This window comes from Melospiza georgiana, chromosome Z, assembly GCF_028018845.1.
Source record: "Melospiza georgiana isolate bMelGeo1 chromosome Z, bMelGeo1.pri, whole genome shotgun sequence".
NCBI classification, from domain to species: domain Eukaryota; kingdom Metazoa; phylum Chordata; class Aves; order Passeriformes; family Passerellidae; genus Melospiza; species Melospiza georgiana.
In genome coordinates, this window is record NC_080465.1 from 5,682,910 (window position 1) to 5,754,848 (window position 71,939).

The following is a 71,939-nucleotide window of genomic DNA, read 5'->3' on the forward strand; positions in this document are numbered from 1 at the left end:
GCAACCAACGCATTGGTTGTCAGGTCAAGCGCATGGGCAAGCAGACTGTGGTCGGACGCACACACAAGGATGTTGTCTATATAATGGTGGATAATGACGGCATCCCCGAGGGCTGTACGTAAGGGTGTCAGCAGCGAAGCGACATACCATTGGCAGATCACAGGGCTGTTCTTCATGCCCTGTGGTAGAACCCGCCAATGGTAGCGCTTGGCCGGGGACTCACGGTTGATGGATGGAACCGTGAAAGCAAAGCGCGGGGCATCATCCGGGTGAAGGGGAATTTGGAAAAAACAATCCTTGATATCAATTATCGCCAGATCCCAATTTTGGGGGAGCATTGCTGGGGAGGGCATCCCTGGTTGGAGAGATCCCATATTGACAATCAACTCGTTAACTTGGCGGAGGTCGGTCAGGAGCCGCCACTTATCTTTATTGGGCTTTTTGATGACAGAAACCGGGGAGTTGCATGGTGACATGGACTCCTCGATATTGCCCTTAAGTAACTGCTCCTGCACGAGCTCGTTGAGTGCCTTCAATTTCTGTTTGTTAAGCGGCCACTGTTGGACCTGTACTGGTTTATCAGAAAGCCAGTCCAGCTTCCAGGTCTGGCACTCATCAGTGGCCACTGCCCGAAAAACCTGAGGGGCCTTTGGCAGGTCAATTCTGGCCCCCCACTGGGCTAGTAGATCTCTCCCCCAGAGAGGCTCGGTGTAGTCTAATACAAACGGGCGTACAGACGCCAATTGCCTGTCGGGTCCCTTAATTTGAACAACGCTCTTTGATTGTTTTGCCAATTGCAAGCCCCCGACACCTGAAATCGTGCCCGCTGCACTTTGCAAATCCCAATGTGACGGCCACTCCCGAGAGGGAATGATTGTCACATCTGCACCCGTGTCCAAGAGACCCCTGATGACCTTTTGATCCCCGCCCAACGAGAGTTGACATGTCAGGCGGGGTTTCTCCCTCCCTACGAGTTGTGCCCAGGCCACTGACGGAGGCGATGTCCTCTCCGCGGCGTCGCTCCAATGGTCTTTATCTGGGACTGGAATGGCCTGGGCAATGACCTGTGCTTTGGGAAGGAGAAGTGGGGGTCGGACACAGTACAGCCCTACCGCGAAACAATCTCGGTCGGTAGTGACCAGACCGGGGACGATGTGCACGTCTCGCGGCGTGTGCTTAGTGTCATCAACGACGGTCCACCTGCAACGTCCCAGTTTCCTTCCAGCGACCCGGATGTTGAAGGTCGACAGACACCAGCTGGATGTTACTGCTAGGGATATAAAAATCCCTAGTTAGCTGCAGCCTGTATGGGGAAGCAGAGGACAAGGTGTTAAGCGCAGGAACTGCACCACAGGTAGTAGTCAAATCCGATAAGTAGGTCAAGTCCGGCATAGCGAAGGTCGGCGGCGCTCCCTCTTCTCTTTCCTCCCCGCATGGTGGTATTCCGCCCGCCGCATTTATGTCTGCGTGCAGGGAGCGGCTGCGCTCTGGGCCTAGTTTTTTGTGCCCTTTTCTTCTTTTTCCCGCTGCCTCCTATAATTTAAATAGTCTAATCTCATAGGGCACTGGGGCATCCAGTGCCCTATCTTGCCACATAAGTGGCAGGGGTGGGTGTCCGTTGTTCTTCTGCCGGGCCCTGGTGTTGGTGGTCCGGCAGCGGAGACCTCCTCGAGGTTGAATGGCTCAGGCTTGGGGAGGCCGACGAAGGCCACGGAGGCTTTGCGTGGGCGTGTGGAGAGAGGGACGCGAGCCACCACGGCCTCTATCATTGCCTCCACCGAGGGCCGAGGAGTCCGAGGGAGGGTCTTAATGGCCTTGCGGCACTCAGCATTTGCATTGTAATATGCCATTTTTTTAGCATCTCCTCCTTCTCTTTCTCCCCGGACACCTGAGCTACACAAAGCGGTAGAGGCGTTCGACAAAGGCCATGTATGGCTCTTACGCACCCTGCCGCACCTCGTCCTCTTCCCATTGGGAGGTGACGACTGCGAGTTTTAGAAAAGCCCGCTCCGCGGCCTGGGCCGTCTCCAGTAACTGCTGTGGAAAAAGAGCCCGAGCCTGGGCTGCCCCAGTCGCCCACTGCCCCTCGCCCAACAGATGTTCTTCTGAGACTATCAGGCCCTCTGCATCGTGAGAAGTTGAAGGATTCCCCCAAAGATTTGGGAGAACCTCCAAAATCTCTCTCCTCCACTCCGCCACCCAGACCTGGAACTCCATGGGCCCTGTCAAACTGGAGAAGAGAGCCCTCAGGTCAGCTGGCACCAGATCTCCCTGCACAAGGGCATTACGGAGCAACCCCCGGAAGTACTCAGACTCCCGGGAGTAGTCCTTCTGCGCCTTGCACAGCTCCTTGATCCGGGCCGGTGCTAAAGGCACCCACTGTGCCTGAGGACTTCCCTCCCCGCTTAGGGTGTACGAGACCGGGGCGGCTTCCAACCAGGGCGCCTGCCCCGGCCTCCGGTCATCCACCCCCGACCCCCCGGAACACAAAACATGGGAACCGGAAGGGAAGGCGTGGGAACTGGAACTGGAGGAGGTTGAGGCGGGGCCTGGTAGTGAGGCGGGATGAGGGAGTGGGCGCGGCACAACACCCCTCTCCGCCCCCTGGGTGGAGCACGGGCGCGGAGCCGAATACGTGGGAGGAGCAGGGGAGGGATCAGCGGGGGACTGAACTGGGGGAGGAGAAACGGGAGGAGCCAAAGGAGGAGCAGTGGGAGGGACCGTGGAAGGGTACGACGGGGGGGAAACCGAGAAGGGGGTTGGGTCAGGAGGGAGGAAGGGGTTGGGATTCGGGAGAAAAGGGTGCTGGAGAAGAGGAGGGGCCCTGGCAGGAACGGCCATGCGGTCGCCCCCATTTTGGGCACCCTGGGAGCCATCTTGATAACCTTCAAAAAATCGAACTTTGGCCTGACAACCGGGGACTTGGGGACAGGGACAGAGGGGTCGGGAAAGAGAGAAGCCTGGCCAGGGCTCCTCGAAGGGGGAGGCCGAGCAGGTCGAGGGGGAGCAGGGGCAGGATGGACCCCCTGCTTCTTTTCAGCCTTAAGAATCCCCCTTGAGGGCTCCTGCCTGTGGAATGGGGGAGTGGAATGAGGGACAAGGGCAAGCGAACGGGGGGAACGAGGGGATAACGTAGAACTTGCGGGTCCTTTCTTAGGTTCCCCTACTGGGCGGAGAATGGCAAGCACCCTACCAGCCCAATACGCCACGTTAACTAATTTTGTCTCCCCAGACTTCACGGTCTCTTCTAATTTAGCAACAACAGCTGCCCAAAAATGTGGCTGCTTTACAACCTCTGGGGAGACATTGGGGAACTTCGAAAAGACCCACCTCACTAACAACTTTAACTTGTGCTTGGGGGCCTTATGCCCACCCCCAAGCAGTAAACCTTTAACAATATAATAAACCTCTTTTTGCGCCTTTCCCAAGCTCGCACCCATGGCACCTTTCTAGCGGCAAAAGTTTTACCACTAGAAAAGGGGGAAAGGTCGCTGATGTTACACCCCCCTCGCCCGGAGAGAAAACGTAAACGAAAACAGCAAGCTGCACACGACCGGCCTCCGCCCTCCCACCACCCCAAAGTCTTGAGGAAAGTGCGAGGAAAAAGGGAATAGGGTGGTGGGTCCGGCCCCTGCGTCCGGGGAGAGTCCGGCTCCCACGGGAAAACGAAAATAACAAAGGTTCGGGGTTCAGGGAAGAGGGTGGGGGGCAGGTCCCCAGGGCAGGGCCCGTACCCCTAGGGGACAGTCTTAAAAAGGCGGAGGAGAAGCCAGGAGAGTCCCCAAGGAAAAGGGGCCCGGACTTACCAATCCGGTCGCTGTGGCAACGCAAAAGGCCAGGCAGGGGGTCTTCATCCTGGAGTCGTCCCGAAGAGCGCTTGGGAGTCCCGACTCCGGTCCCCAGGGAGCGCCGCCCCTAAAACGGGGCCTGCTACCATCTTGGGGTAGGTTGACGGCCAGGAGATTTATAAAAATCCACACCACAGGGTCTGGTCAGTGGTCCAATAGGTCCAGGGTCCACTTCGCAGGCCCCACGTTGGGCGCCAACCTGCGCGAGGGCGTACTTGGCCCTAATGTCCAGCTAGCAACGCGGGAGGGAGGTGGCCGACACCCCCGGCGCATGTATTGCCAGCCCCCCTCGGCGTCTTGGCCTTGGGCTGGGCTGGATGCACGGTGTGGTTGGAGAGTGCGGAAGGACGAAGAAAAGAGGCGTCCACTAGCTGGGGGCTAACTCCGATTTATTGAAGGGTCGGATGACACAGACCGGGAGGGAGAGTGCCAACCAGCAAATGGCCTCAAACAAGGGGGAAAGCCAGTTTTTAAAGAGAAGGGGTGGAGAGAGGAGGGAAGCCCAACTAGCCAACCAGGGAGAGGTACAAGCATAACTGACATAAGGAACTAGCCCATGAATATAACATAAAGGAGGGGCCCCGGGGCCACAGCCAACCACAACCTCCAGAGAGGTGAAGCTTCCAGAAAACTGGGAGGAGTGGGGGGTGATTGACTGGGCCCAGGGAAGAGGAAAAACTTACATATAAGGTGTGCAGGGGAGGGGAAATTATATAACAAAGGGAGATTGGCAGTTGAGGGGGAAGGGGGTAACCAGGGAAACCAATGGTCAGGAGAGGCAGTGGCGGGAAAATCAGGGATGGGAGGAACCATTTGTACTTAAGCAGGGAGGGGGAAATACATAACATGGGGAGAATACCTGGGGAAATTAAATAACACAACACAACATAGGACTTAAAATTTCTATAGCCAAAATTCAAGAAGTTCCACCTTGGAAGGATCTGGGATGGAAGATGACTGAAAAAACAATAACACCACAGAAGATACAGCTCTGGACCAGTGTCACCAACCTGCAAGGTTTACAACAGCTTCTAGGAGAAATCTATTGGGTCACACCTGGTTTGGGAATTACCAACAATGAACTGGGTCCACTTTTCATTTTACTGAGAGGAAGCTGCGACATCAATTCTCCCAGAACTCTAACACCTGAAGCTTGTGCAGCCTGTGACAAGGTCATGGAGACTCTCCACAGATGACAAACTCATCACTGTATTCCAGAAAAGTGTTTCTTTTTTGCAATTTTAGGAGAAAAAAATGAAGCTTTGTGGTCTCATTTTTCAAAGGGACCCTTCTGAGAGACATCCTCTGTTGATAATAGAATGGGTTTTCCTTCCCTACAGATTTCCAAAGATTATTTTCACAGTTTTAAAGATGATAGCAGAAATTGTGATTAAGGCCAGAACAAAATTGTTAAGTTTAGCAGGTCAAGAATTTGGAGCTCTCTATTTACCACTGAAAAAAGATGATCTTGACAGGGCAATGAAAATGCATTGCAAATGCAAAATTCTGCAAAATTCTGATGATTTGCAATGAGCATTGGTAAATTTTCCGGATATTTCTTCTGTTCATTACCCAGCTCACAAATTATTGCAGGTAAAATTGAGTTTTAGAGGGAAACCTATGTTAAATAAAGAACCTTTAAAAGCAATAACTCTCTTCACTGGTGGATCTGGCAGAAGTCACAAATCGGTCGTAACTTGGTTGAACCAAACAACTAGAACTTGGGAATCAGATATTCAAATAGTGGAAGGATCTCCTCAGATTGCGGAACTTGCTGCTGTAGTTCAGGCTTTTCAGCTCTTCCCACAACTTTTTAATTAATTCACATATTCTGCTTATGTTGCTAATGTGGTTAAAAGAATAGAATGATCAGTTCTAAAGAATGCTAGTAATGACACTTAGATATCATTGGCTTTCATGGCTTTATACAACTTTGCAATAACGAACTAATCCATATTTTGTTTCTCACATCAGGGTTCATTTTTCGCTCCTTGGATTTTTAGTGGAAGGAAATGCCAGAGCAGACAAAGTGACAATGCTTATTTCAAACACTTTGCCAAACATTTTGGAACAAGCAAAACTGAGTCATGCCTTTTTTCAGCAAAATGCACAAGCACTTGTGGGAATGTTCAAATTTCCAAAAGTCAAGCTAAAACTACCATAAGTGCTTGCCCTGAATGTCAGCTTGTGCACCCTCCTGTTTCTACAAAGAGTGACCAACCCACGGGGTTTACAAAACCTGCAGTTATGGCAAACGGATATCACTAAATAGCCTTCCTTTGGTAAATTTACCAATACTCATGTTTCAGTGGACACATTCTCTGGTGCAGTTTTTGCTTCTCTTCACACAGGCGAAACAGGTAATCATGCCTGTCAACATTTTTTGCAAGATTTTGCTTCATGGGGTGTGCCTCAAGAAGTAAAAACTGACAATTATGCTGCATAAACAGCTCAAAAATTGGCCACATTTTTAAAGATTGTGGTGTTCATCACATCCTTGGTGTTCCTCACTCTCCCACAAGTCAAGCAATTGTTGAGAGGACACATCAGACATTAAAACACATTCTAGATCAACAGGAGAGTAGTGGTCACACCACAGATGCGGTGGAACAAAGCTTTATGTGTTTCTAATTTCTTAAACAGCTTTGTGTCAGAACACAATCCACCAATTTTTAGGCATTTTTCCAATAACACACAGGCAAAACTGAAAGAAAATCCCTGTTTTAATTAGAAACCCTAGGAAAGGACCCACTGAAGGTCCTTTCTGATCAATCCCTTGGGGCAAAGGGTATGCTTCTGTCTCTACAGGTGCAGGAATTAAGTGGGTCCCAGCCAATAACGTCAAACCATATCACAACCAAGAATGTGTTGACGAGTTCAAGACTGTATGTTGCCGGGCTTGCAAGGGTTCCTCAGGGGTGAAGAGATAGGCGAGAATCTTGACTCCATGATCAGGAGGCTGGATTTATTATGTTATAATATATAATACATTAAGACTATACTAAAAGGAATAGAGACAGACGTTCAGAAGCTGCTATGCTAAGAATAGAAAAAGAATGAATAAACAAAGGAGCTCTCCTTGATTCTGCCCCAGAGAGAGCTCAGCCTTTGATTGGCCCTTAATTGTAAACATGCAACATGGGCCAATCACAGGTGCACCTGTTGCATTCCACAGCAGCAGATAACCATCGTTTACATTCTCTTCCTGGGGCCTCAGCTTTCCAGAAGAGGGAAAAATCCTAAAGAAACAATTTTTCACAAAAGATGTCTGTGACAACTTTAGAAGCAAGTAGGCAGACGTGAGTGAAACAGAGGGATCATGGGTCATGCCTGATGTTCCCTTTTCATCAGTGGGATCTGCAAACTCTTATTTGATACTATTTATAAATGTTTTAATTGTTGGTTTCATTGCTGTAAATCTGGTGAAATTAACAATGGGAGCAATCCTGTATTCCATAGGAACATTTGGGCCAAAGAACTTCCCAAAGCAGTATCTGAGCCACAAGAATTAGAAATCCTTGGCCCTTTTGTTAGCATTCAAAAACACATAATCATGGGGACTATATGCGGTGCTTTTTATTAAGACCTCTGGATGTCAGGGGTATATTCAACCCAAATCTGACTCCGACCATACATCCGAAATGATCATGTTTTATACTCTATCATTACATAAATTTCATGTTAATTATTAAACTTATATTGTTCTATTGTATACATAAATTCATCCCCTCTCTTCTTACGGTTATATAATAATTACATTTAATTACTAAACAATCATCACATCTAACAATTATATAATTTATCATACTGCTTACGCAGGTGCAGTTGATCTGGGAAACCACAAAGCCTAACATTTTAGATTCTATCTTTAACTTTTCCAGGGCTCCACTATCATTCTCCCCCCTTTGAAAGCATTTTCACTTCACTATAGGTGTAAATGTTTTCACTCGATAGAGTCCTTTATTCCTCAGTTCATACTTGATTCTTCAAATCCAGGGTTGATGTAAACATTGTCGTGGATGCTGTTACGAACTGGAGAACCAGAAGATGGTGGGCGTGGATTTCGTGTTAGCGCCTTTATTATCCTCTGGTTCCAGGATGTTTTCTTCTGTATCTCTCCCTTTAAGATGCTGTAAACTAGCCAAATTGCTAAGAATACAATCAGTAAGATTATCACACTATCAATGATAGATTTAGTCCATGAACTCACATTCCACCCTAATCCTTTAAAGATTTTTCCTAACCAGCTTGTAGCCAAATCCTTTTGCTCTTCTTGTGCTTCATGCTCTATTTCTTTCAACTGATTGATGTCATATTCTACATCTGCAGTTATATTTGGGATAGGAACGCAGCAATGATCAACTTGTCCCTTTAAAAATCCACATACTCCATGCTCTTTCAGGAGTAACATATCTAGGGCCAATCGATTTTGTAAAGTCATTTTTGTGGTGGCATGTAACTGTATATTTAATTCTTTAAATCCTTCCCGGGTGACTCTTGCCAGTCTACCTACCTGACCTGTAAGTTTGTATAGCATCTCTCTACTCTGATAGTTTGCTATAGGACCAAGCAATGACTCTAGGGCCCATCCAGATTTCACTCCACTAGAGGGTTCTTGCCAAGTGTCATCTGGATTTTCATTATCTAGAACTTCTCGTCTTGCTCTTATCTGCAGAAGTTCATGTTTTCCATTAAATGGGGACTTTTTCCAAATTGGACATAAGGTTGGGAGGCCTAAAGTAATCTCCTTTACTTTCCCGTCTACAGGCAGATGTGTTGTCCAGGTACCATCACTTGCTGCCCATACAAATTGTCCTGGACCTCGAATTGTAACCTTGGTACACCCTATAATTACTCTATAATTCACTCTGCCTTGTTTATATTTGATCCCTCTGCAAGCACATCCAATTTGTAGGGCTATTGCCAGGGGTGGCATCTGTTTTATCTCTTCATCATTTGAAGTGCAGCCGAAGTTTTATTACATACCCACCTACTTACTTTGTCTGCCCTCGCTCTGCTACTAGTGTCAGTGTTCGTTATTGCTGGATCTGTTTCATTCTCGGGGCCTTCCCCCTTAATACACCAAGGGGTGTTTGTCATATATTGGAATCTTTGAAGAATACTCACAGACCACGCACTGTCCCAAGGTTCTATCTGATCTTTCCTATCCTTGGCCTCACATTCCCATACCAGAGTGGTTTCTGTAACTTGCCTAGATTTGGGTACCTGTTTACATGTAATTGTTTTGTTTCTTTGTATTTCAGGTAGTTTTGATGTTATGATTCCCCAATTTACTGGGTCTCCTGCTGCCTTTGGTATTGGCAGACAGGCAGTTATTCGACTTGTGTTTTGCATTTTGGCAAAATCTTTGACTAATCCGATCATTACATTCTCAGCCCGAACAGCATCAGAAACCTTTATTACCTGTGTTTCCATTTGTACCTCTCTCTTCATTCTAGAACGAAGAGTGGTTAGTTGATCATTTTGCCTTCCACATCCCAACGATATTAATAACCATAACGTTAGCACAATACTGATAGCATTCTGAAAGCAATTAAACACATCTTATCTGCAGCCTTTGTTCATTCCAGAGTTTATACAGTCTGTGATCCAGGATGGACTTTCTTCACTCGGGAATAGTGAATCCAGGGGTCCACGCCGGCTACTTTGACTGCTGTAAAGGTGGTCAGTAGTACCTGATGGGGTTCACTCCACTTTTCTTTCAGCGGTTCCTCGTTACAGTTCTTGATGTACACCTTGTCTCCTGGATGTACGTTTTGAACTGGGTTCTTGAGAGTCAGTGGTCTATTCCACACAAGGATACTCCGGAGCCGAGCTAAAGTTTTCCCAAGAGACAGAACATAATTATACACTTCCTGCTTTCCTGTCACGTGTACATTAGGGTTAGGCTCAGGAGATTCACATGGTTTCCCATACAATATCTCATAAGGACTGACTGACATCCCACTCCTAGGCTTTATCCGAATCCTCAACACTGCTATTGGCAAAGGCTGGGGCCACTGCAATTTGGCTTCTTGGCATATTTTACTGATTTGCCCTTTTAGTGTCTGATTCATCCTCTCTACCTGTCCACTTGACTGGGGTCTCCATGTTGTGTGGAGGTCCCAATTTATCCCCAGCAATCTACTTACCTCTATTACTACTGTAGCTATGAAATGGGGTCCCCTATCTGATGATACCCCTAGGGGTACCCCAAATCTGGGAAAAATCTCCTGTAGTAACCACTTAACTGTTTCCTTTGCTTGGTTTGTGCGACAGGGAAGGGCTTCTGGCCACCCAGAGAATGTGTCAACCCCCACTAACAGGTATTTGTATCCTTGAGTCCTTGGTAGTTCTACAAAATCTACCTGCCAATAGTCTACTGGCTCTATTCCTATCCGAATTCTCTCATTATCAAGGGGGGTACCACTATTTGTCCTTGTGCAGTTACATACCATCCCTCTGAATTCCTTTGTGCATTTAGCAAATGTGCCACTCTCTCATCTTCTACTGAATATTTTGGTTTTGGAGGCAAATTGAATTGGGATACATTAAGCTTCAAAGGTATCAATGCCATTGTTGTTTGTACCTCTCGAGCAACCTGTCGGGCTTCCCAGTCTGCCTTTCGATTTCCCTCACAGATTTTGGAGTTTCCTGATTGGTGTGCTTTGCAGTGTATGATTGCCACTTGTTCAGGTTTTTGTACTGCCTTTATCAATTGCAGGACTGCATCCTGATGTTTAATGTGCGTACCCCAAGAAGATAACAGTCCTCTTTCTTTCCACAGTGCTCCGTGTACATGCACCACTCCAAAAGCATATTTTGAGTCAGTCCAGATATTTACCTTTTTCCCTTCACTTAATTCTAGTGCCCCAGTTAAAGCAACCAGTTCTGCCTTCTGGGCAGATGTATTTGGTGGTAATGCCTTTGCCTCCACTACTGTATTGACTGTTGTTACCGCATATCCAGCGTATCTGGTTCCGTTTCCCACGAAGCTGCTCCCATCTGTAAACAGCTCCCACTCCGGCTGCTCTAGTGGGACGTCTTTCAGGTCTTCTCTTGCTGAATAGGTGTACTCTATAACTTCTATACAGTCGTGTTCTAATGGGCCTTCTTCAGTTGTGGTACCTAGTTACAAAGCTGGATTCAAGAGGTTAGTTGTTTTGAATGTGACATCATCCTGCTCAGTCAGGACAACCTGGAATTTCATCATCCTGCTGGGAGATAGCCAATTGCCCCTCTTTTGCTCTAAGACAGTGGTTACCATGTGTGGTACATAGACATCTATGTGCCTTCCCATAGTAAGTTTCCTGGCATCTTGTATCAGGATCACAGTAGCTGCGACTGACCGCAGACATGGGGGCCACCCGGCACTTATGTTGTCGAGTTGTTTGGAAAAGTAGCCCACCGGCCTATTCCAGCTTCCCAGACGTTGGGTCAGGACTCCTATGCTAGGCGCAGCCTTTCATGTACAAACAGCTGAAAATCTTTAGACAGATCAGGTAACCCTAGTGCTGGAGCAGTTGTCAGTGCTTCCTTTAATTTTAGGGAGGCTTCTTTCTGTGGTTTGCCCCAGTTGAATGGCTGTGTCTTCTGAGCTTCATACAGGGGTTTTGCAATCAGTCCATAGTCCTTGATCCACAAGCGACACCATCCTGCCATCCCGAGGAAGACTCACAGCTCATGTAAATTCTGGGGCTCTGGAATAACACAAATAGCTTGGATACGATTAGTACCTAGTTTTCATTGCCCGTGTGAAATTGCGCATCCCAGGTAAATCACAGTCTCTTGTGCGATTTGTGCCTTTCCTCTGGATACGTTATAGCCTCCCATTCCCAGCGAATTTAAAATCTCAATGGTTACCTTTATACAGGTTGCTCTTTCTTCTGTAGCTATTAGTATATCATCAACATACTGCAACAATATGTGTTGGTTTCTTGGTACTTGCCCATTTTCGGTCCAAATCTCCAGTTCCTTTGCCAGTTGGTTTCCGAATGGGGTCTGCGAGTTCTTTTCGTGTCCAGGTGAGCTGGGTCTTTCTTCCATTCCTTGGGTTTTGCTACACATAGACAAACAATTTCCTACTTTCTTTGTCAAAGGGTAGGCAGAGAAAGGCATCTCTAAATCAATTACAGTAAACCACTTATATATCCCCTTTACGGATGTTAGCAATGTGTGAGAATTTGTTACCACTGGATAAATGTCCTTTTTGTTTATTGCTCTCAAAATCCTATGCTAATCTACATTCACCTATTTGGTCTCTTCACTGGAAATATTGGTGGGTTAAATTGTATTGTATATTTGTGGCGAGTTCTTGAATCTGTTCCACAGGTTCAGTTAGTTACATTCTCCTAACACCATGGCTTTGGCAGCATTTCCCTGCTGGAACTGATTGTCCTGGTGAAATAATTGTGGACAATCTCACTTCCAGTGTCCCACCCCCTTGCAATATACACATTGATTCGGGCTTAACCTTGGGTAATTGGTCCCCTACCCCGACCATTCCTGTTACACCCCCTGAAATTTGGGTTCCCTTTCTCCTGTATTACTGCCAAAAGATTCTGCTGCTGCCTTTTACTAGCTTATTTTTCCCAATTGTTATATACCTTCCAGGCAACCTCGAGTAACTTATCCAAATTCCTTAATTCTTCCCCTTCTAATTTTTGCAATTTTCTACGAATGTCATCTTGTGATTGGCCCAAGAATATGAGAGCAAGCTGAACCTTTACTTGCTCTGTATCCATTTGGAGGTCTGTATATTTCCTTGCTACCTCCTTAAGCCTCTCCAAAAATCAGTGGGAGATTGGGAGATTCCTTCTTTTCCTGTTGAACCTCATATAGTTTGGACCAATTTATAGTTTTGGGCACAGCATTCTGAACTCCTATTTGGATCCACTCTTGATATTTCCGTAATTTCCTCATATCGTGCAATAAATTAGGGTCCCAATTTGGATCCTCAATTGGGAAATTCACATCTAAATTCCCTGTTACCAGCTCATTTCTAATATCTTCTCTTGCCCTCTCTTTGGCTGACTTAAGTACCATTTCTTTTTCAGTAGAATCCATCAGACTATCTAATATTACTTGTATGTCATCCCAGTCAGGATTTTGAGTTTTCATAACCATTTTTACTACGCGTGCCACTTTATCAGGATTTTCTCTATAAGTTCTGGCTGACTGTTTCCAAATAACTAAGTCTGCTGTGGGAAAAAGGCACTTTTACAAATACTGGCCCTTCCACTCCGACACCTTGTTGCAAGGGGGCAATCACAGTCCATTTTTGTGTGCTTATGCCTTTTCTATGCACAACTGGGGCAAGCTTTGCCCAACCCTGGGTTCTGTGGGCTATTGGGGTCACTGATTCATTACCATTGCTATTTTTTCACTTGCATACCTCTTTCTCCTTTCTATCACAGTTAGGTTTTGCTCATCTTCCGAGGAAGAGGGATCGGGTGATGATGGGAGAGGAGGATAAAGAGGGAAAGGTGTACTAGACAAGACGGGCTCAGGACTAGGTGGGTGAGGAGCAGGTAGTGGGATAGGGACAGATGAAACAGGTGGGATAGGGTTAGATTCTCTAGTTCCTATTGCAGCTACTTGTAAATCAATATCTGTATAATTTTCCCTACTTAAGCTTTCTCTTAACGCCAAGTGTTCTAAACAACGTTCCTCACAAACCCCACACTTTGCAGATGTTTTAACCATTAATAATCCACATTCATCCTGCCATTCTGGCTTTCCCCGTAAGTAGTAAAACAGATCAACATATGTGACTTCATCCCCTTTTCCTTCTTGTTTACAAAACGACATTAACTGCGAAATAGCGTTATATTGCAGAGTGCCATATTTTGGCCATTTTTCACCTTTCTCCAAGGCATATTCTGGCCACCATGAATTACAATAATCAATCAACTTAGTTTTACATAATTCTTCCCCGAAGTTGCCTTGTTTCCAATGTGCTAATAAGCACCCCAAATGAGAATTTTGCGGGATAGGGATGTTACTGTCCAAAATCCCTTTAAATTTCTCACCACAAATGCCTAACCCACAATGCTTTCACGATTGTCTTACGGAATGGCACCTAGGCTTACACCAACAGGAATTCCTTTAGCCCAACCAAGCATAGCTTTCGCTGCATCTTATTGGCAGGCATCCAAAACCAAAGTAACAAGCACCCTACCTTTCTCCTGGGGACGTTTGTGAGCAGCGGAAGCGGTCGCGGCTGATGGGCTCCCCGAGAATCCCTCGGTGCCGGCTACAGTGTGATCGAGTCGCAAACTCGCTCAGCAGCACTCACAAGGGAACCATCTGCGGGTCACCAAATTGCTAGCGTTCAAAAACACATAATCACGGGGACTATATGCGGTGCTTTTTATTAAGAGCTTTGGGTGTCAGGGGTATATTCAACCCAAATCTGATTCCGACCATACATCCGAAATGATCATGTTTTATACTCTATCATTACATAAATTTCATGTTAATTATTAAACTTATATTGTTCTATTGTATACATAAATTTAGCCCTTCTCTTTTTCTGGTTATATAATAATTACATTTAATTACTAAACAATCATCACATCTAACAATTATATAATTTATCATACTGCTTACGCAGGTGCAGTTGATCTGGGAAAGCACAAAGCCTAACATTTTTAGATTCTATCTTTAACTTTCTCCAGGGTTCCACTATCACTTTAACAATGGATTTCTGCCTTATGTTTACAGCTAATGATCGGTGAGGTGATCCTCCTAAGTACATTATTTTGCATACAAAATTTTGTTAGTCATTTAACAGATGACTTTTAACTTTAAAAAAGTGTCTTGGTTTGAAAAGACAGGTGTCTGCTAAGGAAGACAGGAGACTCCCCTGAAATGGAAAATGTAAATCCCCTCCCTTTGAATTGTTATCATTTTGAAATTAAGGGGCCTCTCAGGCAAAAATACGGAATAACAGTTCTTTATTAGGGAAGAAAATAAAAGTAAAATAAACAATGCAGTAATAGGAAACAACACTGACAGAGTCAGGATACAACCTGACACCTGTCAGGGATGGAGAGAGATGGGGAAGACTGCCTCGGTGATCACAATCCAACTTTATTGTGGATACAAGTGCTTATATACTATTTCAGGGAGACTAGTAATGTGTACTACAATGATTGGGTTAAAATCACAAAGTTATGCATGTATCAACATCTCTTGCTTGCAGAGTTTAATGGGATTTTCTTTTTCCAGTAAACCTGTTTGACTTCATCTTCTTGCAATCTAGGTCTAATTTTCAAAGTTCTGTTTGCTTTTGTCAAGGCATCCCGTTATCAAATCTCTGATGTTAACCAGGTCCAAAGTCCTTCAATCCGTCTGATGTCCTCCAACATTCCAACAGACACCCTGTTGATCAGGGGACTGGTAGCAATCCAATTGAAATGGTGGCTGCCATCCTCCTGGAGAGGCAGATGTGGTTCTGTTGAAGCAGTGATCCTGTAGAAGGGTGTGGTCTTCCTCTGAAGATCCAGTGGTGGTGTAGATGGGCCTGGTCTTCCTCTGGGAATCCAGTGGAAAAGGCAGCTGCTTCTCTGGGAATCCAGTGGAAAAGGCTGTCCTGGTGTCCCAAAATCTCAGCTTCTATCCAGTTAGGAATGTTTGGCTCCTCCCTCTGGGCAGAGCTTCTCACAATGTGGGATGATGTAATTTTATCAGTCATGCTGTGGCACTCAATGGCACATTAAGAGCAGATGTCTCCCTGGAGGGAGGACTGGTTTGTGGAAGAGATGAAGAAAACTGCTCAATTAACAGAAGATAACAGAGACACACCTCTAACAGATGCAAACAGAATATACACATTACCTTGCAACCTAGGACAAAATGATGACAAGTGGCAGAACTTCAGTTAAAGAACTTTGCAACTAAAATTTGGCTATGATAAACAGATTTTTTTTTTTTTTGGTATCTTAGTGGATATCCCTTGGATCTTAACAATCCTTCTTGAAACAAGGCAATAATAATGAGTAGGAGTATTAAGAAAACACTTCTTAATACACACACAAGTAGACTTCCTTGATGCACAGCAGTAGTTGCCTGAGACAGAAATATGCATTTTCCGAATCATAGGCATATTGATTTTGGTCCTAAAATTCGCAAACACCCATAATGTGTATTTTACTACAAACTCCTAGGCATATTTTACAAACAATTGCACTTTTTCCTAACTTTTGTAGGATAATCCTTTGGTGTGTTTATATTGGAGCTTTTGGAACATGATAGCCTTGATTTTTCAGGAGCTAAGGTGGTTGCGAGGTTTTAAAAACGTTAATAGGGAAATGTTGGCTTTCTCTTGCACTTGGTGAGAGAGTGGCTCTCTCTTAGCTGCTGTGAAATGGCTGTGGCATGTGCCCAGCACCATCTTCTCAGGATGGCTTGGTTGCTATTGCTGGCATGGCCCCACACTCTCGCATGCTCCTTTACACTGATTTTTGCTGGTTGGGCCCTCCACAGGGGCTTTTCCCACACTCTGCTTCTGGGTTTGGTGTCTGCAGCTCTTCTCAGATCCGTCCTTGGAGGAAGGCTCCGGGGCAGGGCCACTCCCGGTGCACACACGGCGAGGCTCCATAGAGGTGTGATTTTGGAGCCAGCCCACTCGCTTTCCATGGTGATGGGAAGTGCGGGGGACCCGGTGCCAATGGCAGGGTCGATCTCAGTGGCCACGTGGCACGGTGCAATGGCTGCGGAATTGCCCTTCAACCCGGAGGACTCGGAGCAGCTGCATGGTGTGGTGTACCCAGAGGGGCAGAAGTACCCACCACGTGCTCTGCTCCCCCAGAGCAGGGCGGCATGGTGTGCCCACCTGAGTCAGCTGCCAGAGCTGTGGGGGCCCTCATCTCTCCACGTGTCTGGATTGTGCAATCGGCACCACCTGAGGGGTGTGGGACTCCAGGCGGCTCTCCAAAATGCAGTTTATTCCATCCAAGAGATTACAGCAGTCCAGGGTCATGGGTGACAGAGCCCATGCCTACAGCTGTTAGCTCCAGCTGCAGGCAGGCCTGGAGACCCTTTGGTTTTGGTTACTTTGCATTATATACTTTTCTTTGCTTAGCATGTTAATACAGTACAACCAATCTATACCTTAACTATTATCTATAGCCTATCATAACTACTATAATTACCATATTCATGTTACTATTCTCCAATCTCCAAAAGTTAGCACATTACAGTTTAAGCTGGGAGTTGTTTTTCAGTTTTCTTGCAGTGGGAAATTCTGAGACCTTTTTTCTACTTGCAGTTTTGCTGACTTGTTTGCCTGTGCTTTCTGCTTGGTAAAAACATCTTGTTTGAGGTGGGTTTCTCAGACTTTGCTCTAAGTCATAAAAACCCCTTCTAACTAACATACCCTTTGCCTCCTTGGTTATCCATTAAGACTGGCTCAGCTCTTCTATATCAAAACTTGCTTCCATCACTATTCCTTCATCTTCATTCCTTCCACATTTAAAAATCTTTCTGCTAAGCATGCATATCTGTGTGACTTTCATGTCAAATTTTCATCCTTCCCAACAGCCGCCGGCTCTCTGGACATCGTTGGTGTCCTCGGCTTGGACAGCCCCTGGATGCTCTCTGTTTTCCAAGATTCCCCCACTCCCTGGGGCTGTGCTGCTTTCCATGACCACTCCGCATCGGTCAGCCACAGTTCCATTGTAGTAGGACACGTTTTCACAGCTGCTGGGGCCCACTGGCTCCTGTGGCAATGCTGCTCATGCCCAGGGTGGAACAAAGAGGTGGCTGCGCTGCTGTCCTTCCCCCTTTGCCCTTCATAATCCAATTTCATAAGTCCAGAACAAGCATCTATGGTTTTATAATACCGATGGCTGCATCATCACCAAATGACACTGCCTCAAATATATTCTGTCCAACCCTCTCCCAAAAGGGCAAATCTAAAATGTCCCCTTCTGATATGTGCAGCTCATGGTTTTCACACCAGGTGAATAAAGCTTATAGAGCTGGTTCATCGTGGTTTATCCCTCTTCTTTGAAAGAAGAAAATCAGTAACCTTCGTTACGGAGTTTTCTGGTCCTGACATCCAAGCTCCCACGGTCTCCTAAGTGGTTCCAGTCCACAAAAACAAGGCTAGCAACCTCACAGCGCTTCACATTACTTAGCAAAGTCCTGGGTTTTCACCATATTGGCTCTGTCCCTGTTTCCAGCTCCCAGGCTGTATTTCTCCAGTTCTAAACACCAATCCAGGGTTAGATGCCCTTGTAATGTGGTTCCCACACCGCTTCCCAGCTCTCAAGCTGCTTGTAATCCAGTTCTACACCATTTTCAAGCTCTAATGTCGTGTGTCTCCTTTACTCTGTGCTTCTGAGTTCTTATCATTTCAGAGCTTACCACGTATTAGGTCAAAGGAGGGCGTTGTGGGTGCAGGAGACAGAGATTGCTTAGCCCCGATGTTCGTGTGGCACAGAGAGCGTTTATTTCCCAGGCTACCCCTAATACAGAGCATTTGAAAGACCCGGTCTGCATATGCTCATTGGTCTGAACTCCACACCCCCTGGGGATCTGGCCAGTGAAATGCTTGCAGCTTCCTAAGAGACCTGACTCAGAGAAGCCCCTGGCAGTCAGTCCTGAGGCTTGGTAGCAAACTCATCCATGACATTTGGTAACACCAGCAAACGGGTACCTTTTCTTTTTGCTCAGTTGTGTTAGGTTTCACTTTGGTTTCAGTTATGTCAGGTTGAGATTAAAGGCATAAAAAGGATGCAATTTTTACAATAAACAGATCTCCTTTGGATGCATGAGGGGGTCCCTGTTGCTTTGTTCTCCACTGCCACATGCAAATCTGCCTTTTGGGAGTGCTAATTCAATAAATAGTCGCTATACATAAACAAAGCTAGGGCTATAATTCTCAAAAAAACTTAGAACTGTCTCAAGGTGTTTTGTTTTGTTCGACAGAATACCTTAGGTGTGGAGTTGTGGTGGTGTTCACAGGGGTCCCATGACAAGGGAAGAGACGAGAATCTTGACTCCATGCTTCAGAAGGCTGATTTATTATTTTATTATATATATATTATTAAAATGATATATTAGAACTATACTAAAAGAATAGAAGGAAGGATTTCATCAGAAGGCTTGAAAGGAAAGGAAGGGAATGAATAACAAAAGCTCGTAACTCTCAGAGAGTCCAAGCCAGCTGACTGTGATTGGCCATTAATTAGAAACAACCACATGAGAGCAATCAAAGATCCACCTGTTGCGTTCCATAGCAGGAGATAATTATTGTTTACATTTTGTTCCTGAGGCCTCTCAGCTTCTCAGGAGGAAAAATCCTGGCCAAGGATTTTTTCAGAAAATATCATGGCTACATGGGGTAGAGAGTTATATCTTACACGCTGCCTTAAAAGAAGAGATACTGCAATCCCACGAAATCACATCAACCAAAGCACTCCCAGTCTATTAGTAAGAATTAACAAAGTCTGAACTTCGAGATATTTTCTATCTCAAAGCTTTGTACGTACATCCATCCATACAATACCACTGTGATTAACTACACTGACACACAGGTTTGCAAAAGTACTATTTCCTCAAATAGTATGGTAGAGCAAAAGAAAACATCAATTGCAGCATCTAAAGCATGTGGTTAAATATTCCCTTTGTGTTCACAGCTTTAAATTAAAATTTACCCTTATAAATAAAGGTATTAGAGGTTCCCCATGAACTCCACAGATTTTAAAAAGGTGTTTGGAGGCTGAATCTGAAGAAAGAGAGGTATTTCATTAGAAGGTTTCAGTTGCAGAGTTTTCTGACTATTTGCCACCCGTCACTTCTGTTTACAGTGTCTATAAAATCATTTTCATGCTGAAACTCACTAACAACTACCTTCCATATTTATTTATGGTTAGGCACTCATGCCAACTCCTGCTGAAGTCAAGAGCAGGTTTCTAAATATAGCAGGAATAAGATTAAACCTGAAAGGTCTGCCAATGCTATCACTGAAATATTAATTTGTGTGTTTTCTTATTTTTTGAACCAAAATATGACCATGGCAGCTGGTATGCAGATGCAATAAGCACCGAACTGAAGTCATTTGAGATTACAGAAAGGTTAAAAATTATGCACGGGAAGGCAATAACAGGAATTTCTAGCTAACAAAAAATGGTTTCTCCTGCAGCCTTGAGGTCATGTCCTTATACCCTTCTCAAAAGCAAACTTATTCATTGAACTCTCATCATCATCCCACACATATTTAAAGTAATTTGAACTGTTGATTAGCCCATGTCAATTAGCATCTTGATTTTTCTTTCTGCTGACTAACTCTGATTCACTTTCAAATCATAAATCTTTCAAGGAAAAATATACCATACAGAGGAAAACCCAAGGCATAGGCTTCCGTACATGCTATTGCCAATCCCTGTGTGACAGCCTCCTGCTAGCTTCCTACATCAGACACAGGGCAACTTCGCTGCAGCACTGACTTTCTTAATATTGGTGACATTTTAAAAATCAAAAGACACTGCTTGTTTTAAAAGTCCTAAAAAGAGCATTCTGAGTTCCTGATAGCAAACATAGAGGGACTAATTTGGTTTAGGAGAGAAGGTGTTTGTGCAGTTGGATAACAGCTTGTATGTTGACGTGTCTGGGGGGATTTATACGTTTGCGCTCCCCTTGTTTGAGGCAATGAGCGCAATGTCACCTGTGCATAGCCGACACCACAGTTTAAGACTATATGCCTTGAAGGTGCAATGCTTTATTTGTAATCAAAGGGGAAATGTATCTAAACTTATTAGGATAAGCAGTTCCTTTGCAAATAGACTGATCTAGAAACTTTGCCATTTTTAAGGAGTAAACTCCCAAGGTTATAAGGAAAATGCACATATGCTTTTCATCACCTTATAGAATTTTCTTGGACACGATTTCATTTTTTTGAAACTGGACTTGTACACCTGCAAATACATATGAAGGGTCTTGTTAAATTTATTTCAAAGGTATTTCAGACAGCAGGAGTAGCAGTAACATCTTTCATTTCAACAATGCTTGTTGGTTTCTTTTGTACTTAACTCCTAGGCTATTCATTTCCTTAAAATAGGATTTAATTTATACAGAGATGTGTTATTGTTTTAGTCTACAACTGTTACTCAGAATTAGTTTTGCAAAATGAATGCTCACAGAAGTGCTGATTTGACAATCTTAAGTACTGCAGCATTTTAAAGAGATAGGTTATTGGGATCTGTATTCCACATCTACTGCAATAGATGTGGAATAGAAACCACATTACCTGTGACTTCCTTTCTCAGTTAAAAAGAAAAAGAAGAGAGAAATAGCTGGGCTTTAGCTGTGTGTCTGGATATGAAGCCATGTGAGATTTTTGAATGGCTCCACACAAGTTTTTCAAGTTTTCTCTGTGTCTCCGAGTGCCCCAGCCCTTGGACCACCACTGTCTGGTTTTGTTGGTTTTGCATGGCTTAATTTTTGGAGAGGAGGAAAGAGGGCAGCCACCAAAGTGGGATTTCTCTGAGGAGCTGGTAAAAGCTTTCTCCACGCAGGCAAAACCAATCACTGACTGGCTCTGAAAATAGGCCCACTGCTGAACCAATTAGAAAAGCTGGTGATGCCTCTGGGACAACATATTTAAAAGAGGAAAAAAGGTGCAGGAAGCTCTTTCTGCCTTCCGAGGGGGGCTGCGGGGACAGCTGAGCCCCTTCCCAGTGGGGTTGGTGGCTCTTTCCCATCAGGGCCGCCGGGCCCTGCTGCCGGGGCCCATCCCAGCGCCGCCAGCAGCTGCAGCCAAAGCTGGGAGCGGCCCTGGGGACAGGAGCAGGAATGGCCCCGCTGCTTGTGCCGGGAGCAGCCCCGGGACCCATGCCAGGGGAGGCCCCACAGCCGAAACTGAGCTGCCAGGGCCACAGGAGCCCACGCTGCCACCGCCACCTGGGCGCAGCCCGCGACACACTTTGCCTGCCAGGCCACCAAGAGCCTGCTGCAGCGCAAACCAAAGGACAGAAACCTTCTTAGCAGGACCACTCTCTTTGTTCTCAAGGCTAAGACAGCCATTTGCACGCATTAGTCACTGCACTGGGGGAATAGAGGGCTCAACATTGTCTGGTACAGCTAAAGGAATTCAGCATTTGTTACAATTCGACTTTTTCTCAACACCTTCCTGCTCTAGGAATTGCTCACAAGCATTTCATCAATGCACCTCGCAAATGCTTTTGCTGAGTGAAGCTGCATTGCCTTTTTCCTTCAGAAATTAATGAAGAAAACACAAATTGCCTTCTGAAACCCTTCTGCTCCTTTCCAAATCAGTTCACTACCCAAGCACAAGCCACAGACTCATCCCTGATTCCCTCTGGGAGATAGGAGGTAATATTTTGCTGCAGCCAAAAGGTTATTAGAAAATAAAAAGAAAGCTGTTGGCGCTAGGTGGAGTTAATTATGCTTTGCATTTGTTCCAGTTAATTTGGTGGGTGTTGCTGTGAGCTGGAAAAGGGGAGGGTGTGAACACTAGACCAAAAGGGAAGCAGAAGTGGAGAGGGGACAGAAAAGTAGGCTGTCAGGAGAGAACAGAAGCTCCCTAGTACCCAGCCAAAGGGAAGGGGGACAGGGATCGTGCAGGGCTGGGAAAAGCAATAAAAAGCATTATCTTGGTGTGTGTATGTTCGGCTCTCAAGAGAGAGAGATACACAGCTGGCTCAGATGAATCCTTACCAAGAAGGTTCTCTTTTGCTTTAATAACTTTGTCTCCATTAAATTGTATCCAAGAGTTTGTTTATTTCTAACACCTCTCTCCCAGCAGCTCAGAGCTGCACTGCACAGCGCTTGCTGTGTGCCAGAGAGCACAAAGCAGGCTGGCCTGGTGGGCCTGAATATGCCTGCAAAACACTCTGCATCTCACACCTTTACTCTGGCTCAGTGCAGAACTGCAGGATTGCAGGCGCTTCCTCCCAGAGCTGCGTGAGGCGCTGGCTCCTGCAGATGTGCCCTGCCAAGCTGTCCCTGCCTCACGCTGGCCTCGCTTCCCCTGGCACAAGAGCCGGGCCTGAAGGAGGCTGCCCTGTGCTCCAGCCTGCCGAGCAGCCCGGCTCCCTGCCCCGGTGCCCAGAGTGCTGCACACACTGCTGACCTTTGCCAGGAGTTGCAGGGCAGCTGGCAGAAGAGGAGGAATCCTCAGGCAGCCCAGCGGCCCTCGGCTGCCCTGGGCCTTTCTCTGCTCCTGGGCACACTCCAGACGGCCAATGCCTTCAGGCTGGGCTGTGCCCAGCACGGCTGTGCTTCCCCTCGGCAGCAGCCAGCTGCCACCTGGGCTCTGAGAGCGGAGGATTCGCCCGCTGCCAGGAACAGGCACCCAGGGCCCGGCTGCTGCCTCTTGCAGCTCCAAGGGCCTCCTTCCAGCCTGCCTCTGCCGGGGCTCAGCCTGCTCCGGCCTCTGCCGGGGCTCTGCTGGGGCTCCACCCCGGCCAAGGCCGGGCCCACTCTCACCTCATGTTGTCCTCTTATTTCAAAAGTTTCATACCTTCTCAGTGATTTCTCATGGTTAACTCCTCACACCACTGATTCCTTCTTTTTCACAGCACAACCAACAAACTCAATCTCTCTCCTCACCCAACTAACCCACTCTTTTGTAGCACTCGTCTTCTCATTGGACACAGCTGTGGCCTATTAGGGGCAGGCCTGTTCCTAATCTTTGGCGATTAGTATAGCTGCAACTCCTCAGGGGTGAGATTGCCTTCTGCACTATTCTCCTATATTCTATCCCTTCACAGCCTCATAGGTGCTGACATCTCTGCACCACAGAAGACCTTCCCGAGCACCCTCTCTGATCTTTCTGCTTTCTAACTTGAGCAAGGCTCTCCATCCGCCAAAGACATTGCACTTAGGGATACAAATCCAAGCGGCAGGAACTCAAATGCTCTTGAGTCACAGGTCAATGCCTTCATCTGCACAGGGGATTTGGCCTGCCCCATTCTTCCTTTGGTTTTTCCTGCAAATGCCATTGGTTTTTCTGCCTCAACTAGAAATACCACCGCTAGGCAAAAACCAGCCAGTGGGCTGTATTCCAAAGTTAATATGCTCTGGGTAGGATGAATGAAGAAGATCCTACCCCCTTTTTCAAAGCACACCAAAGAAGCCATAAGTGTGACTTAGCACCAGTAAAAAACAACTGGTAATTCAGAAGGAAATATTGAGTTTTCTGAAGGGGTCAGAAGGAGGGGAATCTTCCAAATGAGCTGATGTTTCAGAAACTTTATTTAATTAATCCTAATCTATAATCCTATTCTACAAAACTCTTCAACAATCCTACTCTAGAATCCTACTCTACAATCCTACTCAAAATTGGCTATGGAGATAACGTGTTGACACAATTGTTATGTTCTCGTCTCCTACTTCTCTTGATTGAGCTGATGAGTGGTGCCAAAATGGACGCTGGCTTGGCTGAAGTTACAAATGGATGCTGTCCACAGGAAAAAAATACAAAAACAAAACAATATACAACAATGAACCAATACTTTCCAAGCTCAGTGCTTCACAGCCTCAATCAGGATTCCTCTGGGTCCTAAAAAGACCCAGAAAGTAGAACAATGGGACCATTTGCTCCCCAGTTGTCATTGGCAGGACCTTGCCATCACAGGCAAAGGAGGCCCAGAATCCCACTCATCTGTTTATTGTGATGTCTTCATCTCCCTGGGATTTTTGCCCTGCCAGTACTCTAGAAATGGTGCTTTCTCTCCCTGGGGTTTCTTCCTTTCAGGAAACTCCAAGGACTCACAAAGGTCCCTGCATTTGCAAAACAGGCACTGTGCTGATTCCCACAGGGACAGAAAGCAGTGTATACCTTTCCATGCCCAGCCCCTTGTGTGCTGGATGGCACCTTCGTTCCCAGCAGGGCCAGCCCAGTGGCACTGGGCCCTGCAGTTCCCTCTCTGCCACACAACCTGGCAGTAACCCTGGCACAGTTCCCGTCTGCTTGAGCGTGCCAGGCAGCAGATGGGGCTGGGACAAGTCCCTCCCAGCTGTCCCTGTTTGCGTGGCATAAACCTCTAAGGGTGGGCTAGGGGGCACAAACCAGGGCCCCTCAGAGGCTCACAGTGAGCCCCCCAGAGCCCCTGCTGCCCACAGCCAAATCTCTGACTGCTCAGCTGGGACCGGCTTCCTTGGGTTCCTGCACCACCATTTCATGTCTCTGTACCCTGCATTGCTCTACTTCAGTTCTTTTGCGGTTAGATAAAAATGAACACGCCACAAAATTACAAAAGAGGGCGACAGAAACAGTCAGGAAACAGAGCACCTCTCCTCTCAGGAAATGCAGAGAGAGGTGAAGTTACTCAGTTTTGTGAAGAACAGGCCCCAGGGAGACTTTATTGCCACTTTCCAAGACTTCAGAGTGGCTTTGAAGAAAGTGGTGGATAGCTTTTTTACAAGGCCACTTAGAAGAGGATGTGGGCGAATTTTTTATAAAACAAAGGACATCTAATCAGAGTAGGTCTAAACAAGAATTTGCTCACTCAGAGCATGGTGCCACCCTGGCACAGGTTGTCCCAAGAGCTTGTTGGTGCCCCGTCCTTGGAACCATTCCAGGTCAGGTGGCAAAGGACTCTGAGCAACCTGATCTCTTTAAAGATGTCCCTGCTCATTGTAGGACACTTGGACCAGAGGAACTTTACAGGGCCCTGCCAGCCCAGCCCAGTCTAGGATTCCTCACCATTTTCAGTTGAAGAGCAGCAAGAGTGAAGGTGAGGAGGAAGGGGGCTCAGGTGATGCTTTGGACTTGAGTGGAGGAGGAACCCAACCCTCGGACCCCTGTTTCACCTGCAGCCCCTTCACATTTTACCTTCAGGAGCTCCTTGGCAGACCAGCGCTGCTGCTCATCTGTCTGCAGGCAGCAGCTTAGGAAGTCACACAGGCAAGACGAGAATCTGTTGGGCTGCTGCAGCTGTGGGGTCCCTATTATGAATTTAACCTGGGAAAAAAGGAAACACAAGGCTTCACCTGCTGCTTTCACATCTCTAGGTGCTCTCCCAGATCCCTTTGTTTAACCTTTGTTCTTCAGTGGCAGTTACTGCCCTGGCAGAGACCCAGAGGTGACTTTCCTTTACCAACCAAAAACCCAAACCCCAATGCAACCACTGGTTTTCCACCATCCCGTAGATCTTGCCTTGGCAGCTGATTTCATTGACTGACCTAGTTAGTTGGAACTACATCAACAAAAGCATGTTTGCTTCTCCAAGGATTCATACCAGCTTGAGAGGCTTTTTGGAAGAGGGACTTTGCTATACTAACTAATTTCAAAGATTAGTACATGAAAGGCATCTCTGCAGTGCTTGTTGGTCCCTTAAGCACAGCTGCCGTAGAAAAAAACTCATCAAGCTTTTTGTGCTGTTCTTGAAAACAATGGTAATTGGAAGAAAAGAAAGAATCCATCAGTTAATCCCCAGGTTAGGAAACAAACATTTACAATCTCATCTTCCAACACAGACATTAAGATGCATGCACAAATGTATTGGGATCAAAATGCCTGCTTGGGCACACAGGAGTCACCTGCAGTTCTGTCTCTCAGCAGTCTAAAAAATTTCAGCTTCCCATTTTTCAGCAAAAGAAAAATTGTGGTCAGAAGAAGGAGAGGTTCCATCCCTATGGTCAGCCTCTGCTCATTTGGCTACTCAAGTGAATGCATTTATGGTAGTCCCATCCCAGAAAGTGCCAGGAAACACTGGGAGGTTTTGGCAGGCTCTCTGCATCACCAGGCTCTGGCTTGGTGACGTGGAGAACGTGCCTTGGGCTACGAGAGAAACACGGTCACTGAGTGTTTCAGCAACACTGCACAAGAAGCAGAAGAGACTGTGTTGCCTTCACACCCTCATGCCCAGGTTTCAGGCATGTTTCCTAGTGAGAACATACTGCACAGTGGGCAAGGTTCCTCCCTAAAAACTTTAGAAACTTTGTTGGGTTTGGGTTTCCTTCCTTCATGTCTGGAAAGATAACAGCAGTTCTAAGGTGCTTGTTTCCTGTTACTTGGGGCCATCTTCACAGACAAAAGAACTGAAACCAAAGGGAAGTGTTGCCTGAGAATAGAGTTTGTTTGGAGTTTGTTTCATGTGGTAAGGCTTGTGTTCTCCCACTGATGCAACCAAAACTACAGCAGATGCTGATGTGTTGCAGGGACATTTTTAGGAGGCGACCTTGGTGGAAGTAGTTCCAGCAGATGGCAATGGGATTTTGTCCAATGGCACACAGGACATGGGGCAGGTGAGAAAGACAGTAGGATCAGTGAGTATTTGCTCCTTACTGAGGCAGGACTTCGATTCCAGTAAGGAGGTTCTTGATCTACCATTTCGATGCCCATGATTCCAAAAGACCATATATCCACTTTGGGGCCATATGGTTGATGCGTCACCATTTCAGGCACCAGCCACCGAGTTTTCCCGGCTACCGAGCACCGTCTGCTCTGCTCAGGTGTGAGCTGAGTAGAGAGGCCAAAATCAGCTGAGGAGAAAACAAAATATGGGTCTTATCTGAATTCTGTGCAATGAGGAAAGCAAGCAAAAGAATTCCCCAGAAGTTTGAAAGTGTGCTGTTGAATCTCCTAGCATTCGTGACTTAAAAAATCCCCCCATCTTTTACACTGCCTCCAGCAGTGGCTTTTGTTCTTTGGAAGCTTTACACTTGTAGCTCCCTCCCTCTGGCAGGGACACACACAGAGCAAGGACACTCCTGACTGCTTGTTCCTTCTCATACCTCTGTGCACATTGCAACCATGTCACCAGCTCTTGGTTGACATGGTGTCCCTGCGCTGCCACCAGCACCATTTCTGGGGAGCTGGCTGTCACTCAAAGCAGCCCTACACCCCACATCCCTGAAATGATGAACCTGACCAAGAATATACTTACCCAGCTTGACAGAACCGTCGCTTCTGAGAAGGATGTTGCTGCTCTTCACATCTCCGTGGATCACATGGTTTGAATGAAGAAAATACAGTCCTTGCAGGCACTGAAAGAGAAAACAGAAAGAGGAAGGAAAAATTAAGTGATGAGATTTCATCACACAAGAAAGAAATCAAAGAATCTAAAAGATTCCCTTTCCACGGAGGAATGGGGAGTAATGGCAGAACACAGTGCCACTGAGAGGAAGAGCTTGCTGTTCCGACACTTGCAGAGCAGGATCTTTCTGAGGAAAGGCACGTCAGCTTTTGAAAGAGCAACAGCACCTGCTCTTGTAGACTGTCCCCTGAAAACCAGCCAGGATGACTGCTGCTGCAGTGCATGTGCTCAGAAGCAAAGAGCATTTGGGCTGCACTCCTGTCCTTTTTAGCTGAGGACTGAGAGAAGCGAGTCTCTCTCTTTTTTCCTTTGCTGTTTGTTTCAAATCGTGCCACCATCACCTTTGCTTTCACAGGCAAGAAATTTAGTGAAGACAGGCAAAAGTTTAGCGAGGTAAGATGGATAACAGCAAATACATAAGGCAGAGTGAGAGTACAACAGCAGGAGATAATAGTACTGGCACTGAGTACAGTGAATGCAGGGGCACTGGCAGGCATTTCACTTGAAGTGCTTTTACTTGCCCATAGCATACCAGCAACACAGAAACAAAGCTTGGCACGTGAAACTATAGGTGGCCTTTGAGTCACAATAAAAGATATTTATTGTATGTAAATATGTCTATGAAACCTGTTCTTCTAAGTAAAAGGGGAAATATAGTAGTATAGTAGGAATCTCTGTAAAATCTATGTACTGTGTAAGTGGCCTTGCCCCAGTTCTAGTTATTCTAAATGAGCCACAGCTGTGAAGTCCATAGCTGGGCAGTAGCTGTGGCTCATGAAGGTTACTAGGATAAAAGGGGATGGGTTGAGAGCCCTGGAGCAGCCCTGATGAAGTCACAAGGAACTGTACTGCTAAGAAGAGCTGCATGTGAGAAAACTACTCAGAAGGTAAGGACTTTAGAAATAATATAACAACAATAGAAATATTGTTGGGACTCTAGAAATATGAACACAACGTGAAACCTCTCCTGATCTGAGCCCCCATTTCCCAGACAACCCTGCCCAAGCCCTTGGAAACACAGATTGGATTGCTGACCTCCCGACAGATGGCTGCCATCTGGTCTTCAGACAGGCAAGTCTTGCTAATGACATCGCTCAGAGTGCCTCCGTCCATGTACTCCATAACTAGCCAGAGTTCCTCACCCAGAAGGTAGCTGAAAGAAGGAAACAAGGGTGTGGAGATAAATATGCATGGTTGATTTTTTACTTCTGGGTTTTTTCTTTCCAGGTTCCTTTGTGACTAGGACAGAATCAAAGGAATAGACGTTCCCTGTCAGCTGTGCATTGTTTGCAGTCTGTGCAGTCTGGAGGAGAAAGACACAGCTGTGAAAAAGGAGATGTCTTAGATGAGCAGCAAGTGAAAAGTTGAGTTTAGTAATAGCCCAGATAAAAATATGTCAGGCATAGTGTTTCTGGAAATAAGCACCTAGTCTTCCTGGCATGCAAAGCAATGGCAACGAGCCCTAATGATCTAAGGGAAATCCACTTCAGGATGGTTCATCAGCATTTAAGAAACTTTAAAAAATCTATCCCAAAAAAATGTGGAGGCCATGTACTTCGAGGCTATTGACTTAGGAAGATGATCCAGGTTTTGAATAATTTTGGAATAATTTTCAAACTAGGAGTGCCAGGGAAGACTCAGGCTGACAAGATGCACTCTCTTCTCATCCATTGGAGATGAATAGACAAATACGAATGAATCAAAATTAACAGCTCTACTTTCTGCCACTGACCAAAGTGGGGTTTTAACCTCTCATGTTTGCTGTATGTAAATGCCTATTGATGGGATAAGACCAAGACCTCTCACCTGTCTAAATAATTCACAACACTGGGACTCCTGTATCTCTTCATAATCATGATTTCATTAACAGTTAGTTGCTTGCTCCTCAGTCCTTTTAGATTTATTTTCTTTATGGCCACCTAAAATGACATTGAAAATCAGCAACTTGAGAAGTTGGTGGCACGAGACCACAATGCAATGGAGCAAGTGATTTTGCAATCACAGCTGAGCTGTGCCAAACTGCCTTGTGATTAGGCACTGCAGTAATTAGGAACTGACATTCCAACAGCCCATTTCTCTGCTCCCTTGGGGGACAGTTACAGGACACCTGCAGCCACCGACGTTTTGCCTTGACCACTTGGTAACAGTGATGTCTCAGCTATCACCCCCAAACCTCTGACCACACTCTCTGCTGCTTTGTTTGGGATTCAGAAGAAGTAATCCATGCCTTAATACTCTGTGGATACATCTTGGGCTATGGGCAGGGCTTAGGGCTTTTGGGGAAACCTTGCAGATCTCTCCCTACATGCAGTTCCTAAGTGCAGCACTGCAGGTGGCAAAGGAACTACCAGTAACTTTCAGATGGATTTGCTGGCAGCCAGTAATGAGAATTCAGTACTCTAAAGCTGTAGCCCCAAAGAGCAGGGAGGTGCTCTAAGGCACCACCTTTGTTTTAGCAATGGAGAGAAAGTGAGTGCGTCCTTCTCTAAAAGGAAGCGCTGCCCTCCGTGCCTTCCTTCTGGCAGTTGAGGGGGACAAAGACTGTGCCAGATGTATTTTGCAGGCTGGCACCAGTCTGTGCTTCTTGTGCCTTTTCAACACGGCTCTACTCAAAGCTTCAGCCACAGCTCACACCAGAAGGGAAAGCCCCGCAAGAGGTCTGAGGGCCTGTTGACGTTTACCTCTCCTCCTGTGCCATTGTGGAGTGCTCTGACCACTTGTCCAAAAGTTCTAGAAAGAAAACAGAAGGAGAGAAAGGAGAAGCTGTTTAGGCCCTAGAGTGAAAGTCAGCCCACACAGGAGATCTGTGCTGGCAGTGTCAAAAACCTGCAGGATGCAGGAGAGCTCTGCCAGAAGGCAGATGATGCATTCTCCTCTCAAGTGCAGGCACTGGGCCTGTTCCTGAAGCGCTGGGGTTCAACTTCGAAAGGGATTTTATTCTTTCCACTTGGGTTTCACTTTCTAAACTGTGTGGTTCCTATCCTGACCACAGAGTATTTCCTTCTGCAAACAAGGGGAAAGAAATGCTCCTGGCAACTCTTATCTCAAACAGCTTTGATAGGGGATAGGTTGCTCTTTGAGGCAAGCAAGTTTCTTCTTTTTCCATTAGTGTGCCAGTATGATTTTGAGACACAGAAAAATGCTAAAGAAATTAACACAGAGGGTTCCCACACTTGAGAGACAAGGAGATCTCCTAGATCCTGTTCTTTGATGCAGGCAAGACTTTGTCAGCATAGAGATGTCTCTGACAGTGCCTTCTGAGCACACTCACAAATTCTGAGCAGCACTGAGATGGGATCATCTATCCCCAATGTGTGAACATGGTTGCAGCTGGCCTGACTTCATGCTGCATAGACATTTCACCAAAAAAACACCTGGCCCATGACTGTGCAGGGGTATCTGCGGTTGGACTCACCCGCTGCCAATACGTTCCTTTTCAGTGTATATCATCTCAGGATTTTCCTGGTTCACCATTCTCTCTGAGAGAAACAAAATGCAAGATGCTGACTTTAAAGCAGAGATCCCAGCTTCCAGAAGATGCAAAGGCAGCCCCACTCTCTGGGGCTCTCCACCATTTGTGCTCAACTGGGTAACAACCACCACAACAGCAACAGGATGGGCAGCCCTGCAGTGCAGATTGCTGGCACAGAGACTGATTTTGTACAGTCCTTTGAGAAGTTCTCTTAACAGGAAACAAAAGCACAGGGAGATGCATTTCCAGGAGAGAGGACATCTTCTCTACCTTTCAGCTGTTTGCCAAAAGAATGCCTTTCCGTTTGTAAAGCAAAGCAGCTCATGCTAGAACCAATCCCAATGGGGTTTCAGCATCAGGACCCTGACCTGTTCATGAGCAGGCTGAGCTCAAAGATGCCCCTCTCCCAGCTAAGGAAAGCTCCAGCCTCTGCAGTCAAAGTGACCCTCAGGGACAGGGCAGCTAGCACAACAAGGCTGACAAAGCCCAAGCATGAGCACTGACAGGCAGTGGGAAGAAGCCACAGCCAGTCTGAGCCCCGTACAAGCTGTTGTCCCCATTCAGGACACAAAGGATGGGCTTTGAGATCAGCCCCACCGAGGTGTGGATCAGTGCCCTTTTTGTCCCAACAGGTGATGGTAGACACAGAATCCACTGGGCTCTGCTCTCAGCCCCACCAGGTCTTATCTGAGAGCACAGCACTGGCAGCTGGTATGGGCAATAGGCAGATTCATTGGATTGTGCTGCAGAATCACAAAGGACTTGATGTGTTTTCCTAGAAACTGACCTGAGCAGGGCTTGGCCCAACAGGTAGGATCCTAACAGTCAGGGGAAAGAGTGGGAATTTGGTATGGAAAAGTGCCATGGATCTGAGGAATATACCATGGCTGGGCTGGAGGCTCTCTCCTGAGAAATGCCTGCAGTACAGTTTTATCTGATCACGCCACTTGGACACATCTTGATAAGCATAAAACTAGAAGATTAAATAAAGCTTTTAACAAAAGTATCTGGTTTCTTTGGGGGGGGGGGGGGGGGGAGGCACATGGAAAACACCTCTTGCTTTCTATTTGTCCTGTAACCTGATGTTCTTTCAAAGTAGGTCGTATTGACAAAAATATAGCATTCTCTTATTGACAAAAAATATAGCATTCTCATGAAAATAAACTGTGGGTGTAGTAGATGTAACAGTAACAGTCATAAAAATGCCAGCAGTTAGACATGACACAGAAGAGCTCTTTCAGGATGGAGACAAACAAACTCCACCAAAAAAACCCCACAAACCATCAACAAAAAAAACCCCAAAAAACAACAAAAAACCACACAAAAACCAAAACCAAAAATCCCCACAAAAAATAAACAGTACAAAAACATCCCCCCTCAAAAAAAAAAAAAATAATCCCCAATCAAAAAGACAAAACTCCAAAACCAGTCCATTTCTGTGAAAGTTTTCTACTCTGAGGACTGGTTGGAAGTCAGGACTCTAAGGAGAACTTAGGAAGCTGAAAATTCTGTTCAGTTTGGCCACTAGCACACAGGATTTTCCTAGATCATTTGCTAGGTCGCAGCCTTCTGCTGATGCAAGAACAATCCCTGCTTCAGCCTTTAGCAGAGAGGGAAGCTCAGGCAAACCCAAGCCAGTCCTAGGTGCCCTGAGAGGCAGCAGGAACACCCAGAGCGCTCTCTCGCTGCCTCGGAGCACAGCACTGCTCAGGGGAGTCCTAAATGGCGCTGTGGCACCAAACTCAGGAGGAGCATTTGGTACAGCTCTGCTGACACCTGCACACAACACACTGTTCCTCAGACAAGAAACAGCCCAGACGTACCCAGCATCTCCAGGTACTTCTTCTCAGTCTCCTGTTTCGGAGAGATGAAGGAACTGCCCAAGGTTGAGGTCCCAGGTTTGATACAAACGCTTCTTCTATGCAATGCTGCTGCGGCAGCAGGTTCAGAGCCCATGATGTGCTGGACCTCAAGCACTTCTGGTGGGCACTGTTCCTGTGCCTCACTCCAAACCTGGGGCCCTTCATTGCCAGACATTTGCTGGAAGTCTTCGCAGGCTGCCCAGTCAGATGCCAACACTTGCACCTCAAATGAAACAGAACAAAGGAGTCAGACACTACAGGTTGTCCCTGTCAGCCAGGAGTCATCGACTGTGAGGAAAGAGAAAGAACAGATTGACAAGGGATGCAGACAGCTTGTTTCAATCCTCCATCTGGGTCACCATGTTCCACTGTAAAAACACCTCAAGAAACAAGTGGAGCAGGAACAGGCCAGCAGGAATCAATTTGGATGACTGATTGCCAAAAGGCCAAAGGACAAGTCCCTCTATCCAGGGCAGCAGAAGAGATTGAGCACACCAGGAAATGCCCTTCGCAGTGACTGTGATACACACTACAGCAGGATTGCATCACCCCACTCCCTGCTGCTCTGCATTGGAAAGACAAGAAGGGCAGAAACCACCAGTTTGGTGACTGCAGTGACTGCATCCCTCTTTCACTCACTTGCTTTTGTAGAGAATGAGGGAAGCAATTAAGTTTATCCCTGATGATTTTCATTTCTTCCTCCAGCCTCTTCTGCCTTGTCTTGATCCTAGTGTCAGCTATGTGAAGCTCTGTGTTCAGCTGTGCCTTCATCTTCTCTAAAAAACAAGCGAGAGGATGTTTCATGAGTGGAGTGCCTGCCACTCTTTCACTCACCTGGTTTTGTTGATCGCCCCTCTGCTGACTGAGATTCTCCTCTTGAATTCTTCCCACGTCTTCCTTTTTCTTTCTCTTCACATCCATGATGGCACTCTGAGCTTCGGGCAGCTCTGCTTGTGGCTCTTCCTTGATCTTCTGTACACACAAATGCAGGACAAGTGACTCTTGCTCAGGCTCAGTTTTTTTCCTCTTGCAGCCTCAAAATCACATTTATTCAGCCACTTCTTTCTGCCTCCCTGCCCACCTCTGCTTCCATTGCAAACCTCCTGTCCCAGGGCTGATCTCTGCAGATTCCAAGGCTCTGTGATTCCAGTGCCTGTGGGATTCCTGGCCTCCTCAGTCCCAAGAGCTCTGGTTTATGCCCCTCTTCCTGCCCTTCCCTCTGTGCCCTGGCCAGTCAGGCTTACCTGGCCATTCTCCTGTGGCTCTTCCACCTGCTCCCTGAGCTGCTCTTCCTGCTCTTGGGCTGGGAACAGCTCTCCCTGAGTCTGCCATGGCATCTCTGATGAAGCAATCTGCTCCTGCTCTTTCTCTAGAAGCACCTGCACAGAAAGCAATAGAAGATGGGTTTCGACTTCCCATACAACCTTTGTGGCCAAGACTCAAAGACTGCTGTGCTCACACGTTCCCAAAGCACTGTGCTGCTGCTCTGCTGGGTCATTCTCTGTTTGAGGGGAGGCACAGATTCCAAAGTGACCCTGGCCTGAGAATCAGGGGCCATCTGGGACTGAAGCTCCAACAGCTTCTCAGGCAGCTGAGAGGGAAGGTGTGGCATTTCTCAAGGGTCTGGTGAGGGCCTCCCTCTGCTTCTGCCATGTCCTGTTTGTCTTTCAGTAGTGACTGACACCCTGCCCTGTCCCACAGCTCCATCCTGGCTCTGCAGGTGGCTTCAGCCCTTGTGAGACACTTCTGGAGTTCACTTTCTCTTCAGGCCTGCACAAGCATTCCTGCCTTTCTGACATCCACACTCTTGTTAGAAAACCTGGTCATTCAGAAGATGAGAATGCATGCAAAGTTCTCTGATGGATGTCACTGAGCCCCTATGGCCACCTCAGTATATGGAAGAGGACCAAGGTGTTTCTTCTCCCTCTTTTGTCAACTGAGAATTCTGACCAGCAGTAACAGAGACTCCCCTAAGGCCCCATTACTGAATGCACTTACACAGCCCTGGGGATGCCAGTGAAGGAAACCATGCGTCATGTAATGCATGGCACGTATGAGCAGAGTCACCAAACACCACCTAAACATGGAATTGTTCCACCTCTCTAGGACAGGCAGAAATTTAAAGAATTAACTGGGGACTTCAGGGCAGAAGAGGCCAGAGGACTAAAACAACTCTGAGGGGAAAAACGATCATATCTGGAAGGGAAAACATCTCTGCCTGCTCAGAATTGGTCAAGAGAACATGTCTCTAATCCCCTCCTGAGAGGGATGCTTTAGGTGACCTTTGCATCTCCAAATGCCTTGGACCAGAGCCAGGAAGATTCAATTATGTAAATGTTGCATAGATATATAGATGGACAGATAGATAGATAGATTAGATAGATAGATAGATAGATAGATAGATAGATAGATAGATCTAATTACTGAAATCTCTCTTTACTGTCCTCTCTGTTGCTACACACATCAAAACTTGATAACCAGTGCCCTGTTCAGCAGCAATTCTGAGATTGCTTTCCTGTTGCTTCAATAAAGCACACTCTTGGGGAATCTGGAGCATGTAGGTCCTTATGGACAGGGATCAGACCCAGAGCATTGCACTGGGAACTGCACTCTGTGCATCTGTGCTCGAGCAAGTTCTTGTCTTGGACTCAACCAAACTGACGGTGCTGAAGTGGCTGGAATCAGAAATGCAGCCCAGCCCCTTCCAGCTCCTGTGATCTCTGAGGAGCAGCTGGAATGCAAGGGCATTGATCTCCTTCTCAATTCCTAAACACAACACACACTGATTCCCTGGGCTGCAAAAAGGCATGGGTACTTCTAAGCTCAAAGTGACCTATAAGGCCCTACTGGCTGGACTGGAACCACAACAGCTCCTTCTGTGCCAAGGTCCCTGCACCAAATGATGTGTCCTCATGCAAAAACACTGCATTCTCCAGAAGTGCTACTGTGGAATATAAAATTTCAGCATAGCCAGGCCCAGAGATTTAAAAGGGCAGGAAATAATTACGAAAAGCACCATGCTTGGGAGAAAAAGAAAATGAATAAGCCTCCTCCTCCAAGCAAAACAAAATATAACAATTAAAACAAAGGGGAAAAATTCACTTCCAAACATGGCTAAAACATTTGGATACAGTGAGGAGATGCTGAAGGCCCCTCATGAGCCTCTTGTTATCCAGACAAAAGCTCCCTCTGCACCTCCTCCCTGGGCTTGTGCTGCACACCCTCCCCCAGCTCCCCTGTCCTTCTCTGCACACACTGCAACCCCTCCCAGTGACTTTCTGCTTCCCAGGGCCCACAAGTGCACACAGCACTCCAGCTGTGGCTGCAGCACAGGGCCACGCTCACTGCCCTGTTCTTACTGCCTCACAGTTGCTGACACAGCCCACCATGCCCTTGGCCTTCTTGGCCACCTGGTCCCAGCCTGGCTCTTCTTCAGCTGATCTTCTACCACACCCCTGGGGCCTTTTAACCCATGCCTTCCCCAGCCACAGCATGGCCTGTTTGAGTTCAAATACAGCATCCACCATTTCTACATGTTGTTCTTCTGAGCAACACAAGGCAGCAGTCAAGGACTTGCAGCTTCACCCCCACTCCAGGCTCCAAGGCTCTTGCCTAAGCTGCAGACTTCATCACTAAATGCATCAACAGAATCTTGCCCCTTCTGCTTTTTTGCCTCACAAGAAGGCTTCCTGAGTCTTTGCTTCCTTTCTTTGGCCACACAGGACAAGAATGGCTCCCCACAGCTTCATGCACAACCATCTCCTTGCAGCTTATGAAAAGACAAAAGACACCTGGCCCAAAAGAATTTGTTGAACTGCAGAATAACTCAAGAAAACTGCAGACCAATTTCACAAGCCAAACACACCTTTCCAACAAGGGAAAACAAAGAAAAAAAGGCCCGTCACATCCAGCACTACCATAATGTCCTGGGTTGACTATATGATGCTTTTATCCCCATTCGTCTCTTTCTATTTATGTTGAATAATAAGTTTTGTACCTTTAAGAGTGTTCCAGAGAGTGAAGGAGGGGAGAGAAGAAGCATGCCATTCATTTTCAGACACTGCAGTCCTCCTCCACATTCTTGCTCCTGGACTGTGTTGTCTGTTTGTCTGTAGATGAACAGACAGCGGGACAGAGCTCTTCTTTTGCTTTTTAGTTAGTTTTAGCTAGCTGAGGAAAAGAAGTTCCCTGGATTGTTTTTTTTTTCCTTTTTCTTTGGACCTCTTGAAACTGCTCTGGACTGAGCACCCAGGAGAGCACCGGCAGCTGCCGCTGTGGCCCACTGGGCCAGGCCTGGCCTGCGACAATTGCAGCTGCGGAGCGACTGATCAGAGACTGAGCGAGCTGAGCTTCAACCCAGGGTTTTCTCAGTTTGTCATCTCTTTTAGAGTGTCAAGGGGTCTTATTGTTTGATATTGTTTTGTTTTATTGTTTAATAAACAGTTTTTTTCCACCTTTCTTCAAGGAGGTATTTTTTCCTGCTGGACCAGTTGGGGGGAGGGGCTGATTGGATCTGCTTTTCCCACCGGAGCTCCTGTGGGGGATTCTTCCCCAAATTTGCTCTAAACCTGGAAAAATACATGATTGAGGGAATGCTTGAGGGAAATGGCTTCTCAGATGATGGAAACACTGTAAATCCAGACTTGGTACCATGCACATCTGTGATGTGGAGAAAACTTGTACGACTTGGGCCACAAGAATACGCTTCTGCTTTAGCAATAATGAAGCAGGATGATGGTCAGGAGACTGTGCTGGATATGGCAAAGAAGCTCCGAGCATATGCAGACACTGTGAATGGCCCAACACAAGCCAGAATCGCAGCGGTGGAAACATGTCTGCACAAATTAGAAGACAAGATGGAGGAGGGTCACAAGAAACTGAGGGAGGAGATTAAAGCGAGCTTTCTCCAAATCTTGGCAGTACAGATCAGAGGTTGTGGTACCCAACACAGACGTTCCCCAGATGGTGAGAGAAGGTACATCCCACGAGCTGAGCGGTGGTTCTACCTGCGTGATTGTGGGGAAAACATGAGAAGGTGGGATAAAAAACCTACTGCTGCACTGGCACAACGGGTGCGTGAACTGAAGACTCAGAGAGGAAGTTCCAAAAGGGAAGCAGCTCCAGTGGCCGGCCAGTAACCAAACTGTCACATATGATGATAATGACAATATTTTTGATCTCCTTGAAGAAACCTCCAAGACATATGCCCAGGCAAAGAAGGATAACCAGGCTTAGAGGGGCCCTGCCTCTAGCCAGATAGAGGCTGGGGAAAACCGTGTTTTTTGGACTGTGTGGATTCGTTGGCCTGGCACATCTGAACCACAAGAATACAAAGCTTTGGTTGACACTGGTGCACAATGTACATTAATCCCATCGAGACATGTGGGGACAGAGTCTGTTTCTATTGCTGGTGTGACAGGGGGATCACAGGATTTTACTTTGATGGAAGCTGAGGTAAGCCTGACTGGAAATGAGTGGAAGAAACACTCTATTGTGACTGGCCCAGAGGCCCCATGTGTTTTGGGCATAGACTACCTTCCAAGTGGGTATTTCAAAGACCCAAAGGGACTCAGATGGGCATTTGGAATAGCTGCTGTAGAGACAGAGGGTGTCAAGCAGTTGAGCAGCTTGCCTGGACTGTCACAAAGCCCATCTGCAGTAGGTCTCCTGAAGGTGGAAGAGCAACGAGTACCAATTGCCACCTCAACAGTGCACCGCCAACAATACTGAATGAATTGAGATGCTGTGATCCCCATGCACAAAATGATCCGTGAGCTGGAGAGCCAGGGGGTGGTCAGCAAGACCCACTCACACTTCAACAGTCCTATTTGGCCTGTGCGTAAATCTGAAGGAGAACAGAGATTGACAGTGGACTATTGTGCATTGAATGAAGTGACCCCACCCTTGAGCGCTGCTGTGCCGGACATGCTGGAACTCCAGTACAAGCTGGAGTCCAAGGCAGCAAGGTGGTACGCCACTATAGACATTGTCAATGCATTTTTCTCCTGGTTAGCTCAGTCGGTAGAGCATGAGACTCTGAATCTCAGGAGTGTGGGTTTGCCAAATCACGTATTTGGACAAGTCTACAGCAAATCTGGGGAAGAACCCCTGAAAGGTGCTCCAGTGGGAAAAGCAGATCCAATCGCCCCCTCCCGCCAACTGGTCCTGGAGGAAAAAAAAATACCTCCTTGGAGAAAGGTGGATAAAAAATGTTTATTAAACAATAAAACAAAACAATATCAAACAATAAGACCCCTTGACACTCTAAAAGAGATGACAAACTGAGAAAACCCTGGGTTGAAGCTCAGCTCACTCAGTCTCTGATCAGTCCCTCCGCAGCTGCAATTGTCGCAGGCCAATTCCCCTGGCCCAGTGGGCCACAGCGGCAGCTGCTCAGTCCAGAGCAGTTTCAAGAGGTCCAAAGAAAAAGGAAAAAAAAAACAATCTGGGGAATTTCTTTGCTTCAGCTAGCTAAAACTAACTAAAAAGCAAAAGAAGAGCTCTGTCCCGCTGTCTGTTCATCTACAGACAACACAGTACAGGAGCAAGAATGTGGAGGAGGAGTGCAGTGTCTGAAAACGAACAGCACGCTTCTTCTCTCCCCTCCTTCACTCTCTGGAACACTCTTAAATTACCAAACTTATTATTCAACATAAATAGAGAGACGAATGGGGATAAAAGCATCATATAGCCAGCCCAAGACACATCTGTTCCCTTGGCCACAGCACTGCAGAAGTCAAGAGACAGAGCTTCCCTGAGTCAAGCAGCCACATGCTCTCCCACAGGCACCAGCCCTTTGGACTCCCAACATCACAGGTCAAAGGCCATGTTCTGCTGCCGCTGCCTGCAGGAAATCCCGAGCTCCTGGCAGCACTCCAGCACTCAGCATCCTCAGCCAGCAACAGGAAGCGCTGGCTGCTCTGAAACTTGCACCTCTGCCTTGCTCTAAAGACAGCACCACACACAACTTACAGGCACTTACAGGCTCAGAATATTCAGGCTCTGCTGTGACTAGTGATGGAGCCTGGTGCTCCTCCACCTCAATTTCCTCCTCTTTGGCTTCTTCTCCAGGAGCAGCAGGAGCCAGGTGAGAGATAGCTCTTGGTTCTGTCAGCTATGGCAAGAGAGAAGCAAGAGGGACAGGTCATCACTTATCATTCAGAACCTCATTTCTTTCCAGATCTACCATCACATCTTCTAAGGAGAAATTAGAACATTTTGTAGCAACATATGGATTCTAAGTCCCACCCACCAAATTAATATGAGCCAATTGAACAGAAGTCTCGATGGATATGAGGTTGATATTTCTCCATAGCTGCTAGCAGCTCTCGATGGATATGAGGTTGATATTTCTCCATAGCTGCTAGCAGCAAGCAGCTTTTTCTCTGAAAAATGCAGCTTTAGTTCCTGAAGGATCTGAATTGGAAGAGTAGGAAAGAGACAACAATCCGTTGCTACTGCTGCTACAGATGTGGAAAACTCAAAGTGGAGCACAATCTCATTCAAGGCGTCTAAATGGGAGGAAACGTTGTGCAGAAGCGTCTTGGCTTGCTGAAAAAGGTGAAAACAAATGGGGCTTCCTCTTCTAGCAAACCACCTGTTGCAGAATGAGCCATTTGTCGGGGATGAGTCATTTGTCGGGTGCAGGGAAAACTTGGGACACTCAATATGAGAATCAACAAGCTTCCTTTATTGAAGAGAGCATCAGATATTTATACAGGAAGTAAAAAGCTCATGATTATTCTGTAATTTACACCGTCCATTGGCCACACCACTCCATCAGTTCTTCTCCATTCTTTAGATGTTACATCTCTCTCTTTTCTCGTGTCTCTTTAACTATTTGTTATCATACTACAGCTAGGCCCAAGGACACACTATCTTGCATGTGCAGGACTTGGAATTAGCCACGGCCTTGTACTTTTCCAATTCTTAGCTATTCTCCCAACAACCAACTAGCCAGAAAACACAAGATGGAAGTATCACCCATTCCTGTGTCTAAAGGACTTGGATTAAGTGAGGGCATGTTTGGTAGGGAAACAGCAACTGGGCTGAGCACTGTCGTGTAGGGATTGATGGAAGTCTGCCTGAAGGTCCCTTCTATGCCTCCCATTGTCTAGACTAAACTTCCCCAGCATCTCCCACTGGCCTTGTGCTGCACTCCCTTGCGCAGCTCCCCTGTCCTCCTCTGCACACACTGCAGCCCCTCCATGACTTTCTAGCACCACACACAATTGGCACTCACAGCCTCAAGATATCCAGGCTCTGGTGTGAGCACTGATGGAGTCTGGCGCTCCTCCACCTCAATTTGCTCCTCTTGGGCTTCTTCTCCAGGAGCAGCAGGAGCCAGGGGAGAGATGGCTCTTGGTTCCATCAGCTGTGGCAAGAGAGAAGCATGAGGGACAGGTCACCACCTATCACTCAAAACCTCATTTCTTTCCAGATCTACCACCACATCTTCTAAGGAGAATTCAGAACATATGATGGCGATATATGGATTCTAAGTCCCACCCACCAAATTAATATGAGCCAATTGAATAGAACTCTAGATGGATATGAGGTTGATATTTCTCCATAGCTGCTATCAGTAAGCAACATTTTCTCTGTAAAATGCAGCTTTAGTTCCTGAAGGCTCTGAATTGGAAGAGTAGGAAAGAGACAGCAATCCGTTGCTACTGCTGCTACAGACGTGGGAAAATCAAAGTGGATCACAATCTCATCCAGTGCTGCAACAGAGCAGGAAACGTTGTGCATAAGTATCTTTGCTTGCTGGAAAAAGCGAAAACAAACAGGGCTTCCTCTTCCAGCAAACCAACTAGCCAGCAAAACACAAGAGAGAAGTGTCCCCCACTCCAGTGTCTAAAGCACTTGGATTCAGTGAGGGTATGTCTGGTAGGGAAACAGCCCTTGTGCTGAGCACCGTTGTGTAGGGATTGATGGAAGTCTGCCTGAAGGTCCCTCCTGTGCCTCTCGTTGTCCAGACTTAAGCTCCCTCAGCACCTTCTCACTGGCCTTGTGCTGCACTCCCTTGCCCAGCTCCCCTGTCCTCCTCTACACACACTGCAGCCCCTCCATGACTTTCTGCTTCCCAGGGCCCACAAGTGCACACAGCACTCCAGCTGTGGCCACAGCGCTGCCCAGCACAGGGCCACGCTCACTGCCCTGCTCCTGTTGCCCCACTGCTGCTGACACAGCCCACCATGCCCTTGGCCTTCTTGCCCATCTGGCCACACGCTGCCTCATCTTCAGCTGCTCAAGACTGGCAGAACCCTGGGTCCTTTTCGCCCACGCAGTTCCCCAATTACAAAGTTGCCTATTTGACTTCAGGTACATCATTGACCCTTTCAAGATGGCCTTCCCCTCTGGAGCAGAACAAGACAGCAGTCAAGGACTTGCAGCTTCAGCCCCACTCCAGGCTCACATGCACTTTCCAAAGCGGCAGACTACATCACAGAATGCATCCAAAGAAACTTGCCGCTTCTCCTTTTTGCCTCACAAGAAGGCTTCATAATATGCACTTTGTTTCTTTGGCCACACGGGAGAAGAATGAGCCTGCCCAGCTTCATGGACATCATAACCATCTCCTTGCAGCTTATCAAAGCAAAAAGGCAGCTAGGCAATAAGACATGATAGAACTGAAGAATTACAGAAGAAAACTGCAGACCAGTTTCAAAAGCCAAACACACCTTTCCATCAAGGGAAAACAAAGAAACAAATGCCTGTGACATCCAGCACTACCATGTGTGCCCTCGGCCACAGCGCTGCAGAAGACCAGACACAGATCTTCCCTGAGCCAAGCAGCCACATGCTCTCCCACAGGCACCAGCCCTTTGGACCCTCAACATCACAGGTCAAAGGCCATGTTCTGCTGTCACTGCCTGCAGGATATCCCGAGCTCGTGGCAGCACTCCAGAACTCAGCACCCTCAGCCAGCAACAGGAAGCGCTGGCTGCTCCGAAACTTGCACCTCTGCCTTGCTCTGAAGACAGCACCACATACAACTGGCACTTACAGACTCAGAATATTCAGGCTCTGCTGTGACTAGTGATGGAGCCTGGTGCTCCTCCAGCTCAATTTCCTCCTTTTTGGCTTCTTCTCCAGGAACAGCAGGAGCCAGGTGAGAGATAGCTCTTGGTTCTATCAGCTGTGGCAAGAGAGAATTAAGAGGGACAGGTCATCATTTATCATTCAGAACCTCATTTCTTTCCAGATCTACCACCACATCTTCTAAGGAGAAATCAGAACATTTTGTACCAACACAGGGATTCTAAGTCCCACCCACCAAATTAATATGAGCCAATTGAATAGAACTCTAGATGGATATGAGGTTGATATTTCTCCATAGCTGCTAGTAGCAAGCAAAGTTTTCTCTGTAAAATGCAGCTTTAATTCCTGAAGACTCTGAATTGGAAGAGTAGGAAAGAGACAACAATCCGTTGCTACAGCTGCTACAGATGTGGAAAACTCAAAGTGGATCAAAATCTCTTTCAAGGCGTCTAAATGGGAGGAAACGTTGTGCGGAAGCATCTTGGCTTGCTGAAAAAGGTGAAAACACAGGGCTTCCTCTTCTAGCAAACCACCTGTTGCAGAATGAGCCATTTGTCGGGGATGAGTCTTTTGTTGGGTGCAGGGAAAACTTGGGATGCTTAATATGAGAATCAGCAAACTTCCTTTATTGAAGAGAGCATCAGATAATTAAACAGCAAGTAAAAACCTCATGAATATTCTGTAATTTACACCATCCATTGGCCACACCACTCCATCAGTTCTTCTCCATTCTTTAGATGTTACATCTCTCTTTTCTCATGTCTCTTTAACTATTTGTTATCATACCCAGCTAGGCCCAGGGACACACTATCTTGCAGGTGCAGGACTTGGAATTAGCCACGGCCTTGTACTTTTCCAATTCTTAGCTATTCTCCCAACAACCAACTAGCCAGAAAACACAAGAGGGAAGTATCACCCATTCCTGTGTCTAAAGCACTTGGATTCAGTGAGGGCATGTTTGGTAGGGAAACAGCAACTGGGCTGAGCACTGTCGTGTAGGGATTGATGGAAGTCTGCCTGAAGGTCCCTCCTCTGCCTCACATTGTCCAGACTAAACTTCCCCAGCACCTCCCACTGGGCTTGTGCTGCACTCCCTTGCGCAGCTCCCCTGTCCTCCTCTGCACACACTGCAGCCCCTCCATGACTTTCTAGTACCACACACAACTGGCACTCACAGGCTGAGGATATCCAGGCTCTGGTGTGAGCACTGATGGAGTCTGGCGCTCCTCCACCTCAATTTGCTCCTCTTGGGCTTCTTCTCCAGGAGCAGCAGGAGCCAGGTGAGAGATGGCTCTTGGTTCCATCAGCTGTGGCAAGAGAGAAGCATGAGGGACAGGTCACCACCTATCACTCAAAACCTCATTTCTTTCCAGATCTACCACCACATCTTCTAAGGAGATTCGGAACATATGATAGTGACATATGGATTCTAAGTCCCACCCACCAAATTAATATGAGCCAATTGATTAGAACTCTTGATGGATACGAGGATGATATTTCTCCATAGCTGCTAGCAGCAAGCAGCTTTTTCTCTGAAAAATGCAGCTTTAGTTCCTGAAGGCTCTGAATTGGAAGAGTAGGAAAGAGACAACAATCCGTTGCTACTGCTGCTACAGACGTGGAAAACACAAAGTGGATCACAATCTCATTCAAGGCGTCTAAAGGGGACAAAACGTTGTGCAGAAGCATCTTGGCTTGCTGGAAAAGGAGAAAACACACAGGGCTTCCTCTTCTAGCAAACCACCTGTTGCAGAATGAGCCATTTGTCAGGGATGAGTCATTTGTCGGGTGCAGGGAAAACTTGGGACACTCAATATGAGAATCAACAAGCTTCCTTTTTTGAAGAGAGCATCAGATATTTATACAGGAAGTAAAAAGCTCATGATTATTCTGTAATTTACACCGTCCATTGGCCACACCACTCCATCAGTTCTTCTCCATTCTTTAGATGTTACATCTCTCTCTTTTCTCGTGTCTCTTTAACTATTTGTTATCATACTACAGCTAGGCCCGAGGACACACTATCTTGCAGGTGCAGGACTTAGAATTAGCCATGGCCTTGTACTTTTCCAATTCTTAGCTATTCTCCCAACAAACAACAAGCCAGAAAACACAAGATGGAAGTATCACCCATTCCTGTGTCTAAAGCACTTGGATTCAGTGAGGGCATGTGTGGTAGGGAAACAGCAGCTGGGCTGAGCACTGTCATGTAGGGATAGATGGAAGTCTGCCGGAAGGTCCCTCCTGTGCCTCACATTGTCCAGACTAAACTTCCCCAGCACCTCCCACTGGGCTTGTGCTGCACTCCCTTGCGCAGCTCCCCTGTCCTCCTCTGCACACACTGCAGCCCCTCCATGACTTTCTAGCACCACACACAACTGGCACTCACAGGCTGAGGATATCCAGGCTCTGGTGTGAGCACTGATGGAGTCTGGCGCTCCTCCACCTCAATTTGCTCCTCTTGGGCTTCTTCTCCAGGAGCAGCAGGAGCCAGGTGAGAGATGGCTCTTGGTTCCATCAGCTGTGGCAAGAGAGAAGCATGAGGGACAGGTCACCACCTATCATTCAGAACCTCATTTCTTTCCAGATCTACCACCACATCTTCTAAGGAGAAATCAGAACATTTTGTACCAACACATGGATTCTAAGTCCCACCCACCAAATTAATATGAGCCAATTGAATAGAACTCTAGATGGATATGAGGTTGATATTTCTCCATAGCTGCTATCAGTAAGCATCGTTTTCTCTGAAAAACGCAGGTTTAGTTCCTGAAGGCTCTGAATTGGAAGAGTAGGAAAGAGACAGCAATCCGTTGCTACTGCTGCTACAGACGTGGTAAACTAAAACTCGGCCACAATCTCATCCAGTGCTGCAACAGAGCAGGAAACGTTGTGCAGAAATATCTTTGCTTGCTAGAAAAAGAGAAAACACACAGGGCTTCCTCTTCTAGCAAACCAACTAGCCAGCAAAACACAAGAGAGAAGTGTCTCCCACTCCAATGTCTAAAGCACTGCGATTTAGTGAGGGTATGTTTGGTAGGGAAACAGCCCTTGTGCTGAGCACCGTTGTGTAGGGATTGATGGACGTCTGCCTGAAGGTCCCTCCTGTGCCTCTCGTTGTCCAGACTTAAGCTCCCTCAGCACCTTCTCACTGGGCTTGTGCTGCACTCCCTTGCCCAGCTCCCCTGTCCTCATCTGCACACACTGCAGCCCCTCCATGACTTTCTGCTTCCCAGGGGCCCACAGCTGCACACAGCACTCCCAGCTGTGGCCACAGCGCTGCCCAGCACAGGGCCACGCTCACTGCCCTGCTCCTGCTGCCCCACTGCTGCTGACACAGCCCAACATGCCCTTGGCCTTCTTGCCCATCTGGCCACACGCTGCCTCATCTTCAGCTGCTCAAGACCAGCAGAACCCCTATGTCCTTTTCTCCCACGCAGCACCCCAATTACAAAGTTGCCTATTTGACTTCAGGTACATCATTGACCCTTTCAAGATGGCCTTCCCCTCTGGAGCAGAACAAGACAGCAGTCAAGGACTTGCAGCTTCAGCCCCACTCCAGGCTCACATGCACTTTCCAAAGCAGCAGACTACATCACAGAATGCATCCAAAGAAACTTGCCCCTTCTCCTTTTTGCCTCACAAGAAGGCTTCATAATATGCACTTTGTTTCTTTGGCCACACGGGAGAAGAATGAGCCTGCCCAGCTTCATGGACATCATAACCATCTCCTTGCAGCTTATCAAAGCAAAAAGGCAGCTAGGCAATAAGACATGATAGAACTGAAGAATTACAGAAGAAAACTGCAGACCAGTTTCAAAAGCCAAATACACCTTTCCATCAAGGGAAAACAAAGAAACAAACGCCTGTGACATCCAGCACTACCATGTGTGCCCTTGGCCACAGCACTGCAGAAGCCCAGAGACAGAGCTTCCCTGAGCCAAGCAGCCATATGCTCTCCCACAGGCAACAGCCCTTTGGACCCTCAACATCACAGGTCAAAGGCCATGTTCTGCTGTCACTGCCTGCAGGAAATCCCGAGCTCCTGACAGCACTCCAGCACTCAGCATCCTCAGCCAGCAACAGGAACGCTGGCTGCTCTGAAACTTGCATCTCTGCCTTGCTCTAAAGACAGCACCACCCACAACTGGCACTTACAGGCTCAGAATATTCAGGCTCTGCTGAGACCAGTGATGGAGCCTGGTGCTCATTCACCTCAACTTCCTCCTCTTTGGCTTCTTCTCCAGTAGCAGTGGGAGCCAAGCGAGAAATGGCTCTTGGTTCTGTGAGCTGTGGCAAGAGAGAAGCAAGAGGGACAGGTCACCACCTATCATTCAGAACCTCATTTCTTTCCAGATCTACCACCACATCTTCTAAGGAGAATTCAGAACATTTGATGGCGACATATGGATTCTAAGTCCCACCCACCAAATTAATATGAGCCAATTGAATACAACTCTAGATGGATATGAGGTTAAAATTGCTCCATAGCTGCTAGCAGCAAGCAACATTTTCTCTGTAAAATGCAGCTTTAGTTCCTGAAGGCTCTGAATTGGAAGAGTAGGAAAGAGACGAAAATCCGTTGCTACAGCTGCTACAGATGTGGAAAACTCAAAGTGGATCACAATCTCATCCAGTGCTGCAACAGAGCAGGAAACGTTGTGCATAAGTATCTTTGCTTGCTGGAAAAAGAGAAAACACACAGGGCTTCCTCTTCTAGCAAACCAACTAGCCAGCAAAACACAAGAGAGAAGTGTCGCCCACTCCAGTGTCTAAAGCACTTCGATTTAGTGAGGGTATGTTTGGTAGGGAAACAGCCCTTGTGCTGAGCACCGTTGTGTAGGGATTGATGGAAGTCTGCCTGAAGGTCCCTCCTGTGCTTCTCATTGTCCAGAGTTAAGCTCCCTCAGCACCTTCTCACTGGGCTTGTGCTGCACTCCCTTGCCCAGCTCCCCTGTCCTCATCTGCACACACTGCAGCCCCTCCATGACTTTCTGCTTCCCAGGGCCCACAAGTGCACACAGCACTCCAGCTGTGGCCGCAGCCTGTTCCCCAGCACAGGGCCACGCTCACTGCCCTGCTCCTGCTGCCCTAGCGCTGTTGGCACAGGCCACAATGCTCTTGGCCTTCCTGGATACCTGGCCACAGGCTGCTCTTCTTCAGCTGTTCTTCTATGGCACCCCTGGGGCCTTTTAACCTATGCAGTTCCCAAGCCACAGCATGGCTTGTTTGAGTTCAAATACAGCATCCAGCATTTCTACATGTTCCACCTCTGAGCAACACAAGGAAGCAGTCAAGGACTTGCAGCTTCAGCCCCACTCTAGGCTCAAGGCTCTTTCCTAAGCAGCAGACTTCATCGCTAAGTGCAGCAAAGGAAACTTGCCCCTTCTGCTTTTTGCCTCACAAGAAGGCTTCCCAACTCTGTGCTTCCTTTCTTTGGCCACACAGGACAAGAATGGATCCCCACAGCTTCATCCACAACCATCATCCTGCAGCTAATCAAAACACAAAAGACACCTGGCCCAAAAGAATTTGTTGAATTGCAGAATAACTCAAGAAAACTGCAGACCAATTTCAGAAGACAAACAGACCTTTCCATCAAGGGAAAACAAAGAAACAAATGCCCGTGACATCCAGCACGACCATGTGTGCCCTCAGCCACAACGCTGCACAATCTCAGAGACAGAGCTTCCCTGAGTCAAGCAGCCACATGCTCTCCCACAGGCACCAGCCCTTTGGACCCTCAATATCACAGGTCAAAGGTCAAGATCTGCTGTCACTGCCTGCAGGAAATCCCGAGCTCCTGACAGCACTCCAGCACCCAGCATCCTCAGCCAGCAACAGGAACGCTGGCTGCTCTGAAACTTGCACCTCTGCCTTGCACTAAAGACAGCACCACACACAACTGGCACTTACAGGCTCAGAATATTCAGGCTCTGCTGTGACTAGTGATGGAGCCTGGTGCTCATTTGCCTCAATTTGCTCCTCTTTGGCTTCTCCTTCAGGAGCAGCGGAAGCCAGAGGAGAGATGGCTCTTGGTTCTGTGAGCTGTGGCAAGAGAGAATTAAGAGGGACAGGTCATCATCTATCATTCAGAACCTCATTTCTTTCCACATCTACCACCACATCTTCTAAGGAGAAATCAGAACACTTTGTACCAACACATGGATTCTAAGTCCCACCCACCAAATTAATATGAGCCAATTGAATACAACTCTAGATGGATATGAGGTTAAAATTGCTCCATAGCTGCTATCAGTAAGCAATGTTTTCTCTGTAAAACACAGCTTTAGTTCCTGAAAACTCTGAATTGGAAGAGTAGGAAAGAGACAGCAATCCGTTGCTACTGCTGCTACAGACGTGGGAAAATCAAAGTGGATCACAATCTCATCCAGTGCTGCAACAGAGCAGGAAACGTTGTGCAGAAGTATCTTTGCTTGCTGGTAAAAGAGAAAACAAACAGGGCTTCCTCTTCCAGCAAACCAACTAGCCAGCAAAACACAAGAGAGAAGTGTCTCCCACTCCAGTGTCTAAAGCACTGCGATTTAGTGAGGGTATGTTTGGTAGGGAAACAGCCCTTGTGCTGAGCACCGTTGTGTAGGGATTGATGGAAGTCTGCCTGAAGGTCCCTCCTGTGCTTCTCGTTGTCCAGACTAAAGCTCCCTCAGCACCTCCTCACTAGGCTTGTGCTGCACACCTTTGCCCAGCTCCCCTGTCCTCCTCTGCACACACTGCAGCCCCTCCATGACTTTCTGCTTCCCAGGGGCCCACAGCTGCACACAGCCCCCCAGCTGTGGCCACAGCGCTGCCCAGCACAGGGCCACGCTCACTGCCCTGCTCCTGCTGCCCCACTGCTGCTGACACAGCCCAACATGCCCTTGGCCTTCCTGCCCATCTGGCCACACTCTGCCTCATCTTCAGCTGCTCAAGACCGGCAGAACCCCTGTGTCCTTTTCTCCCACACAGCTCCCCAACTACAAATTTGCCTATTTGACTTCAGGTACATCATTCACCATTTCAAGATGGCCTTCCCCTCTGGAGCAGAACAAGACAGCAGTCAAGGACTTGCAGCTTCAGCCCCACTCCAGGCTCACAGGCACTTTCCAAAGTGGCAGACTACATCACAAAATGCATCCAAAGAAACTTGCCCCTTCTGCTTTTTGCCTCACAAGAAGGCTTCATAATATGCACTTTGTTTCTTTGGCCACACGGGAGAAGAATGAGCCTGCCCAGCTTCATGGACATCATAACCATCTCCTTGCAGCTTATCAAAGCAAAAAGGCAGCTAGGCAATAAGACATGATAGAACTGAAGAATTACAGAAGAAAACTGCAGACCAGTTTCAAAAGCCAAACACACCTTTCCATCAAGGGAAAACAAAGAAACAAATGCCTGTGACATCCAGCACTACCATGTGTGCCCTTGGCCACAGCACTGCAGAAGCCCAGAGACAGAGCTTCCCTGAGCCAAGCAGCCACATGCTCTCCCACAGGCACCAGCCCTTTGGACCCTCAACATCACAGGTCAAAGGCCATGTTCTGCTGTCACTGCCTGCAGGAAATCCCGAGCTCCTGACAGCACTCCAGCACTCAGCATCCTCAGCCAGCAATAGGAACGCTGGCTGCTTTGAAACTTGCACCTCTGCCTTGCTCTGAAGACAGCACCACACACAACTTACAGGCACTTACAGGCTCAGAATATTCAGGCTCTGCTGTGACTAGTGATGGAGCCTGGTGCTCCTCCACCTCAATTTCCTCCTCTTGGGCTTCTTCTCCAGGAGCAGCGGGAGACAGGGGAGAGATGGCTCTTGTTTCTGTGAGCTGTGGCAAGAGAGAATTAAGAGGGACAGGTCATCATCTATCATTCAGAACCTCATTTCTTTCCAGATCTACCACCACATCTTCTAAGGAGAAATCAGAACATTTTGTACCAACACATGGATTCTAAGTCCCACACACCAAATTAATATGAGCCAATTGAATAGAACTCTAGATGGATATGAGGTTGATATTTCTCCATAGCTGCTAGCAGCAAGCAACGTTTTCTCTGTAAAACGCAGCTTTAGTTCCTGAAAGCTCAGTAGGAAAGCTCAGTAGGAAAGAGACAGTGATCCGTTGCTACTGCTGCTACAGACGTGGAAAACTCAAACAGGATCACAATCTCATTCACTGCTGCAACAGACCAGGAAACATTGTGCAGAAGCATGTTTTCTTGCTGGAAAAAGAGAAGACAAACAGGGCTTCCTCTTCTAGCAAACCACCTGTTGCAGAATGAGCCATTTGTCGGGGATGAGTCATTTGTCGGGTGCAGGGAAAACTTGGGACACTCAATATGAGAATCAGCAAGCTTCCTTTATTTAAGAGAGCATCAGATATTTATACAGGAAGTAATAAGCTCATGAATATTCTGTAATTTACACCGTTCCTTGGCCACACCACTACATCAGCTCTTCTCCAATCTTTAGGGCTTACATCTCTCTTTTCTCATGTCTTTTTAACTATTTGTTATCATACTACAGCTGGGCGCAAGGACACACTATCTTGCAGGTGCAGGACTTAGAATTAGCCATGGCCTTGTACTTTTCCAATTCTTAGGTACTCTCCCAACAACCAGCTAGCATGAAAACACAAGATAGAAGTGTCTCCCACTCCATTGTCTAAAGCACTTGGATTTAGTGAGGGCATGTTTGGTAGGGAAACAGCCCTTGTGCTGAGCACTGTCATGTAGGGATTGATGGAAGTCTGCCTGAAGGTCACTCATGAACCTTCCATTGTCCAGAATAAAGCTTCCCCCGCACCTCCTCAGTGGGCTTGTGCTGCACTCCCTTGCCCAGCTCCCCTGACCTCCTCTGCACACACTGCAGCCTCTTCATGACTTTCTTTTTCCAGGGGCCCACAAGTGCACACAGCACTCCAGCTGTGGCTGCAGCGCTGCTCAGCACAGGGCCACGCTCACTGCCCTGCTCCTGCTGCCCCACTGCTGCTGCCCCAGCCCACCATGCCCTTGGCCTTCTTGGCCACCTGGTCCCAGCCTGGCTCTTCTTCAGCTGATCTCCTACCGCACCCCTGGGGCCTTTTAACCCATGCAGTTACCCAGCCACAGCATGGCCCGTTTGAGTTAAAATACAGCATCCACCATTTCTACATGTTGTTCTTCTGAGCAACACAAGACAGCAGTCAAGGACTTGCAGCTTCACCCCCACTCCAGGCTCCAAGGCTCTTGCTAAAGCAGCACACTTCATCATAAATGCATCAAAATAAACTTGCCCCTTCTGCCTTATGCCTCACGAGAGGGCTTCATAATATGCACTTTGTTTCTTTGGCCACACAGGACAAGAATGGCTCCCATACCTTCATGGACAATACAACTGTTTCCTTGCACCTTATCAAAAGCCAAAAGACACCTGGCCCAAAAGACTTTGCAGAACTGAAGAATAACTCAAGAAAACTGTAGACTAATTTCACAAGCCAAACACACCTTTCCAAAATGGGAAAACAAAGAAACAATGTCCCGTCACCTCCAACACCACTACATGCACCCCGTCTACAGACCTTCAGAAGCCCAGAGACAGAGTTTCCCTGAGCCAATCTCTCTGGGCACCAGCTTTTTCGGCCTCAACATCACAGGTCAAAGGCCTAATTCTGCTGTCGCTGCCGGCAGGAAATCCCAAGCTCCTGGCAGCACTCCAGCACTCAGCATCCTCAGCCAGCAACAGGAAGTGCTGGCTGCTCCAAAACTTGCACCTCTGCCTTGCTCGAAAGACAGCATCACACACAACTGGCACTTACAGGCTCAGGATATCCAGGCTCTGGTGTGACCAGTGATGGAGTCTGGTGCTCATTTGCCTCAATTTGCTCCTCTTGGGCTTCTTCTCCAGGAGCAGCGGGAGCCAGGGGAGAGATGGCTGTTGGTTCTGTCAGCTTTGGCATGAGAGAAGCATGAGGGACAGGCCGACACCTATCATTCAGAAACTCATTTCTTTTCACATTTACCACCACATCTTCTAAGGAGGAATGAGAAACTTTGATTGCAATGGGATTCTAAATCTATAGGAATAGAATTCTCAGTCACTCTGACTAAATTGAAATGGGCTAATTCTAATCTATAGGAAATTGATCTTAGTTCAGTTTTTCCCTCTAGCTGTTGTCAGGATGCGACATTTTCTCTGCCAAACTTAGTTTATATTTTTCAGGGCTGTGAGATGGAAATTTAACAATATCCACTTATTCCTTTTTTTGTTTTTGTCGAAGGCATGAAAATGGATTTCCTTTCGGCCTCCCTAGCTGGCCCTCTACCCTCTACTGTACTGGCCAAGCTGACAGCTGGCTCTACAATTCCTTAACACAAGAAATGAACATGAAATCTCCCTTTCTCACTCACCTCATGATCAGCACCTCTGAATACATGCTTCAGTTGACCTGTAGTGGGCAAGGGAAAACGAACAAATGCTGTGAGAAAACTGCTTGGGCTGCTGAATCCCACAGAACAAGTAAACCCAAACAGATGATTTTCCATTTCACAAAATCCCTCCAGGAGACACATTTCATTCACACGGCCAGCAAGAGATCAGGACAATATTCTTGTTTGTGCCTACACTTTGGCTGTTTTGCCAGTAAATGAATACAAACATGACCAAGAAAATGCAAATTCATCTGTAACACTCAATGCTCCTGTTTTACCAAACACATCAGGCAGCTTTTTTATCCTCTCCCTCAGGTACTTTTTTTTTTTTAAATCAGTTGCATACACTAATTCTCATTAACTTGCTGGAAACAAGTTGCCCAGAAAAGCTTCCCCAAAATCCTCCTGAGCTGTGGCAGTTCTATTGTGAAACAGCACAGCAGCAGCTCCAGGGTTCTGGAGCAGACATTTACTGTTTTGGAGTTTGCACTTCCTTGCAAAGGGAATCAATATTTTAGCACTCAGTAAAAGATCAAATTAGACAGTGAAATCCCCTTTCAGGAGAAAATTTAGAAAGAAAGAAGCTTTCCCTGAATTCTGGGAACAACTGCAGAGGTTTTAGAAGGCCCTCCAAGAAAGTCTGCCAGTCTACATTTCCAAAGCTGTCTTGCTTGTCCTTCCAGGTTCCCTTGCAAATGCTGCCCCTGTGGGTACAGAAACCCCCTTTTTAGCTGAATGACTTGACAGGAGCCTTACACAACCAATGGCCTCCTAATGTTCTTTTCTTTCTAATTCAATGGAGTTACTAAGAAAGAGCAGGAAGGCATACAAAAGTTATCGGTTAAGTTACAGCCAGGGAAAACCTCTACTTACGTGCCAGCTGAGTCAGGTAATAAGCAGAATAAAAAATGGCAAAAGCAGCAAAAACTGCAGCAGTGAGTTCCTCCCGCATTGTGGCACTGCTCTACAAGTCTGCAGGCTGTGCTCACACAGTTGGAAAGACAAGGCTCTTGTCAGTGCACAGCTGTCCAATGACAAATGCCTTAACCAGCAGGATGTGCCTGCTCTCAGCAAGACCTACAGCTGCTCTGACACTCAGGCCTTCTGTGAACCAAGGCAACCTTCTGATGTCACTATGATGATGTGGAAACCATGCCCTGACATCACAAAGCAATGTTCTATGTTTCTCTGTGAATTATGCCAAGCAATAACCAACCTTCCCTACAGCAAACTCAAAGTAGTCTACAAAGATCTCCTCTGTCAAAAAGCAGCACAAATTCCCCTCACGGGCAAACCCTGTTGTTCAAGAGATCCAAGAGGAACTCCAAGAGTGCACAAAGCACCTACAGCCTGGACCCCAACTGAGCACTCAGATGGGACCCAAGCAAGAGAAACCAGGCCAAGAAAATGGCCCACAGCATTGCACAGAACCAGGAGAGAAGCCACTGCTCGCATAACAGCTGAAATCATTCCTAAAAAATCTCCCCACATATTTGCACATCATTGGACATGCCCAGGGCTCTGGTGCATGTACATCTCTGCCTTTATTCCCCTTTGGAAGCAGTCAAACTGGCAGCATCTGCCTGCATGCAGGAGCTGCTCCAGGCTGGGAATGTGATTGGCGGTGCTGATTTCCAGAGGCTTCTGTGTGCCAGGGGAAGCCAAGGCAGGAGCGGGTTGAATGGTGCTGCTGCTGCTGCTGCTGCTGTTCTGTGCCAGAGAGCCCCGGCTGGGCAGGGCACGGTGCCCACTGCGCTGCGGGCTCTTTCTCCTGCCAGAGCTGGGCACACCTGGAACAAGGCATGACAACTTGTGGGCAAACCAAGGGGTTTCTGGGGCTGCTCTGCTCTGCACACACCCAGGCCACCCTTGGCTCTCAAAAAGGTGAATGAAAGTAAAACAGCTGTAGATGTTTCATTTTGACGTTTCTTAACTGCTAAGAGAAGTTGCCAAAATTAAAGTTCCCAAGCAGGGTCTGATCCCTGCTGCCAGCTCAGGGTAGGAAAGGAGGCATTACTTTATTTTAGTACTCCGTGCATAGGGAATCACTTCTCTTACATATGCACACCCAGCAATCTCACTTACTACTTTGTATCCATGGAATTAAGACATATTCAATAGTTTGTGGAAACTCACATGCTAAACATTGCCCCAGTTTTATCCGACATATTTCAATCACTCTCAGAATTTATTGACATCAGAGTAAGAGTGTCCTGTAGGTCCCTGGTGGTCACTGTCACAGGTTCAGGAGGAGACCCATGCACAAAAGAACCTAAGACACAACCAGGCCTGCAAAGCAAATAATACACAGAATCACTGAATTTCTAGGTTGGAAGAGACCTTTAAGATCATCGAATCCCACCCATGTTCTAACACCTCAACTAGATCATGGCACCAAGTGCCACATCCAGTCTTTTTTTAAACATATCGAGGGATGGTGACTGCACCACCTCCCTGGGTAGATGATTCCAGTGTTTGACCACTCTTTCTGTGAAAAACTTCCTCCCTAATTCTAGCCTGTATCTCCCTTAAGACAGCTTGAGACTGTGTCCTCTTGTTTTGTCTGTTGTTGCCTGGAGAAAGAGACTGACCCCCAGCTCACCACAGCCACCCTTCAGGAAGTTGAAGAGAGTGATAAGGTCACCTCTGAGTCTCCTTTTCTCCAGGCTGAACAACCCCAGCTCCCTCAGTCATTTTTCATACAGCTTGTGCTCCAAGCCCCTCACCAGCCTCGTTGCTCTCCTTTGGACATGCTCAAGCATCTCAACGTCCCTCATAAACTGAGGGGCCCAGAACTGGACACAATACTCCAGGTGAGGCCTCACCAGTGCTGAGTACAGGGGAAGAATGACCTCCCTGCTCCTGCTGGCCACACTGTTCCTGATACTGGCCAGGATGCCACTGGCCTTCTTGGCCCCCAGGGCACAGTGCTGGCTCGTGTTCAGCCGACTGTCAACCAGCACCCCGAGGTCCCTTTCCACCTGAGCACTGTCCAGCCACACCGTTCCTAGCTTATATCGTTGCAGGGGGTTATTGTGGCCAAAGTGCAGGACTCAGCACTTGGACTTATTGAACTTCATCCCATTAGATTCTGCCCATAAATCCAACCATTCCAAGTCCCTCTGCAAAGCCCTCTGTCCCTCTAACAGATCAACACATGCTCCCAGCTTAGTGTCATCTGCAAATTTGCTAATGAAAGACTCTAAACCCTCATCCATTTCATCAATAAAAATATTAAACAGAACTAGTCCCAGCACAGACCCCTGAGGGACACCACTGGTGACTGTCAGCCAGCTGGATGCAGCACCATTCACCACCACTCTCTGGGCTTGGCCATGCAGCCAGTTCCTAACCCACCACAGAGTGCTCCTGTCCAAGCCGTGGGCTGCCAGCTTGTCTAGGAGTATGCTGGGGGAGACAGTGTCAAAGGCCTTGCTGAAATCCAAATAAACAACATCTACAGCCTTCCCTGCATCCACTAGGCGGGTTACCTGGTCATAAAAGGTCGGTTAAACATGACCTACCCCTCCTAAACCCATGCTGGCTGGGTCTGATACCCTGGCCATCCTGTAAATACTGTGTGATGGCACTTAATATAAACTCTTCCATTAATTTGCCAGGTACTGAGGTCAGGCTGACTGGTCTATAATTACCAGGATCCTCCTTTGCACCGTTTTTGTTAATGGGTACCACATTGGCCAGCTTCCAGTCATCCAGAACTTCACCAGTGAGCCAGGACTGTTGGTAAACAATGGAGAGTGGCTTTGCAAGCTCATTTGCCAGCTCTCTCATTACCCTGGGGTGGATCCCGTCTGGTCCCATAGGTTTATGAACATCCAAGCATTTCAGTAGTTCTTTGACTGCCTCCTCTTGATAATGGGGGGACCATTCTGCTCCCTGACACCATCAACCAGTCCAGGCGGGCAGGTGTCTTGAGGGCAAGTCATCTTCCCACTAAATACTGAGGCAAGGTAGGCATTAAGTGCTTCTGCCTTCTCCTCATCTACAGATACTAAGTTCCCTCCCTTGCCCAATAAAGAACAAAGGCTGGTCTCGCCCTTCCTTCTAGCATTAATTTATTTGTAAAAATATTTTTTTTATCCTTTACAGAAGTTGCCATTTAGGTTCAAAATGAGCTTTGGCCTCCCTAATTTTTTTTTTTCTGCATGCTCCAGCAGCCTTCTTGAATACTTCCTTAGAGGCCTGACCCTCCTTCCAATGCTGATACATCCTCTTTTTATTCCGAAGTTCCTCCAAAGCATCCTTGCCCAGCCAGGCTGGACATTTACCCTGCTGACTTATCTTTCAGCACACAGGGACAGTCTGTTCCTGTGTCCTCAAGATCTCTATTTTGAGGCATGCCCACCTTTCCTGAACTCCTTTGTTTTTAAGGGCTGTTTCCCAAGGGACGCTCTGAATAAGTCTCCTAAACAGGCCAAAGTCTGCCCTCCGGAAGTCCAGTGCAAGAGTCTTACTGGCGCTCTTCCTGACTTCACCAAATATTGAGAACTCCATTATTTCATGATCACTCTGCCCCTATCGACCTCCAACCACCGCATCTCCCACCAGCCCATCTCTATTTGCAAACAGCAGATCTAACATAGTCCCTCCCCTGGTGGGTTCCCCCACCAGCTGCGACAAAAAGTTGTCCTCCATGCATTCTAAGAATTTCCTGGACTGCCTCTTTACTGTTGTATTAAGTTACCAGCAGATGTCTGGTAGGTTGAAGTCACCCACAAGAACAAGGGCTGATGATCTTGAAACATTACCTAGCTGCTTACAGAATAAGTCATCTACCTCTTCTTCCTGTTTGGGTGGACGACAGCAGACTCGCGGTAGGGTGTCAGCCTTGTTGGCCTTCCCCTTAATTCTTACCCATAGACATTCAACTCCATCTTCCTTAGTTTCAATTTCTACAGCATCGAAAGTCTGCCTAATATAACAGGCCACCCCTCCTCCTCTTCTTCCTTTCCTGTCTCTTCTGAGGCACTTGTATCCATCCAGTGCAGTATTCCAGCTATGTGAGTCATCCCACCATGTTTCCATGATTGTAACTACATCATAGCTCTGCAGCTGCGCCATGGCCTTCAGCTCTTCTTGTTTGTTGCCCAAGCTGCGTGCATTGGTATACATGCACCTCATCTGGACTACTGACTTCACCCCTAACTTAGCCTTGCAACCCTTAGGCCTGCTTCCAGACAGCTAAGCTGCTTCCCCTTCCCCCTTCAAACCTAGTTTAAAGCTCTCTCAATGAGGTCTGCCAGTTCATGAGCTAAAAACCTTTTGCCCTTAACAGAGAGATGTACCACATCTGCTTCTAGCAGAGCAGATGCTGTAAAAGTTTCCCCATGATCAAAGAATCCAAAATTTTGCCAATGACACCAACACTTAAGCCACTTGTTGATGATGTGGATTCTCCTTCGCCACCTGAGGGACTGAGCAGAACACTACCTGTGCTCCTGCCCTACCAACTACCTGACCCAGTACCCTGAAGTCCTTTCTAATTGCCTTGACACTCCTCTTTTCAATCTCATCACTACCAGCCTGGAGTATTAGCAGTGGGTAATAATCAGAGGGCTGAATCAGCCCAGGAAGTCTCTCAGAGATATTTTGTACCTGGGCTCCAGGGAGGCAACAGATCTCCCTGTGGGATGGGTCTGGCTGACATATGGGGCCCTCAGTTCCCTTCAGAAGGGAATCACAGACTACGGGGGGTTCACTGGGCAGACAATTTTCTCCTAAATCATCTAGTTGCGTCTCTAGATCCAGGACCTCATACCTATTCTGAAGTGGGACATACCAACCCCTGGATTCCCAAAATCTGCTGAGCAGGAAGAGATGGATTGTGGTGCTCGGCACCAGGGGCAGGTAGGCAGTGCACTTCCAGGACATCCCCTGGATCAAAACGCTGTGCATCTCATCCTTCTCACCCCTCCACCCCAGAACCAGGCCCTGTATCTCCGGTTCAGGAGTGGAATTTTCCCAGTTACAGCATCGGCCCACACATGGCCGGTGTGTGAAATGAGGCCATGATGGCTCACGATACCGACTCCCTGCCACCAAGGGCTCCGTTATGCACTGCTCCCCTTTCAAAGCCTGACTGCCCACCGATTGACCAGTACATTGTTTCTCTTTCAAGGGTCTCCTGGCCTGACTATATCCCCAGTCACCTGTTCTGGTTTTGCTGAATAATAAGTTTTACACTCCTAAAATTTGTTCCAAGAGTGAAGAGGGAGAGAGAAGAAGCATGGAGTTTCTTTTCAGAAACTTCACTCACTCCCCCACATTTCCTGCTCCTTCACTGTGATGTCTGTGCATGGACAGACAGCAGGACAGAGTTATCCTTTGCATTTTGTTAGTTTTGGCTAGCTGAGGCAAAGAAGTTCTCTGGACTGTGTTTTGTTTTTTTTTTTTCCTTTTCTTTGGACCTGTTTAGGCCCTCTCAACCAGAAGAGCACTGGCAGCTCACACCTGTGACGCACCAAGCCGGGCGAGGGTTGCGGCATTTCCGGCACCACAGGGACTGACAGGAGACTGAGTGAGCTGAGCCATAGCCTGCGGAGGAGACTTGCTGAGTTTGTCTTTTTTTGGAGCCGCAATGGGTTTTATTCTTTATTATTGTTTAGATTTTATTGTTTAATAAAGAGTTTTCTCCACTCTTCTCCCAGGAGGTATTTTCTCCCAAACTGGTTGGCAAAGGGGCTGATTGAATGTGCTTTCTAGAGGAACACTTTCAGGGGTTCTCTCCCAAATTTGCCCTCAACCAGGACAAAGGGTCAAGTTCCCACCCATTAAACAAGATACTTTTCTTCATTGCCTTGTCAACTTGCTCAAACATCAAATATGGCAGGGCCTTGGACACAGTTGTTTGAGAAATATTCCCATTCAAATTCTCCTTTACTAATCAAGAGCATCCTAAAAACACTTTCTTCCCTTGAATGCACTCCAGCTACCTTCTTGGAAAGACCATTCTCTTTATTCTCAGGATTAATATAGCCACTAGCACACATTAAGCACTGCAATGGGGGAATACAGGCTTCAGCACTGCCTGTTAAAGCTCGAGGAATTCACAAGGCTAAGCTCCATTTGTAATGCTTTAACATTTTCCCAATGCCTCTTCTTCCTACTCTGGAATTCAAACACAAGCATTTCTTTAAAAAATCCTGCAAGTGCTTTAGCTGAGTGAAGACACATTGCATCTTTCCTTATGAAACTAATAAAAAAACCACAAATTGCCTACTGCAACTCTTCTGCTCCCTTCCTAATCAGTTCACTACTCAAGCAAAACCCTCAGGCACATCCCCAACTCCCTCTCTCCCAGCAGCTCAGAGCTGCATTGCACAGCGCTTGCTGTGTGCCAGAGAGCACAAAGCAGGCTGGCCTGGTGGGCCTGAATATTCCTGCAAAACACTCTGCATCTCACACCTTTGCTCTGGCTCAGTGCAGAACTGCAGGATTGCAGGCGCTTCCTCCCAGAGCTGCGTGAGGCGCTGGCTCCTGCAGATGTGCCCTGCCAAGCTGTCCCTGCCTCACGCTGGCCTCGCTTCCCCTGGCACAAGAGCCGGGCCTGAAGGAGGCTGCCCTGTGCTCCAGCCTGCCGAGCAGCCCGGCTCCCTGCCCCGGTGCCCAGAGTGCTGCACACACTGCTGACCTTTGCCAGGAGTTGCAGGGCAGCCGGCAGAAGAGGAGGAATCCTCAGCCAGCCCAGCGGCCCTTGGCAGCCCTGGGCCTTTCTCTGCTCCTGGGCACACTCCAGACGGCCAATGCCTCCAGGCTGGGCTGTGCCCAGCACGGCTGCGCTTCCCCTCGGCAGCAGCCAGCTGCCACCTGGGCTCTGAGAGCGGAGGATTCACCCGCTGCCGGGAACAGGCACCCAGGGCCCGGCTGCTGCCTCTTGCAGCTCCAAGGGCCTCCTTCCAGCCTGCCTCTGCCGGGGCTCAGCCTGCTCCGGCCTCTGCCGGGGCTCTGCTGGGGCTCCACCCTGGCCAAGGCTGGGCCCGCTCTCACCTCACAGCGCTGACAGCTCTGCACCACAGGAGACCTTCCCGAGCACCCTCTCTGATCTTTCTGCTTTCTCACTTGAGCAAGGCTCTCCTTCCACCAAAGACATTGCATTTAGGGATACAAATCCAAGTGGCAGGAAACCCAATGCTCGAGTCATGACTGAAGGCCTGAATCCACACAGAGTGTTTGGGCTGCCCCACCCCTTCTTTGATTTTTTCTGCAAATGCCATTACCTTTTCTGCCTCAACTAGAAATACCACAGCTGTGCCAAAACCAGCCAGTGGGCCATATTCCAAAGGCAGTGTGGTCTGGAGGGGATGAATAAAGAAGAGCCTTCTCCACTTATGAACCACACCAAAGAAGCCGTAAGTGTGACTTAGCACCAGTAAAAAACAACTGGTAATTCAGAAGAAAATGCTGAGCTATCTGAAGGCGTCTGAAGGAGGAGAATCTTCCAAATGAGCTGATGTTTCAGAAACTTTATTTAATAAAAATCCTACCCTATAAACCTATACTATAAACCTACTCTATAAATCAAAACTACTCAACAATCCTACTCTACAATCCTACTCTACAATCCTACTTTTAAGTTGGTTATGGAGATAACATCTTGATTATTACATTCTTCTTCTCTACTCCTTCTACATCTTGATTGAGTTGATGAGTGATGCCAAACTGGACGCTGGCTTGGCTGAAATTACAAATGGATGCTGTCCACAGAAAAACGCAAAACAAAAAAGAACATTAAACGATGACTTTCCAAGCTCAGTGCTTCACAGCCTCAATCAGGATTCCTCTGGGTCCTAAAAAGACCCAGAAAGTAGAACAATGGGGCAATCTGCTCCCCAATTGTCATGTGCAAGACCTTGCCATCACAGGCAAAGGAGGACCAGAATCCCACTCATCTGTTGATTGTGATGTCTTCATCTCCCTGGGATTTTTGCCCTGCCAGTGCTCTAGAAATGGTGCTTTCTGTCCCTGGGGTTTCTTCCTTTCGGGAAACTCCAAGGACTCACATGGGTCCCTGCCTATGCAAGACAGGCACTGTGCTGATTCCCACAGGGAGGAGCAGTGTCTACCTTTCCATGCCCTGTCCCTCGCGTGCTGGATGGCATCTTCCTTCCCAGTAGGGCCAGCCCAGTGGCACTGGGCCCTGCAGTTCCCTCTCTGCCACACAACCTGGCAGTAACCTGGGCACAGTTCCCGTCTGCTTGAGTGTGCCAGGCAGCAGATGGGGCTGGGACAAATCTCTCCCAGCTGTCCCTGTTTGCGTGGCAGAAACCTCTAAGGGTGGGCTAGGGGGCACAAACCAGGGCCCCTCAGAGGCTCACAGTGAGCCCCCCAGAGCCCCTGCTGCCCACAGCCAAATCTCTGACCCCTAGGCTGAGACCGGCTTCCTTGGGTACCTGCACCACCATTTCATGTCTCTGTATCCTGCATTGCTCTACTTCAATTCTATTGCCATTAGATAATAAGGAACATGACACCAAATTACAAAAGAGGGCGACAGAAACAGTCAAAAAGCAGAGCACCTCTCCTCTCAAGAAATGCAAAGTTACTTTCCAAGACTTCAGAGTGGCTTTGAAGAAAGTGGGGACCACTTTTTATACAGGGCCGGTTACAAGAGGATTTTGGCAAATATTCTTAAACATAAAGGAGATCTATTCAGAGTCGGTCTAAAGAAGAGCTTGTTTACTTGGAGCATGGTGCCACCCTGGTACAGGTTGTCCCAAGAGCTTGTTGGTGCGCCGTCCATGGAACCATTCCAGATCAAGTGGCAAAGGGCTGTGAGCAACCTGATCTCTTTAAAGATATCCCTGGTAATTGCAGGACACTTGCACCAGAACACCTTCACAGGGCCCTGCCAGCCCAGCCCAGTCTAGGATTCCTCACCATTTTCATTTGAAGAGCACCAAGAATGGAGGTGAGGAGGAAGGGGGCTCATCTGATGCCTTGGACTTCAGTGGAGGAGGAGCAGATCCCTCAGAGCCTGTTTCACCTGCAGCCTTCACATTTTAACTTCAGGAGCTCCTTGGCAGAGCAGTGCTGCTGCTCGTCTGTCTGCAGGCAGCGGCTCAGGAAATCACACAACAAAGCCGAGAGGAGCTTAGCCTGTCGCAGCTTTGGGGTCCCTACTGTGGATTCAGTTGTTTAGCCTGGATAAAAAGGAAACACAAGGCTCCACCTGCTGCTTTCACATCTCCAGGTGTTCTCCCAGATCCCTTTGGTTAACCTCTGTTCTTCAGTGGCAGTTACTGCCCTGGCAGAGACCCAGAGATTACTTTCCTCTACCAACCAAAAACCCAAACCCTGATGCAGCCACAGCTTTTCCAACATTCAGCAGATCTTGCCTTGATTTCATTGACTGACCTAGTTAGTGGGAACTACATGGGCAAAAATTCCTTTGCTTCTCTAAGGATTCACATCAGCTTGAGAGGCTTTTTGGAAGAGGGACTTTGCTATAGTAACTAATTCCAAGGATTAGTACATGAAAATAATTTTTCAGAGCTTGTTGGTCCTTTAAGCACAGCTGCCATAGAACAAAACTCATCAAGCTTTCTGTGATGTTCTTGAAAACAATGGTAATTGGAACAAAAGAAAGGAAATGCACCACCTATTCCTCAGGTTAGGAAACAAACATTTAAAATCTCATCTTCAACACAGACACATTAAGATGCCTGCACAAATGTATTGGGATGAAAATGCCTGTTTGGGCACACAGGAGCCACCTGCAGCTCTGTCTCTCAGCAGTCTGAAAATTTTTCCTTTCCTTTTGTGGAAAAGGAAATCTTCCCATGATCAAATCAGAAGGAGAATTGTCATCCCTTTGGTCACCTTCTACTCATTTGGCTACTCAAGTCAGTACATTAATAGTAGGTCCGTCCCACAAAGTGGCAGGAAACACTGGGAGGTTTTGGCAGGCTCTCCACATCACCAGGCTCTGGCTTGGTGACGTGGGATAAAGTGCCTTGGGCTAGGGGAGAAACATGGTCACTGAAGGTTTCAGCAGCACTGCAGAAGGAACAGAAGAGATTCTGTGGCCTTTAAACGCTCTCATGCCCAGGTTTCAGGCATGTTTGCCAGTGAGAAGAAACTGCACAGTGGGTTTAAGTTCCTCTCTAAAAACCACTGCCTTAGAAACTTTGCTGGGTTTGAGCTTCTGTTCTTCATTTCTGGAAATGTAACACCAGTTATATAAGGCTTGCATGGTGATTTTAGGGGCATCTTCACAGACAGACAAGTGGGAACAACTTGAAACCCAAAGCAAAGTGTTGCATGAGAAGGGCTGGGGAGTGTTTGCCTGTGGTGAGGCTTGAGCTGTCCAGCTGATAGTGGAGCCCTGGAAAAAAAGTTACAGATAGAATCTAAAATGTTAAGCTTTGTGTTTTCCCAGATCAACTGCACCTGTGTAAGCAGTATGATAAATTATATAATTGTTAGATGTGATGATTGTTTAGTAATTAAATGTAATTATTATATAACCATAAGAAGAATAATGAAAAACTATGTTGGAAATTCAGAGGGGGGCTAAGCTTAGATGAAATCTATGTATACAATAGAACAACATAAGTTTAATAATTAACATGAATAATTAACATGAAAGTTATATAACGATAGAGTATAAAAACATTATCATCTCGGATGTATGGTCGGAATTAGATTTGGGTAATACCCCAATTCCCAGAGCTCTTTAATAAAAAGCACCGCATATAATCCCTACATGATTATGTGTTTTTGAATGCTAACTTTTTGGCGACCCAGATGGTTCCCTTGTGAGTGTTGCTGAGCGAGTTCGCGACTCGATCACACGCCAGCCGGCACCGAGGGATTCTCAGGGAGCCCATCAGCCGCAACCGCTCCCACCACTCACAAACGTCCCCAAGAGAAAGGTAAAGTGCTTTTTTACTTTGGTTTTGGGTGCCTGCCAATAAGACGCAGTGAAAGCTACTCTTGGTTGGGCTAAAGGAATTCTTGGTGGTACAAGCCTAGGCGCCATTCCATAAGACAATCGCGAAAGTGTTGCGGGTTCGGCAGTTTGTGGTATATTTGAAATGGAGAAACTTAAAGGGATTTTGGGCAGTAACACCCCTATTCCGCAAAATTCTCCTTTGGGGTGCTTATTAGCACATTGGAAACAAGGTAACTTCGGGGAAGAATTATGTAAAACTAAGTTGATTGATTACTGTAATTCATGGTGGCCAGAATATGCCTTGGAGAACGGTGAAAAATGGCCAAAATACGGCACTCTGCAATATAACGCTATTTCGCAGTTAATGTCGTTTTGTAAACAAGAAGGAAAAGGGGATGAAGTCCCATATGTTGATCTGTTTTACTACTTACAGGGAAAGCCAGAATGGCAGGATGAATGTGGATTATTAGTAGTTAAAACATCTGCAAAGTGTGGGGTTTGTGAGGAACATTGTTTAGAACACTTGGCGTTAAGAGAAAGCTTAAGTAGGGAAAATTATACAGATATTGATTTACAAGTAGCTGCAATAGGAACTAGAGAATCTAACCCTATCCCACCTGTTTCATCTGTCCCTATCCCACTACCTGCTCCTCACCCACCTAGTCCTGAGCCCGTCTTGTCTAGTACACCTCTCCCTCTTTATCCTCCTCTCCCATCATCACCTGATCCCTCTTCCTTGGAAGATGACAAAACCTACCTGTGATAGAAAGGGGAAAGAGGTATGCAAATGAAAAAGATAGCAATGGTAATGAATCAGTGACCCCAAGAGCCCACAGAACCCAGAGTCAGTCAAAGCTTGCCCCAGTTGTGCTTAGAAAAGGCATAAGCACACAAAAATGGACTGTGATTGCCCCCTTGCAACAAGGTGTCAGAGTGAAAGGGCCAGTATTTGTAAATATGCCTTTTTCCCTGGCAGACTTAGTTATTTGGAAACAGTCAGCCGGAACTTATAGAGAAAATCCTGATAAAATGGCATGCGTAGTAAAAATGGTTATAAAAACTCAAAATCCTGACTGGGATGTCATACAAGTAATATTAGATAGTCTGATGGATTCTACTGAAAAAGAAATGGTACTTAAGGCAGCCAAAGAGAGCGCAAGAGAATATATTAGAAATGGGCTGGTAACAGGGAATTTAGATGTGAATTTCCCAATTGACGATCCAAACTGGGACCCTAATTTATTTTGCGATATGAGGAAATTACAAAAATATCAAGAGTGGATCCAAATAGGAGTTCAGAATGCTGTGCCCAGAACTATAAATTCGTCCAAACTATATGAGGTTCGACAGGAAAAGAAGGAATCTCCCAATCTCCCACTGATTTTTGGAGAGGCTTAAGGAGGTAGCAAGGAAATATACAGACCTCCAAATGGATACAGAGCAAGCGAAGGTTCAGCTTGCTCTCATATTCTTGGGCCAATCACAAGATGACATTCGTAGAAAATTGCAAAAATTAGAAGGGGAAGAACTAAGGAATTTGGATAAGTTACTTGAGGTTGCTTGAAAGGTATATAACAATCGGGAAAAAGAAGCTAGTAAAAGGCAGCAGCAGAATCTATTGGCAGTAATACAAGGAGAATGGAACCCAAATTTCAGGGGACGTAACAGGAATATCCGAGGTAAGAGACCAGTCATGCAAAGGTTAAGCCTGAATCAGTGTGCGTATTGTAAGCGGGAGGGGCATTGGAAGCGAAATTGTCCAAGCTTGAATAACCAGTTTGACCAGGACAATCAGTTCTGGCAGGTTACCAAGGAGATGGTCCTGGGGTAGTATACCAGCAGAGTAGACATAGAACCGGTAGAACAAGGTAAGGAAGCTGTTATAAATATAGAGTTAGGGCATAAAGAGGTCAGATTTCTAATAGATACGGGAGCTACTTTTTCTGTATTGAATGATTTGCAAGGACAAATTGGGACAAGGAAACGACAATCGTCGGTGCTACAGAGAAAGAGGAAAAACAGCCATTCCTGCAACCCCTGGATTTGTGTTTTGGAAACAAGGTTACAGCACACAAATTTTTATACTTACCTGAGTGTCCAATTCTGCTTTTAGGGAGAGATTTGCTAGTGAAACTTGATGCGGTAATAACCTTTGAAAATGGAGAGCTTATAATGAAAATACCTGACGGGACAGATATTAATGATCAAAGAGAAACCTATTCCGCCTATCCCTAGGGAGGTAGAAGATGCAGTGATTCCCTCTGTATGGGAGATAGATATACCAGGGAAGTCTAAATTGGCACAACCAGTGCATGTAGAGTTAAAAGAAGGGGCGAGGGCTGTACAAGTCAAACAGTATCCCATAAAACAAGAAGCACGGCAAGGAACAGTAAACATTATTGAGAAATTCTTGAAATACCAAATTTTAGAAGAATGTGAATCAGAATTTAATACACCAATATTTCCAGTAAAGTAGTCAAATGGTGAATATAGATTAGTGCAGGATTTGAGAGCAATAAATAAAATAACAAAGGACATTTATCCAGTGGTAACAAATCCTTATACATTGCTAACATCCGTAAAGGAGATATATAAATGGTTTACCGTAATTGATTTAAAAGATGCCTTTTTCTGCATCCCCCTTGACAAAGAAAGTAGGAAACTTTTTGCCTTTGAGTGGGAAAACGTAGGGAACGGAAGAAAGACCCAGCTCACCTGGACATGACTCCCACAAGGCTACAAGAACTCGCCGACCCTATTCGGAAACCAACTGGCAAAGGAACTGGAGATCTGGACTGAAAATGGGCAAGTACCAAGAAACCAATTATTGTTGCGGTATGTTGATGATATACTAATAGCTACAGAAGAAAGAGCAACCTGTATAAAGGCAACCCTTGAGATTTTAAATTCACTGGGAATGGGAGGCTATAAAGTATCCAGAGGAAGAGCACAAAATGTGCAACAGACTGTGATTTACCTGGGGTGTGAAATTTCACAAGGGCAACGAAAACTAGGTACTAACCATATCCAAGCTATTTGTGCTATTCCAGAGCCCCAGAATTTACATGAGCTGTGAGTCTTCCTCAGGATGGCAGGATGGTGTCGCTTGTGGATCAAGGACTATGGACTGATTGTGAAACCCCTGTATGAAGCTCAGAAGATGAAGCCATTCACCTGGGGCAAACCACAGACAGCAGCCTTCCTAAAATTAAAGGAAGCACTGACAACTGCTCCAGCACTGGGGTTACCTGATCTGTCTAAAGATTTTCAGCTGTTTGTACATGAAAGGCTGCGCCTAGCACTAGGAGTCCTGACCCAACGTCTGGGAAGCTGGAATAGGCCGCTGGGCTACTTTTCCAAACAACTCGACAACGTAAGTGCCGGGTGGCCCCCATGTCTGCGGTCAGTCGCAGCTACTGTGATCCTGATACAAGATGCCAGGAAACTTACTGTGGGAAGGCACATAGATGTCTATGTACCACACATGGTAACCACTGTCTTAAAACAAAAGGGGGGCCATTGGCTATCTCCCAGCAGGATGATGAAATTCCAGGTAGTCCTGACTGAGCAGGATGATGTCACAAGAAAAATAAATAATCTTTTGAATCCAGCTTTGTTTCTAGGTACCACAACTGAGGAAGGCCTATTAGAACATGACAGTGTAGAAGTAATAGAGTGCACCTATTCAGCAAGTATTGGAAAAAGGCTCCCAATATTACCAGTTAGATTGTGCCTGGGCCAGTCTGACCCTCGCTGCCGGGCCAAAGGCAGCAACTGCGGTGTATTACCCCAGAGATACCTTGGCTTGCTGGTGGTTGCAGCTGGGCACTGAACAAGTCCAGGCTTGTTAGGAACCCCATTTACCTCAGGAGGAATAGCTTCAGGCGATGGTGAAGAGAAAAAGGAGAGGATTCTGCTGGAGGGTTTAATGTCCAGAGGTTTATTCCATGGTTACAGAGGTCCGAACGTGAGCAACTGCTCCAACAGAACTACTGGCCGCATGGTCTCATTCACATTTAAGCTCAGGGACAGGGGGAGGGGATGTACAGGTGAGCACCAACCAGGTGAGAGGGGCAGGGTCTCAGGGGAAGATGACACCCAGATAGGCCAATGACCTCTGGGCATAGGGGCATCCTTTGAACTTGACCAACCACACGACGCCTTGCTGGAATGTTAAGCCTGATTGACAGGACTCACTCAGCATGGGGGCAAGGGGGAAGGGAGAGAGGTATAGGCACACTTGGGGGAATGACCTGGAAGGCCAAAATGGGACATTACAGCACACCACAACATCTCCCCCTAGTTTTGTTTAAAAAGAAGAGGACTGTGTTTGTGGTGCAGAATGATTGCTAAACCATGGTTGGTAAATCAGTTTTCCTCTACAGGAGGGTCAGTGTTTTCCACTGAGGCTTCTAGGTCATCCATTGGAGCACTGAGGGCTTCCAAATGGTAGACCTCATGAGGGGGAGATGGGCTTGAAATTAACTTGAGCACCATGCGTATGATTAGTCCAAAAACAATGCTAAAAACTACAATAACTAAAATAAACAGCACTAAAAACACAGTTTTCAGAATAGATCCCAACCAGCCCGAGAGTCCCCAGCCTTTGAACAGTCCATTCAGCCAGTTGTCAGCTTCTCTGTTGATGTCCGAGAGCCTTTGTCAAGGTAGTCCATATGTGGTTTGGGCTGCGGCACTATGCAGGAGGTCACAGGTGGGATGATCACGAGTAGGACGAGAAGCAGGCTCGGTCTCATGGCATCTCGAGGCTACACACGAACTGTGGGATCTAAACTGGTACAAAAACTTGAAACAAACATATATTATAAACTATTCCAGATAGGAGGCTTAAATGGAATTTCCTCCAGAGAACGCATGCGGCGTTTTCTTCTCCGGGCAGCATGAGCAACCTGGGGTGCTTCTGTAGATTCCTCTGAGACCTTGGGAACATAGGGCTTTACCCATTTGGAAGGAACCCACCTTAAACCAGAGGGGGTGGACACACAGGCATATCCACGTCCCCAAGTAACCAATTTGTAGGGTCCCACCATTTTCCAAGTCTCAGGGTCCTTTACTAAAACCGAAGGTTTTTCTTTCATTAACTTATGATTGCTCCCCCCAAAGTGGCGTAGGATGGGTGGGTTCAGGCTGTCAAAAGAACAATTCAGAAAATTGATTGTGAATAGCGCCCTGGATAACCGGATGGGGGGAGGTTCCACCTTCAGAACCTGTTGTTGCTGGTCCAGGACCCTTTTAATATCACGGTGAGTTCTTTCTACAATGGCTTGACCTGTAGGGGAGTAGGGGATGCCAGTTTTGTGCTCTACTCCCCATTGCTGCAGGAAGCTCCCAAATTCCTTGGATTTGTAAGCAGGCCCATTATCAGTTTTCAGCTCCTTGGGGATGCCCATGAAAGAAAAAGCCTGTAAGAGGTGCTTAATAGCATCAATAGATGATTCTCCTGTGTGGGCAGAAGCATAGACCGCTCCAGGAAAGGTATCTACACTAACATGAATGTATTTCTGCTGTCCAAAAGACTGTATGTGTGTTACATCTGTTTGCCACAGTTCACAACTGTTCAGTCCCCTTGGGTTTGCTCCCTCACTCACTGTAGGGAGTGCATGTTGCTGGCAATTTGGGCATGTGGCCACAATCGCTTTGGCCTGTTCTCGAGTGATGTTAAACTGACGAGCCAGGCCAGGTGCATTTTGGTGGAAAAGCTGGTGGCTGATTTTTGCCTGTTCAAAAACATTTGGGAAAGTGGCCATCACTGCAGGTGCAGCAACAGCATCTGCCCTTCTGTTGCCTTCAGCGATAAACCCTGGCAAGTCAGTGTGTGACCTGACATGCATCACATAAAATGGTTGCTCTCGGTGAGTGACTAACTTTACCAGTTTTGAGAGCAATTCGAAAAGAGCAATGTTAGACACATCTTGCAGTATTGCTTGATCTGCCCTGGATACTACTCCTGCCACGTATGCAGAGTCTGTAATCAGATTAAATGGTTCTGAGAACCTTTCAAAGGCTCTAACAACCGCAGCCAATTCAGCAACCTGAGGTGAACCTTCCACCTCAGCAATGTCTGTCTCCCACTGCTGGGTTTGAGGATCCTTCCAAATCATAATGGACTTATGGGACCTCCCAGATGCATCTGTGAAGACAGAGCCCTTTTTAAAAGTCTCCTACTTAGAGCACTTCTCAATTTAAGGTAAATTGAACATCTTGTTCGAACAATTTGTGAGTGGGCCGCGCTACCGAAATATGTCCTGAGTAGGAATCCAGAGCAAACTGCAACACTTCATTTTCTTGAAACAATTGTTCCAGTATTTCCAGTATTAATTGTTATAGTATTTTGACCTGATTTTAACTCAACTGGAATGTGAA

The 71,939-nt window shown here is 47.0% G+C and overlaps 1 protein-coding gene across 1 annotated transcript; it reads right to left on the minus strand.

Annotated features, from left to right (window-relative positions):
• Positions 1-1,493: 1,493 nt before the first annotated feature.
• On the minus strand, positions 1,494-54,593 carry LOC131095718 (uncharacterized). Its single transcript, XM_058043779.1, has 13 exons — positions 54,515-54,593; positions 53,621-53,658; positions 53,029-53,160; positions 34,441-34,575; positions 33,836-34,168; positions 29,669-29,781; positions 28,898-29,015; positions 27,713-27,812; positions 27,112-27,308; positions 25,657-25,785; positions 24,213-24,279; positions 1,947-2,672; positions 1,494-1,888 (listed from the first exon to the last, which is right to left on the minus strand). Exons 1-13 carry the CDS (start codon positions 54,591-54,593, stop codon positions 1,494-1,496), a joined length of 2,562 nt encoding a protein of 853 aa, XP_057899762.1.
• Positions 54,594-71,939: the final 17,346 nt, after the last annotated feature.

Bases quoted from the DNA above. Each gene is read 5' to 3' on its own strand.
- LOC131095718 (XM_058043779.1), bottom strand. From the start codon at position 54,593: ATGCGGGAGGAACTCACTGCTGCAGTTTTTGCTGCTTTTGCCATTTTT. The intron at 27,813-28,897 runs GTCAGCAATCCA...TTTCTCTTTCAG, and splicing joins TGGCAGCCATCTGTCGGGAG to TGCCTGCAAGGACTGTATTT. The intron at 1,889-1,946 runs GTGCGTAAGAGC...TGTGTAGCTCAG, and splicing joins AGAGGACGAGGTGCGGCAGG to GTGTCCGGGGAGAAAGAGAA.